This window comes from Elaeis guineensis, chromosome 10 (assembly GCF_000442705.2).
Source record: "Elaeis guineensis isolate ETL-2024a chromosome 10, EG11, whole genome shotgun sequence".
In the NCBI taxonomy this organism is placed as follows: domain Eukaryota; kingdom Viridiplantae; phylum Streptophyta; class Magnoliopsida; order Arecales; family Arecaceae; genus Elaeis; species Elaeis guineensis.
The window spans coordinates 672,729-730,063 of record NC_026002.2 but is presented as its reverse complement, the minus strand read 5'-3'; the positions used below and the strand labels follow the sequence as shown (position 1 = coordinate 730,063).

Here is a 57,335-nt window from a genome sequence, read left to right as displayed (position 1 = left end):
TAAAGAAAATTGAGGTGGAATTAAACTCTAAATCCTCCCATTGGAATCCTATTTAAAGACCTTAATCTCTTTAGTTTTTCTCATCGAAAAATCTCCAAAAGAATCATCGTTTAATCCTTCTTCTTTCTGTTCTTCCCGATGGATAATTTTCTTTTGGCCACCACAAATCAAATCAAATCCCTTCAAAAATCAGGTAAATCTCTTCTCTCTCAATCCCTTAACCTCTTATGGGTTTTAATCTTGAATTTTTGCAAAATTTTTCCATCAAAATCCCTTAATAATTTCTGTTTTCCCGAATCCCCTGTTTTGAGTTCGAAGCTTGATTTTTTGTTGTTGGTTGTCGCCGTCGGTCATCGGATCCGATCGCTCAACATCGTCGGGGACAACCCCATCAATCGGAGTGGTGCTCAATTGGGGAGGAAGACCTCCCCTATTCCTGAAGGAAGAAAGGGAAGGGAAGAGGACGCGTAGGTCCTCTTTTCCCATGAAAGAAGAAGAAAAAAAGGGAAAAAAATGAGAAAAAAATAACTAAAAAAAATATGAGAGAGAGTTTCTCTCTCCTTTCAGTCTGAACCCTTACTTTCTCTCTCTAAAATATTAAACTTTCTCTCTCTAAAATTTTTTTCTCCTGATAAATTTTTCTCTCTCAAAGTTATCTTTCTAAGATTAGCATAGTGAAAGACTTTCTTTGTTAATTTTGATCGAGCTTAGTGAAGGATCCGATCTTAAGAAGAATTTTGATTAGGATTTGCTTAGATTTAATTTTTGAATTAAAATTAATACAAGAATATAATTTTGGATAATAGGCACTGAAGAATATCTTAGAAGTTAGTCGATCTATTCGCTTAGTGGTCTGTGAAAGATAAGTAATGAATCATCTTCTCGAGATATTTCATATTTATTTCAAAAGTAAATAATTATTCTTGAAATTATGCATGATTTATAAAATTATATTTTGAACGAAAAGTGATTCTGAAATACTATGATTTATTAATTATACATATGTTTAGTAAAAATTATGATATGTTATGATATAAAAGTATTTTGATACAGATCGGATTTATGCTTTCAGCCTAACTATGTTTCAGTGGGCTCCATCAATAGAGATTATACGTTGGTATTCAGTGGACCCTGTCAGTGGGGGTTGTGCGCTAGTATTTAGTGAATCCTTCTGGTGGAGGTTGTGCGTTGATATTCTGTGGACCCTATCAGTGGGAGTTGTGCGTTGGTATTTAGTGGACCCTACCAGTGGGGGTTAAACATTGGTCATAGTCGAGGCTATTGAGTTGTGAGTATTTTGATTTGAATAAAATTTATAATTATATTGTATATAAATATTTGAGAAGATTGGATTTGCATTGAATTAGTATGAAATATATTTTCATGTTTATTCGAAGTATTATTCTTAAAAATTATATAATTATCTAAAATATCTAGTTGAGATATTTATGACTTACTGGATTGTTTAGCTCATTATTTTTTTTTTATTTTTCAGATTTAGATAATTAATTACGAGCGTGGTTAATAATGTTGGGACAGAGCTTTTAGATGCGAGATTTAGCATTATCAAGTTCATTGAACTTAGATCTATTATTTTATTTTTAGTAAAATTTTATTGGATGTAAGATATTTGATTTAATTATTTGAATTAAAGTTGAATAATAATTATTTGAATTTATTCCACTGTGATGCATTGATATTGTGATGAGATGCCTTGCATGCTTATGGAGAGAGTTCTTCATGAGTATGCAGTGCTTGTCATGACCTCCAGCTCGTGAACTCAGGTCGAAGGTGTGGCAACAAAATAAGTCCCAAATTGGAGGTTATGTCTCTGACGAGAATCCTCTGATGCTTAAATCAGAAAAGTAGAGAATAAAGGAGTAGCAACGAGTTCTTTAAGAGAAATTTGATTGGACTTACCTGGATCCTCGGGGCTTCAGTTGTTTGTATAGAAGGATGTCGAACAGCTGGGTTGTTAGATGTGAGATCACACAATCTCGAAATTGACAGGCCATTAAAATTGCCATAGCAGGCAAGATAATTCAGCCTTCGATTGCTCCCGTGAAGTGAAGAGATCGTTGCTGGTAGCATACTGAGTGAGGAATTTGAATACTCCTTTTGAATAACCTCGAAGACCATACCTGATCTTTTGGCTTTGTTGAATGAGTGGTGTCACCTCATGACAGATGAGGGTCCCACCTATTAATTGTATAGATTGTTAATCATGAAAGATTTTAGCCTTCATGTGCTCTCCACGTGGGGATATTTACTACTTTTGGCCTTAGCTCATATTAGCGTAGATGCTCAAGATACCTCGTATCAGCATAGAGGAGCTCATATCAGGGTCAGCTCAGCTCATATGAAGGTAGCTCTTCACAGCATGCCTCTTCACAGTATAGTCATAGCTTATAGAGCTGTAAATCCGAGGGATCCATGATACCACTGTAACATATCTCCCTACTTCTGAGTTTGAGAATCAGACGAAAGGAGTACTATTGACAAGATGCCTCGGACCTAGGGATGTTCATTCACGTATCCCATTAAGGCATTAATACGGATGATAGAATTAGTTGAGAAAATGATCCTGGATTTTGAGTCGACCATAGGCCATTTGGAGCCAGAGCCAATGAAGGGTGGTTGATAGTTGAGTTGAGGATCTTTTTGATTAGCCTTTGTTCGTCTAGAGGTTTGGCCCGAATGAAGGTAACAGACTGCTCGAAAGAAGAAGCTCGACGGATTTGGAGGAATATTTGATGGACGGCCTGAAGGAAGAAGCTCGACAGATCTGAATAGAGATCGATGGGCTTATGGAGGTCCCCATGGGTTGTCCTTAGAAAGAGATTGGCTCGGTGCAGACTCGATGAGCAGGCCCAGATAGAGATCGATGGGCTTCTGGAGGTCCCATGGGTTGTCCTCAGAAAGAGATCAACTCAGAGGAAACTTGATGAGTGGGCTTGGATAGAGGTCGATGGGCTTCTGGAGGTCCCATGGGTTGTCCTCAGAAAGAGATCGGCTCAGAGGAGACTCGATGAGCGGGCTCAAATAGAGATTGACGGGCTTCTGGAGGTCCCATGGGTCATCCTCTGCTTTTCGTATGAGTGTTGCTGCTGAAATCGATCGAGGTCGAAAGATGGATGTCTAGTCCTCGTGTAGCGATGCTGGCACTGGAGTGACCTGCAAAATAAGTCCCAAATCGAAGGTTATGGCTCCGGTGAGGACCCTCCAACGCTCAAGTCAGAAAAGCAGAGAACAAAGAAACAGCAACAAATTCTCTGAGAGAGATTTGATTAGACTTATCTGGATCTTCGGAGCTCTAGTTGTTTATATAGAAGGATGTCAGATAGCTGGATAGTTAGCTGTGAGATCGCACGATCTCGAAATTGATTGACCATAGAAATTGCCATAGTGGGTGAGATGATTCAGCCTTTGATTGCCCCCGTGAAGTGAGGAGATCATTGCTGGTAGCATACTGAGTGGAAGATTTGAATATCCCTTTTGAATAACCTCGAAGACCATGCCTGATCTTTTGGTCTTGTTGAATGAGTGGTGTCACCTCATGGCAGATGAGGGTCCCATCTATTAATTGCATAGGTTATCAATCAGAAGAGATTTTAGCTTTCATGTGCTCTCCACGTGGGGATATTTATTAATTTTGGCCTCACCTCATATCAGCGTAGATGCTCAAGATACCTCGTATCAGCATAGAGGAGCTCATATCAGGGTCAACTCAGCTCATATGAAGGTAGCTCTTCACAGTATGCCTTTTCACAGCATAGTCATAGCTCATAGAGTTGTAAATCCGAGACATCCATGATACCACTGTAACATACCTCTCTACTCCTGAGTCTGAGAATCAGACGAAAGGAGTACTATTTTCATGATGCCTCGGACTAGGGATGTCCATTCATGTATCCCATTAAGGCGTTAATACGGATGATAGAAGCAGTTGAAAAAATGATTCTGAATTTTGAGTCGATTATAGGTCATTTGTAACCAATGAAGGGCCATTAATAGTTGAGTTGAGGGTCTTTTTGATTAGCCTTTGTCCGTCCAGAGATTTGGCCCGAATGAAGGTGACGGACTGCTTGAAAGAAGAAGCTTGACAGATTCAGAGAAATATTTGATGGACGACCCAGAGGAAGAAGCTTGATGGATTTGAGTAGAGATTGACGGGCTTCTGGAGGTCTCCATGGGTTGTCCTCAAAAAGAGATCGGTTCGAAAGAGACTTGACGAGCAGGCCCGAATAGAGATCGATGGGCTTCTGGAGGTCCCATGGGTTGTCCTCAGAAAGAGATTAGCTTGGAGGAGACTCGACGAGTGGGCCCGGATAGAGGTCGACGGGCTTCTGGAGGTCCCATGGGTTGTCCTCAAAAAGAGATCAGCTTGGAAAATTCTCGACGAGCGGGCCCGAATAGAGATCGACGGACTTCTAGAGATCCCATGGGTCATCCTCTGCTTTGTACAACTCAGGCTCTACAGGGGTTTGGTAAGTTAGCCCTACCTCGGAGTTATCGAGATCTTCTCAAGGGTCTAGTAAGTTGCCCTTCAGAGGTTCTCTCAAGGATTTCCCTCCATTTCACATGCAACTCAGACTCTGTAGGGGTCTGGTAAGTTAGCCCCACCTCAAAGTCGTCGAGGTCTTCTTGAGGGTCTAGTAAGTTATCCCTCACGAGTGGCATTGTGTGCCTACGGTGATCCTATATCTACGGCATCTAGTACTTCTCATTTTTATGCGAGAGGCAGTGTGTGCCGGCGATGAGTTTGTACCTATGGCATCTTGCACTTCTCGACGGCGTTCTGAAGGTCTGATTAGTTAGCCCTCTGAGGATTACCTCAAGGATCTTCCTCTGCTTCTCATGTGACTCTTTACAGGGGTCTAGTAAGTTAGCCCCACCTCAAAGTCATCGAGATCTTCTCAAGGATCTAGTAAGTTAGCCCTTATGAGTGGCGTTGTGTGTCTGCGGTGATTTTGTGCCTACGGTATTAGCACTTCTTGTCTTCATGTGAGAGGCAGTGTGTGCCTACGGCATCTTGCACTCTCGATAGCATTTTGAGGATCTGATTAGTCATCCCTTCGGAGGTTCCCTCAAAGGTTTCCCTCCGCTTCTCGTGTGGACTTTGCAGGGGTCTGCTAAGTTAGCCCCGCCTCAGAGTTGCTGAGGTCTTCTCGAGGGTCTGATAAGTTAGTCCTCACGAGTGACGTTGTGTGCCTACGACATCTAGCACTTCTCGTCTCTGCGTGAGAGGCAGGTGTGCCGATAGCGAGCTTGTACCTATGGCATCTTGCACTCTTGGTGGTATTCTGAGGGTTTGATTAGTTAGCCCTTTGGAGGTTCCCTCAAGAATCTCTCTTTGCTTCTCATGCAACTCGGGCTCTGCAGGGATTTGGTAAGTTAGCCCCACCTCAGAGTTATCGAGGTCTTCTCAAAGGTCTGGTAAGTTAGCCCTCACGAGTGACGTTGTGTGTCTGTGGTGATCTTGTACCTACGGTATCTAGCACTTTTCATTTTCGTACGAGAGGCAGTGTGTGCCAGCATCGAGCTTGTGCCCATAGTCTCTTATACTCTCGACGATATTCTGAGGATCTGATTAGTTATCCCTCCAGAGATTTTCTCAAGGGTCTCTCTCCACTTCTCGTGTGACTCAGACTCTGTAGGGGTCTAGTAAGTTAGCCCCGCCTCGGAGTTACCGAGGTCATTTTGAAAATCTGATAAGTTAGCCCACACGAATGGCATTGTGTGCCTACGGTGACTTTATGCCTACGACATCTTGCACTTCTTGTCTTCGTATGAGAGGCTGTATGTGCCTGTGGCGAGTTTGTGACTATGGCATCTTACACTTTCAACGATATTCTGAAGGTTTGATTAGTCATTCGATCTAGAGGTTTCCTCAGGGGTCTCCCTCCACTTCTCGTACGACTCGAGCTCTGCAGGGGTCTGGTAAGTTAGCCTCACTTCAGAGTCATCGAGGTCTTTTCGAGAGTCGGATAAGTTAGTCCTCACGAGTGGTGTTGCGTACCTACAGCGATCTTGTACCTACGGCATCTAGCACTTCTCATCTTCGCATGAGAGGCAGTATGTACCTACAGCGAGCTTGCGTCTATGGCATCTTGCACTCTCGATGACATTCTGAGGGTCTGATTAGTTAGCCCTCTAGAGGTTCCCTCAAGGATCTCCCTCCGCTTCTCGTGTGACTCAGGCTCTACAAAGGTCCGATAAGTTAGTCTCACCATGAAGTCATCGAGATCTTCTTGAGGATCTGGTAAGTTAGCCCTCATGAGTGGCATTATGTGCCTGTGGTGATCTTGTGCCCATGGTATCTAGCACTTCTCATCTTCGTGCGAGAGGCAGTGTGTGCCAGCGGTGAGCTTGTGCCTATGGCATCTTGCACTCTCGACAGTATTCTGAGGGTCTGATTAGTTATTCCTCTAGAGATTCCCTTAAGGATCTCCCTCCGTTTCTCATGCGATTCAGGTTCTGCAGGTGTTTGGTAAGTTAGCCCCACCTCGAAGTTGTTGAGATCTTCTCGAGGGTCTGATGAGCTAGCCCTTTAGAAGTTTCCTCAAGGATCTCCCTCTGCTTCTTGCACGACTCGGGCTTTGCAGGGGTCTAGTAAGTTGGCCCCACCTCAGAGCCGTCGAGATCTTCTCGAGGGTCTAATAAGTTAGCCCTCACGTTAGTTGATCGTAGTTATGGTTTAGGATTTCAAGTAGAAGGAGGAGGCAACTCTTGGAGGACTCGAGCGCCCATCACAAATTGATGGTCCTGCAAATTTTATTTTCATGAAAAGTATTATTACATCATTGGTAATATATGCGGAGGTTCGTCAAGTTCCATGATCCGAAAAATTAGAGTCCTGTCGAGCTACTTTAGCCTATAAGTTCCTATATGCTGGTCCGTCCGAGTACATAACCTCCCAAGTAAAATCAGCTTAGAGCAACTTATCGACTTTCTCAGCTATGGCCTCTTGACGCTCCGACGCAAATCATTGCTTTTTTTGCTTTACCGACCAACAGGTTGGGTCCACGTTTAGGTGATGGGATATCACGTCAGAATCGATGTCGGATATGTCTGCAGCAGATCAGACGAAAAGATCCGTATTCTCCTGCAAAAGATTAATTAGCCAGTATTTGGTTACCTTATATAGACGTGAGCCGATTTTCACCATCCGGCTCAGTTTCTTCTTCCTTAGCAGGACATCTAAAAGGTCTTCGATTGGTTGGGGGCATCCGTCAATTAGGTCCTCCCTAGAATCCAAGCCCATAGAGAGCCCAGGCTGGATCTCTGTCGGGGCCGATTGATTCTCTGCTCTCAGCGTGGCGAGAAAGTATTCATGAGCTATGGCTTGGTTGCCTCGAATCTGCCCCACTTCATATTTGGTTGGAAACTTCAGCATCAGATGGTAGCTTGAGGTGGCTTTCAAAGTCTACAGGCTAGGACGGTCGAGGATGGCGTTGTAAGCTGAGAAACTCTCCTGACCCAGATGACCCCCCCAATAATCATGTGGATTTTTCCTCGGATGGATCGCTTGTCTTCTGCCACCTGCCCTCTGACCTGCTGTCGCTCCTGTCGTACTGGCGCTCGCTGCGGCTGAGGTAGAGGGAGAGGCTATTAAGGCAAAGGGAGTGGCTACTGAACTCTTAGAGCTCGACATTGAGGGATTGCTCTTTGGATAAAATGATTCAGCTGCTCCTGCCTGACAAGCCTCTCAATCTCGTCACGAAGTTGGTGGCAGTCTTCAATATCGTGACCATGGTCATGATCATAAAAGTAGTATTTATTCATATCTCGATGGTGTTCTGGCCTTGTTCTCATCAATTGGGGCTCAGATAACTCAAGCCCCACTTGTAACAACACCTCGCTTTGAGGGACAGTAGGGGGCGTGTAGCTATTATACTGCCCATGCAGTGATGATCGCCGAACCCTTCTCTGAGGACTTTGAGATTGATGACTTCGATCCCCATTATTCCACCTCTGGGGTGGGGATTGGGAGCGTCGGTGGTTTTCTCCTCTCGCTTTGGATGGCGCTCGTTACTAGATCCCATCGTGGCTGAACTGGCAGGAGTATCATTGACAAAGGCCTCTTCCATGCGGACATACTTCTTCGCACGGGCAAGCATATCAAGGAGATCCCAGAGATAAGTCTTAATTAATGACTTTTTCAAGTCGTTCTTCAGTGGATTGCTTATCATTATGGCCATCGCGGTTGATTGGTCCAGATTTTGGACCTCCAGGATCATCATATTGAATTTATTCATGAAAGAGTGGATCGACTCGTCCTCCTTTTGCTTGATGGTATGGAGGTAGTTGGACCACTTCTGTTGTTGTCAGCTGCTGATGATATGATCGATGAAAGATCGGCATAGATCTTCAAAGGAATGGATAGACACCGGCCTCAAACTCAAGTACCACTGCTGCATGGCTCCCTTAAGAGTTGGAGGGAATGCCCGATAGAGGATTGCATCTAATGCTCCCTAAAAGAGCATTACTGTCTTGAAGGTCTCCACATGATTGATGGGATTGGTGGTCCTATCATAGACCTCCATCTGAGGCAGCTTGAAGTGTAGGAAGAGCGATTCTTACACAATCCTCGGGATGAAGGGCGGTTGGCTGTTATACCCTTCATAGGGCAGCACCGAGGAGCCATTATTATTAAGAGATTTTTTTATTTTCTGATCCAACTACTGGTCGAGCTTTTGGAATCGTCTTTCAAAATCTACTTCACGGATGGTACCAACCTCGGAGTGCAAAGGAGATTGATGTCTGGAGGTTGAGTCATGGTTCGACTGTGAGCTTGAAGATCGCCGTCTGACCGTCTGCTGGCTCTAGGGTGACTTTGATGAGTCAACCTCCTCTCCAAACTTCTAAGAGGTGCCTGCAGCTCTGGTTGAGGTAGTGATTGCAGAGCCGCAGTCAAAGCAAGGTTCTGCGGAGGCGCCACTGTGGAAGGCATAGGTGGCACCATCGAGAAAACTGTATGACGCACTGCTATAGGGAGTGTAGAGACAGTCTGGGGAGGCTATGGCACCGTCTGAAAGGGTGCGAGAAAGGTCTGGACTGCTTGAATTATGGTCGTCAGATGTTGAACTTATTAGAAAAGCTGACTGAATTGGTCAGTTATGACTGATGCCGGTGGGGCCGATTGAATTGATGGAGAAATTTTGGTGCCACCGGTTGAACTTGATTGTTTGCCTGGTTGGCCGTCTGTCGGAAAATAACGGCATTGGAAAGTCAGAAAGATGTCTGTCTTTGAGCTATGAATGCGAATGTAGGCCCTTCCTCTATCTGTTGCTGCTTAAATCAGTCGAGGTTAGAAGATGGATGTCTGATCCTCATGCAGGGATGCTGGTGCTGGAGTGATCTGCAAAATAAATCTCAAACTGGAGGTTGTGGCTCCAATGAGGACTTTTCGATGCTCAAGTCAGAAAAGCAGAGAACAAAAGAGCAACAATGAGTTCTCTGAGAGGGATTTGATTGGACTTACTGGGTCCTTGGTGCTTTGATTGTTTATATAGAAGGATATCGGATAGTTGGGTTGTTAGATGTGAGATCGCACGATCCCGAGATTAACGGACTATTGAAATTGCCATAGCGGGCGAGATGATTCAGCCTTCGATTGCTCCCATGAAGTGAGGAGATCGTTGCTGGTAACATACTGAGTGAAAAATTTGAATACTCCTTTTGAATAATCTCGAAGATCGTGCCTAATCTTTTGGCCTTGTTGAATGAGTGGTGTCACCTCATGGCAGATGAGGGTCCCATCTATTAATTACATAGGTTGCCAATCAGGAGAGATTTTAGCCTTCATATGCTCTCCATATAGGAACATTTATTGCTTTTGGACTCAGCTCATATCAGCATAGATGCTCAAGATACCTTGTATCAGCATAGAGGAGCTCATATCAGGATCAACTCAGCTCATATGAAGGTAGCTCTTCACAGTATATCTCTTCACAATGTAGTCATAGTTCATAGAGCTATAAATCCGAGGCATCTATGATACCACTGTAAACCAAGCATCCACACAGCACGCACTTAGAAGTTTTAGTCATCCACAATCGTGCGGTTCTTCCTTCCATATGAGTCAGCCAAAATCTTTTGTTCTTAATTATCATTTGTGCATTGACAATGGCTTCTTGAATTTAGTTTCAAGAGCCATTTAGGAAAAAGAACAATCAAATAGTGAAAGAAAAAAAAAGAAAAGAAAATAAAGAAAATTATGAAATTGCTCTATATCGATCAGGGGTATGATATTTCTTGAGCACCTGTTATACTGCACTTAGAAGCTTTGCTTATCCAGAATCATCTCTACATTAGTGTGCCGCTTTAATCCCTCTAACTGATGGCTTTACCCTTTTATTCAACGATCTAACACATAGGAGAAATTATTTGTTGGGCTAGGTCCTCCAGCTCAGTGGTAGATCCGTCAAACCCTGACCCAAGACACATAAAAATGGACAAAAAGGAAATAGAAGGGAAAAAGGGATCAATATGAATATATTTGTGCATACTGGTTCATGGTCAAACTATTCCATCAGCTCATTGATGAATTTGATCCAACTAAAAATTCCATGTCATATTAGCAGGAGTCTAAATCGAGCAGAGTCTATATGGTATAGTTTTTTTCATTGTAATGGAACTCATCATTGTCATTCCACCATGGAAAAAAGAAGAAGAATTGCTTTTTCTTTCACATTCTTCCTTCCATGCATGTGGGCCAGAATGTTTTGTTCTTAAGTACCATTTGTGCATTGACGATGACTTAATTTAGTTTCAAAAGCCATTTAAGAAAGAGAACAATCAAATCGAGAAAAAAAAAAGAGGAAAAACAAAGAAAATTATGAGGCTGCTCTATGTCATTGGCTTGATATTTTCTAAAACACCCACTCTGCACTTAGAAGCTTTACTTATCCACAATCATCTCTATATTAGTCTATCATTTTAATCCCTCAACTAGAACTTTTAAAATGTTTGGGAGAATAGAAAATAGTACTTCTTAAGTAATTTATAAATAAGACCTCTTTTTATAGATTGACATGTACAGTGAATGATTGGGATTTGTATAAGTGTCATAAATCTAATGGTTAGGTATTCTTTATGCTTCCGTAAATGTCTAAAAAAATGTCTAGCTTTCTCATCTAATCTGCAAGTTCTAGATAATTTCGTAAATCTCTACCACTTTTAGGTCCTTCAGAGAAAAGAAAACGTGCGTTAAGCGTTTGATACAAATGCATGAAATGCTTGGTCTGTGATACCTATGAGGCCCTTGGACGTAGTTATATTGTTGCAATCCTCCAATTTCATATATAGTTAGTAATTGTATATGAACCTCCAGTATGCTGGGAGGAGGTTGTCATCTGTCATCTGAGTTAATAAATAAGGTATATATTTATTTAATGACATAAGTATCAAGAAGGTGACTTCGTCAGAAAATGTATTGACGTCATTTAATTTGGAAATGGAAATAACTAATGGTGTCCTATGACATGCACATCTAATCATAATCATGTGGTATTGGTTGGTATTCATTAGATGGCGTGGACTTTGTAGACTCCTCAAATCACCAAAAATAAAAGAAAAAGAAACATATACCATGAGATGGTCCTATTAAGCCAGGATTTAATTTCATGGATAATTTAGTGTGTACCAAATACTTGTTGGAGCCATCACGCACTCCAATTCATCAATTAACTAAAATATTTATTTATATTTTACCGCTGGAATGTGTCAGTTAGATAGAGCTTAGGCTCAATATATACTAAAGTTTGAAAAAAGTTATACGTCATCTTTTAGCATGAGAGAGAAGTCTGGTGTTTTAATACAAGAGAGGTAGTGGCGTGAGTAGTTGGGAGAACTCTTTTCTTGTCAGAATCAAACTTATTGTTTCAATTTTTATTTTCTTTTGAATATTTTTTTTCCACTATTGTAGTTTGATTTTATAGGTGCTTACTCTGGATCTTGGATCGATATCTTTGATCTACACCGAAAAACATGTCATTCTACAATACTCTTTTCCAGTTCACCATGTAAACAGATCCATGCCGCAATGTCAATTTGATATGTCATTCTCAATGCTTTTCCACTTGCTATTGAATTAATCTGGATGGAAGACAAGGTTGTCAATACACTTGTTAAAATTGTCAAAAATGATGGAAGGAAGAGTTCACACCGAAACTGTTAGCAACGGCAAGAAGCAAAACTACTTGCGTGTTTTGGAAGTTGAAAGGCAAAAGCTAGCGTGCCAATGCATCAATATTTAATTTTGATAAATATAACCATTCTTAGAATGCTCTTGGCTCATGTAATGAACGTGAAAGGCAGCAGGGCTTAAATCTAATTAACATACTTTTCCATGCATTTTGATACATTGAAGAATGAACAAATAGGGGTTGAGAACAAGCCTGCACAAGCCGTATCAAGCTACTCACAAACAACTGGATATATTGAGAGCTTAAGATTATCCGAGATCTTTATTTATGTATGTAGCTGGAAATAGTAACCCCAATCATATTTGATACGTCTTGGAACCAACTACAGTTGACGTGCATGGCACAACTAACCAATCAGAGCCTTTCACGAATGGACGACGAAGTTCTTACCTTAATCAACTAGTTTCTACCACATGGCCACTCTGAAAGGAGCATAGAGACGCTCGAATTTTCCATCAGTTGATTATAGCTAGCCCACAATGATGGAACAACCTCTATAGCCATGATATGTACATCTCATGATACCTTTTGAACATGTGAGCAATTATCCTCAATGATCACCCTCTCACATCTCAAGATTTCGATCAATGGTTCCAGTCACTTTTATAAACCACTTCCAGGGGTCTTCCAATTAAGTCTAAAGTCTAAGTTAAATCCTTACTAAGTGCAAAGTAGAATAAAGCTGAGACTCTAGTAGTTCTAAGCTCTCCTGGATTCTCTAAGCTCTCTCTATCTCCTTCCTAGACTCACTGACTCTCTCTCTTTGCCTTCCGCTCAAAAGCTTCTCTATTACCTTGAGATGATCTAATTTAGGCATCAGAGAGTCCTTGCCAGAAAATCTCCAACAAGTGGACTTCTCTTGTCGGTTGTGTTTCAAGGTCAATTCTAGCATTGAAGCAAAGATCCTACCACCATCAACCACTCTGAGATCTTTAGCCAACTACCTAAGTCTCTCGGCCACCTCATCTAACTCTCCAATACACCTCCTAGCTCATCAGGTTGAGTCAGACTGATTCTCAGTGGCAACATATTGATGTTAGAGGAAGACTATGGTCTCATGATTAGAGATTCCACACAATCGCGACTAACATGAGATCTAGGAAAGCACAAGTGGTGCCATCCACCACTCATTCCAATGTGCCTGTAGAGTCCCACAGCTCTACCTCCTTCGGAGGCACAAATAGCCCTAGTGATCACTACAGACCAGTTCCAGTTGCTTCTGTAGTAGGTCCAGGCACTGACGAGAGTAGTGTAGGGCCTGCAACAAGTAGCTACCTAATAGTATTAGTAGGAGACTCATGTCCGATGATCTTAGAGCCCCTACACACCAAACTTTCCACCTCCTCCACAAAGTCTAGAGTAGAGTTACCACTCCAACTCCTTAAGCTTCGGGAGAGCCCCCTATTGGCACCGATCCTCTCATTAGAGCCTAGAGTGATTTTCTCACTGTCTCTATCATTATCCAGACCCACAGCCATCACGCTGGTCCACAGAGCTTGAGATGAGGTAAGGAGTACTCACCCTCGACTTCTTTCTTTTTCTTTGTAAGACTCTACTACTGTTGGATCTTCATCCCATATACCTGAGAGGGTTTCCACAAGGAGAGATAACCTCGATCGAAGTAACAAGTGGAGGACAGATACCTCGACATGCTATAGCAGCATTAGCCAGTTCGGAGGAATGATTTGGAGTTCTGCACCAAACCTCCATTCTCGGCAAAGATCGTGGAGGAACCCATTCCTTCTTAGTTTAAGATTCTGCAATTGGACACCTGATACATCGTTGAACTATTCTGGATGACCTAAGGGACTTGATTAATTCCTTATCTTCCTCCAAGAACATCGCCAATAAGGCATCTCTACTTTTTAGCACCTTCAATAATCCCTGTTGAACCAATAGGATTCGCTCTTCACATGCCAAAGACTGAAATCATTCTTTCCATTAAACTTTTCGATCTCAAATTTTACAGCCATCATGAAAAAATCACGAAAAACAAAAAAATAGAATCAATAGATAATCAAAACCCAAAATGGATCGGATGAACAAACATGATTAAATTTGAAACCCAGGCTCTTATACCAGTTTGTTGCAAGATTACTTGTTAACTAGTATAAAATTTGAAATAACAACAAACAATCACACACAGAAAAAATAGGATACAATGATTTACGTGGTTCGACATTTGGCCTACGTCTACGAACGAAGATGGGAAGATATCAAAAAGATGAAGGTAAAAAGAGTATGTGGTAGCTCAAATAACAAAAGATGGCCCCTTCTTGTAACAAAAAGCATGATTATAATATACATATAGTCACCAAATCCTAAAACAAAGAGAAAAAATCAAAATACCCAAATAGACCTACTGAAGTCCAAAATGGGCCAGATTTGTACCGTGGGTCCTTTCAAATTCATGCCACGCTCACAAAGTTCAATGCAATGAAACTCGTGACATGTTCAGTATGACAAGTTTGATCCTACTACCATAATAAATTTAGAGCCAAGGTCGGCGTAGCCCATAAGATGCGGTCTTTGCTTCTGTTTTCATGAGTCTCTACCCCCTAAATAAGCGATTCTAATTGCATGCATTTCAGTGGCCACGTCTCTCATGTTCATTCGTTCACCTGGTGATGATGCTGAGCACAAGAGGCCGACTCTTATCACAGATATCAAGCATTGGTGAAGTCTCCTAGTGCTTGCTCTCGGATCATCATCTTGGATCAGTAGCAATGGATCAATAATTTCCTCGATCCTCTGAGGAAATGCCATCTTAACAAAACTATGAAGGGCCAATCCATTTTTAAATGCATCATCAGCTGGTTTCTTTCCTGTAAAAATCTCCAAAAGAAGGATTCCGTAGCTATACACATCACCTGATGTAGAGACCTGTCCCCCTGCCCCATACTCTGCAGTGCATACATTTCAGAGTTAGTACTGCATAAGCCTAAGAGAACTATAACCATGATGTAAAATAGATTAACCATTCTCTTCTAGAAAAAAAAAAAGGAAAACATACTATTAAAGCTTGATTTTGTTATGATCTAAAATTACCTGGAGCAACATACCCAATTGTTCCCCTTATGACCTCAGTTGAGTTTGCTGAATTTTGCAAGGACCTGCTCATAGCTTCACAAAGGATTTTTGCCAACCCAAAATCCCCCACATGAGCAACCATGTCTACATCAAGAAGAACATTACTAGGCTTCAGATCACAGTGAACAACTGGTGGTTGACAGTTGTGATGAAGATAATCCATTGCTTCAGCAACATCAATGGCTATGTTTAACCTCTGAAGTAAATTTAAACTGTTCGTCATTCCCTGCTCACTGATTCTTGGATGCAGCCATTCCTCTAAACTCCCATTAGGCAGGAATTCAAAAACCAGAGCTTTGAAATCATATCCCTTAAAATCAACACCAGAGCACAATGTGATGATCTTGACTAGATTACGATGTCGGATGATTCTAAAGCATCACATTCAGCTACGAAACTCCTGATAGCTCCTAATTGTTTCAGGTTGAAAACCTTCACAGCAACAGCTGCATTGCCACAAAGTAGAGACCCTTTATACACTGAGCCATATCTTCCTGCGCCAATAAGGTTTGTGGAGGAGAACCCATCAGTTGCCTCAGCTAATTTCCTGTACGATACTTTCGGATATTTGTCATCAAAGGAAGATGCTGGCGATCTCGTGTCCTTTCTTGGCTTTTGTTTCGAATAAAAGAAAACAAATAGAACAATCAGTGTCAAACATGAAATAGCACTAATTATGGTATCATTACTCGAACCAGATGAGAACTTCCACTCTTTTCTGATGATTTTCTGGGACATGCAGGCAAGTGAAGTTCTGTTATTCCTCCACAGAGCCCATCATTGCCAAGTAGCGAGATAGCAGTTGCATTGTTGAAGATTCCCTTTGTGGGCACTTCACCATCAAGATGGTTGAAAGACAGATTGAGATACGCCAAAAAGTGCAAGTTTTCTAGCATTTCAGGTATGGGCCCTGACAGGTTATTGTGCGAGAGATCGAGTTTTGTAAGTGCTTTTATGTCACTCAAAGATGGTGGAATGGTCCTCTGGAAAAAGTTATTGTCAAGGAGGAGTATTTCCAAGACCTCACAATTGCCAAGTGTAGCAGGTATCTCACCCGACAACTTGTTTCCAGACAGATATAATGATCTGAGATTTTGCATGCTGCCAACGTCCGATGGTAGTTTCCCAATCAAATAATTGAGAGAAAAATCCACATAATTTGATAGGAAAGTAAGGTTGAATATCTCTTTTGGGATGCTACCACTAAGAATGTTATTGGATAGGTCCAGATCTGCTAAATGTTGGAGATTTCCCAGACTTGAAGGTATTGGTCCTTCAAAGGCATTACTGGTTAACTGGAGTCTATTCAACCGGGTGAGGTTGCCAAGGGAGGATGGAAGGGTCCCTGTTAACCTGTTGCCAGCCAAGGAAAGAAGCTGCAGCATCTGAAGTTTTCCGATATTTTCTGGGATATTACCGGTGAGTAGATTCTTCTCAAACCCCAATGCATACAAATTGAATAGGTTTTCAATTCCAGAGGGAATGTTCCCTGATATGTGGTTAAATCCAATTGATAGAAACTGGAGTTCGACGGAGAGGTTGGTGATTGATTTTGGCAGTATACCACCAAGCTGGTTCTGATCTAGATCCAATAGCTGTAAAAGACTGCAGTTGGTTAAAGAGTCGAGAAATGCCCATCCGTTAGCATCACTTGCTTCAAGCTGGTTTACACCAAGTTCGAGATGGCGAAGACCTCTCAATCTTCCCAAATTTGAAGGCACCGGTCCGCTAAAACCGTTGGTAGAAATATCGATGGTTAAAATTCCGGTGGCATTGCCTAATGAAGCTGGAATGGGTCCTTCAAACCGGTTACCACCGAACAAAAGATACTTAAGTCTAGGAAGTGCATTGCCCAGGGTTGGTGGAAGGCTACCCTGCAGCTGGTTGACAGCCACGTTGAAGCCATGCAAGAATGAGAAATTGTAGAGGCGCAAGGGAATGATACCAGAGAGCATGTTTCCAGACACCTGAAAGAATCTAGGTTTGCAAGGTTGCCTAGTTCCTCTGGGATGCTTCCTTCTAAGAAGTTTGACAATAGGTCAAGCACTAAGAGCGAAGAAAGATTCCCAATCCAAGGTGGGATGACTCCTGTGATGTTGTTTGTCTCGAGCAGTAGATACTCGAGCTTTGTTAGTGACCTGAGCTCATGTGGTATTCTCCCTGCAAGAGGGTTGTTGCTCAGGTCAAGTCGTCTGAGGTCAGAACAATTGGACAGCTCAACAGGGATCCCTCTCACGAATGAATTAAAGCTCAGGTTTAGTCGCTGCAACCGGTGCAGATGACCGATATGGGAAGGGATGCTATCAAAGAAGCTATTGTTTTGGAGGTTGATTTTTCTGAGGAAAGTGAGATTTCCTATGGTGGCGTAAGAGAGCCCACCAATCCCCGGGAGCTGAGGTCCAAGGCTATGACCCTCTGCTGGTGCTTCCTGCCGCACGTGACTCCCTCCCACCCACAGAAATGGGTGGTGGCATTCCATGTGCTTAGAACTCCAGAGGGATCGCTGGTTATTCCATCTTTGAATGCAAGCAGAGCAAGCAGATCTGTCTCATCGGTGAACAGAGTCCGGGCAGTAGCAGCAAACCTGAAATGGTTGAAGGAGTTTAGAAACAAAAGGAGAGACAGCAAGAGCATCGTTACCTCCATATGGATTGCCTTCTGCTCTACTTGGAATCACCTGTGAGAGTTGGAGGAACCTAGGTGGAGAATTGAGATACATTTATAGACAAACGAGATTTCTCCGTAACCTTGCATCTTAATTTCTTGGATTAAAAGCCAACATTTGCAAAGGCGAATAAAAAAAGAAACAAAAAGAAAAAAGATAATAGGGATATGTTTGTCCGTATCAGTCCGCGGTTCGACTGTTCCACCTACTCATCAACAAATTTGTTCTAATTAAAAATTTCACATCAGATTGCTAGGAGTTAAAATCCAGTGGCGTCAACACGGCATCGCTTTTTCTTTTCAAAGTCAGTCTGCCAAGGAAAAACATTTCAAAGTCGGTCTGCCAAGGAAAAACATAAAAAAAGACTGCTTTCTCGTTCACGGGCTTTCTTCCCTACGTGCGTTGACGGTGACTTGTTGAATTTAGCTTTAGAAGCCATTTACGAAATATTATAATCAAATCCAAAAAAAAGGAAAATGCGCATGAAGCGGTTGATACAAATGCATGAAATGCTTGGTCTGTGACACCTATCAGGCCCTTGAAACTAGTATATGTTGTTGGAATCCTCGAATTTCATATATATTTTTTAATTGTACATATGAACCTCCGGTATGATGGAGGAGGTTATCTCTCATATGAGTTAATATATATGGTGTATATTTATTTAATGAGACGAGTATCAGGAAGGTGACTTCGTGAGCAAATGTATCCGCGTCATTTAATTTGCAAATGGAAATAACTAATGGTGTCCAATGACATGTACATCTAACGATATGGTATTGGTTTGTGTTCTTTAGATGGCATGGATTTTATAGACTCCTTGAATCACTAAAAATTAAAGGAAAAAGAATATATCATGAGATGGTCCCATTAAGCTTGGATTTTCATGAATAACTTAGTATGTGTACCAAATGGACACAATTTTTTTGTTATGTGATGTACCATGCGATATGATACATTATGCACCATCCACCGTACCATAGATACTCGACATGCATCACACAGCTCGTGCATCACGCAACTCGTTATGCATGATTATCGTGCTGTACATCACATCATGTGATGTACAGTAGAGAATCCTTGTATCAAATATTTGTTGGAGTCATCATATACGCCAACTCATAGATTAACTAAAATATTTTTTTTTTTACTTTTTTAGTGCTGATCTGTGTTAGTTATGTTGAGCCTTAGGCCCAATAAACTAAAATTTGTCTTTCAGCGGAAAATAGTGGTATGTCATCTTTGATTATGAGAGAGACTGCATGGCGTTTAAGTACGAGAGAGGGAGTGGCGTGACTAGTTGCGAGAATTCTTTTCTTGTAAGATGTTTTTGTGAGAAAGAATCAAACTTATTGTTTTAATTTTTATTTTTTTTGAATATTTCTTTTGATACTGTAGCTTGATTTAATAGTTGCTTACCCCGGATCTTGGGTCGGTATCTTTGGTCTGCACCGGAAAACCTGTCATTCTCCAATTCTCTCTTCCAGGATCACCATGTAAACAGATCCAGGCCGCCATCTCAATTTGATATGTCATTTTCAATGCTTTTCCACTTGCTATTGAGTTGCTCTGAATAGAGGACAAGGTTGTCAAAGATGACAGAAGGAAGGGTACACACCGAAACTAGTAGCGATGGCAAGAAGCAAAGCTGTTGTCAATATTTTAATTTTGATACATTTAATCATTCTTAGAATGCTCTTGGCTCATGTAATGCATGTGAAAGGTAGCGGGGGTCAAATCTAATTAACCTACTTCCCCATGCATTTTGATACATTGAAGTCCGAAAAAATAGGGTGATAACAAGCCTACACAAGCCATATCGTGTTGCTCCTATAGTGAGGGCTTAAGATTATCCAAGATTTTTATTTATATAGCTGGAAATAATAATCCCAAAATATATTTGATATACCTCAGAACTAACCGAACTAACCAAGTGACGTGGGCACAACTAAGCAATCAAACCTGCCACGAATGGACCACGAAGTTCTTACGTCAGCCAACTAGTTCCTACCACATGGCCATTCTGAAAGGAGCAAGAAATGCGGGAATTTTCCACCACTTGATTAACCACCTCATTTTTAAATAATGGATCTGCTATTCTTTGCAAACCAAATTAACCCTGCCTTGTAAGCTACAATTGCTTTCAGTCCTTTCTCTACCTTGGCTGTGGTAATGGACTGCACCAAAGCCGGTAAAGTGTTTAGAACAAAAGGCAAATCACATGACAGAGCCAACTGATTTCAGCATTCCTTGGCAAAGGAACAGTTCACAAATACATGCTGCAGATTTTCTACTGGCTGATAACAATAATCACAGTAGAGATTATATTGTCAGATAAAATTCCCCTATGGTTTAATTCCCATTTGCAGGGAGATTTCAACCATAAAAGTTTCCATCAGAATGATTTGACTTTTTGAGGCACACCCAGTTTCCGAAGGCACTGAAAGTGAGTCAAGTTTGATGCAGTTTCCGAAGAGTAAAAGACCTGGATGATATCTTTCGGAGAATGCCCAGCAAATCTGGATGGGTACCAACATAACTGACAGACCAATCTCCTTGCGTATGGGGAATTTAAGCACAAAAGCCATCAAATCAGTGTTAAAAAACAATCCATTAGAAGGAAAAAAAAAAAGGACCTACCATTGGAAGGGTTGCTAGGGGTGAAAGTGGTATGGATAATATCCATCCAGATCCATTTTCTTATCCAAATCAATTCGGATATGGATAGAAACTTAAGGATCTGACCAATGTCTATATCCATATCCATATCTCTCAAAGAAAAATAGATATAGATATAGATAGATAAGTATTCGATTCATATCCAAATATCCAAATCTATCTATAATCCTATATAATTTATATAGTACTTATTAATTTTTTAAAAAAATATATCACCATATAAACAAGCAATTAACTTGATTTATCATCTATCTAGTGATATCTTTAATTTTGTAGTCATAAAATTTAGTTATCTAACTTATATTCATAATTATATCTATACTTCTGATATTCAATTATATCCGTATCTATTTAAAATAAATATGGATATAAATTTTTGTATTCAAATAATATCTGTATCCATAATTGTATTCACCAAATAAAATAAATATGGATATAGATATATCGGTACCCGATCTATATCCGATCCGATTTTAGCCCTAAGAGTTGCTATGCTTGCAACTAATAGAGCCTTTCACTTCCAGTTAGCCAATCTTGCTTTAATTTTGTCTTTGATGAAAAAAAATCGGAAGCCACTAGAGACTCTCTTAAAAGAGGCACTCCAAGATATTTTCAGACTCCCCTCTTGACAATCATATAATTTAAGGATTGAATTTGAGCCTTCACACTGCCTGGGGTGGAGGGATTGAAGGGTAGATGAGACTTTGAATCATTAACAACTTGTCCAGAGTAATAGCAATAAGCATCCAACAACAGCTTTAAGAATGAATCATCTTTCCTAGTAGCTCTAGAAATAATTAAACAATCATCAGCAAATAACAAATGAGGTATAGATGGATCTCTCAGCTGAGGTTGATAGATAGAAATTTAGCCTGAATAGTTCCCTGCAACATGCTAGACAATGTTTGAGCGCAGAAAATGAACATATAACGAGATACAATATTCTTGTCTCAAGCCACAGGAAGGAAGAAACCAATAGCGGTACCATTGACCAATAAAGCAAATTGAGGCTAAAGGACACAAGCCATGACCCAAGACAAAAATTTACGATAAAAGCCCACATGAAAAAAGATCCGATGAAGATAATTCCACCAAATTTTATCATAGCCTTCCATGTCAAGGGTCACCATCATTAAACATTTAGATTTAGGAGCTTGAATTAGTGAATGCATTATCTCCTAAGCTAATGAGATATATGAACAATATTGTGGCCCTTACAATAAAAGCACCTGATGCGGGGGATGCTATAGACATCCAGCCTAGGGGCCTTATTCGGACGCGTCCCTCTAAATTTTTTTTGCACGACTCTTAAAGCAGGTGGAAAAAAAGAAAAAAAGAGAAACGGAAAGACTCCCAAAAAGAGTCCACTTCTTCTCTCTCGTTTCCATCGAAATCGGGGCCGCGGGAGTCCGATTTAGGTTAGGAGTCCCGTTTATAAATAGCCCCTTCCCTCCTTGGATCTCCACCTCAAATTGTTTGAGAAATCGCCATGGATAATTTGGGATTTCTCAAGGTTTTTTCGTAGGTTGCCGCCAGAAAAAGATCACTGGAACCTTCCTCAAACCTCGCTGGATCTAATAAGATTTGCATTTTTTTTTATTTTGTCTTTTATTTTTGTAAATATTTTTTAATCCTATTTTCTTTTTCACAATCACCGCACTTTTTTATGAGTCACTTTATGTAAATTACTAAATATACTAAATATGATTTTTTTTAACTTTATAAATTTTTATTTTTTCTAACTTTTGAGATGCAAAATTTTTAATTAAATTTTATAATAAAGTTCTTCTAATATTTTTTTTCAATTTATAATATAGTTAATCTATTTAATCTTTTTTGAGATATTATTGATCTTAAGTAAGATTTTATTAATTTTAATTTTAATTTTTTTTTTCTACCGAAGCAACACTTATTAAAATTATTAATATTATTCTAAAAGTAATATATGCATTTGAAAAAGAGTCGAGTCATTTTATATGATTGAGTATGTCTATTGGACTGTTATTTTTACTTGTATAATTTTTTTTAAATTGCTAGCTCCGAAAATAAATCTAAATCATCAATATCATAGTAGTTATTATATTTTAAGAAATATTCAAGATTAAGATAATATTCTTTCAAACTATCATTGTCTAATGACTTCGATTTTTTATCGCTAAATACAAAACTAAATATATTTTCAATATATCTGAAACTATTCTAATTTTCTTTGAAGTGAAAAAATTACTTGATTTACTATATATAAGAAATAATTAATTCTAAATATTTCTTCAATAGATTTTATTATTTCATTGTAAATATTCTCATCAAATTATTTCTTTCTATAAATGATACATTTATCATAAAATTTAGGCTCTATTTTTATTTCAAATATAATTTTTTTTAAAAAATCATAGTAGATGCAAATCTATATCTCTATATTTTTCAAAAATAGAAAGAAGACCTTTTAGTTGTTCTATAGCAACATCAATATGCATATTTTTTGATTATAAATTTTTACTAACTAAGTTAACAGCAAATAATATATTATACCAAATAGTCATATCCAACAAAAACTCAAAATTTTCAAACTCATATGTTGCTAAGCAATTAGCTTCACTTTTAGTTTTAGAATTTTCACTAATTTTTTTAATTTTAATAAAACATCTCTTATTTGTGGAGCTTGAAATCTTATTGCTTTAACACTTTCAATACGATTTTTTCATATGTTTATGACAATGATTTAAGAGTTAGATCAGATATATTATTGTGTAAATTTTTTATCATTTAGTAGAAGAAGAAAATAATGAATATATATATTGTACCACTCTAAAAAATGATATAACTTTAGTACAAGAATTAGCCTTCATATATTTCTGTTTGCCCTTCATATTATATCCAATATGAAGCCTTTGTTGTACACGGCTATAGGAGTTTATTTAGAAATATATACTATGTACAAAACATCTGAACATAGCCCCAATACAAACATTTGCATTAGTAAACAGAGAGGACTAAGTTCAAAAAGTAAAAAGAAAACAAAAGAAACAATAACTATGAATAATACAGTAGATCCAAAAGGTATAAAAATCGTTAGAAAAAGAACATTAATCTGAGTAACCCAGCCAAACTTTGAACCTGAACAAAAGGTGTGTAGTATGCTGAACAGGGATAAGTGGCCTCTATCTATAATAGTAAAGATTTAGCATGATTATTACAAAAGGTGCTGTTAAAATGAAGAAAATTCATAGCACGATTCAAGTTGAACCTTCTTTTTATAAAAAAAAAATAACAATGCAGCATTATTTCTTTGACCACGCTATTACCAGTCTCAGTTGCCACATGTGTCGCAACTCAGGAAAGGAAAAAAATAAAAGAAACAAATCGATGCATGGAGACTCTGACCTTCCGCCTTCCTTGCCGTCGCTCAGATGTCGAAGCCCAAAAATCTCCCGTCGTGGTGCCGTCGGAAGCCTAAACTCTGCCCTGCTGGAGATATCCCTCAAGAGTGGAATGTCCGCCGTCGGAGATCAAGAGACGCCCCTCAAGTCAGATCGTTACCGTCGGATGGTGGGATGGGTTCGCATCCTCTCTATCGATGGTGGTACCACCGGTATCTTTGATGGCCTTCTCATTGGTGTCGCCCTCACTTGCTTCAAGGCTCCCTCTGCAAGCTCTCCAACGACCCCACTATCCGAATTGCCAACTTCTTCGCCCACGGCCCCGACGGACAACCGCTCTTCTCCGCCTCAAGGCCTCCTCACCCACTCCTGTCTCGTCGCTCTCACTCGTCGTCTCCTGTCTCGCCATCTCCATCTTTGTCTCCAGTGCCATTCATCTTCTCGTGCCCGTAGATGGATGGCTGGATGTGGTGCAAATGGATGGCAGAGGGAGGGGGCCTGGGGGCTAAAACAAATTGGGGCCTAAAGCCCTTGCTTTGGTGGCCTTACCCTTAAGCCGGCACTGGTTGGGAGCCGCCATGGCTGGCCGGCTGCATCTTCTGCTGTCGTACATGGGAGAGGGAGAAACGGGAAGCAAACCCCCCATTTTGAAGAGAAAAGAGAAGAAGAGAGGGTTCTTCTCTCTCTTCCCTCCTCTTTCTCTCTTCTTTAGCAATTTATTTATTTTTTCTCCCTTAAATGGATTAGAAAAATTTTAAGGATTTGTTTATTTTTCTCTTCGATGAATTGGAGAATCTATGAGGAAAAGGATCCAGGGGACTTATTGTTATACCCTAATGAACCCGATAGAGGATTCTAGATTGAAATCATAACAATCTTCCCCTGCATTGATCTCTTTCTCGATTTTTGTAGATTTGAATTTATTGAATTTTGTTTATGAACTGATCAATTCATCGAGATTTGATCTGCTCGAGCTATCAAACATCATTTTCTGGACAGTCATGTTCATTCTCTCTCCTAATCTTTCTATCATGATCTAGTCACTTTATAATATTTGATTTCGATTATGTATGGAAATGACCAACTGGACAAGGAGACAGTGAGCAGGAGGATTAATGCTCTAATCTCTAAATTAAGATAAATTTCTAATTATTTATTTATTAATTAATCATGTCTTAGATAACATCAAGAAATTCGGAATTAAGAGTAAATCAAAAATTAGAGCTTTGTTATTAGAAATCTAATTATAATTTTTTTTTATGCTGATGATTGATCGAAGATGAGTTTGAATTATATGGATTGATTAGACATGCTAGGCTTGGATTGATAGACATCATACATTTGGATCTGACTGGCGATAGAGACAAGAATCTTTGTACATGATCATCATTATATACGTTAGATTTGTATCGTTGATTTTATATCATTAAATTCATATTGATAAATTTGTCATATGTGAGATATTATTATTTCTTGCATGATTTTTTAATATGAGTACATTATGTTTTGACTATATATATGTATTAGTCATTGATGATACGATTATATGGATATGACATACTTATTTTTGATCATACTATAAATTAGAATTGATTTGATAAATCAATATATAATAATTACATAAAAAATATATGGTTTGGACTAATTCTGTCATATGGATAGTCCGTCAGAAGCTTATGCCTAGGACAACCTACTAAGAGTTTATGCCTGAGACAACCTCTAGGAGCTTATTTATATTTAAAATAGCTAGCAAAGAGTTTATATCTGGGACAACCTCTATGGGCTTATGCATGGGATAGACTCTAGAAGCTGATGCCTAGAATAGTCGATCAGGAGTTTATGCCTAGGACGGTCTCTGTGGACTAACGCATGGGACAGCTGGTCAGGAGTTTATGTCCAAGATAGTCTCCACGGGCTTACGCATAGGACAGTTGGTCAGGAGCTTATGTCTAGGATAGCCACCATGGGCTTATGCATAGAAATTTGATCGGTTATAGAATTGAGGCATGATTTTGTTTAGTCCAAAGTTAGAAAAAAAGATTAAAAAATTTAAAATTATAATGTGAAAAATGAATGACAAGTTATGAAATTAATACTAAATAAAAGATTTCACTTGTTGGTATATGCTGATACACTTCTTTTAGCAAAATAGATAATTGATACATGTTTATATAGATGCTTGATTTATTCTAGATATCTTATATAAGATTCATGCTTCATACCTGTTATTATTTTTAAATTATATTATTATACTAGTATAAATGTGCAAAGATTCTTACTGGATTGTAAAGCTCAATACCCCTCTATTTTTTTTTTTCAGAGTTACAGGATACTTGTACTTGCTAAGGTTGGGATCTTGATTTGAAAGGAATGATTAGATAGAGTATCATTCATAATAGTTGGATGATCGAGTTGTATAAATTATATAATGTTTGATATTTGTTAATATGGAATAATTATTATGAATTGAGATCAATAATGTTCATAAGATTTTGAGGCTGTAATGAATTATAAGGCTTTGCATATGCTTTAGGATCTTACCCTAAGAAGTGTGTAGCTATCACATATCCGATCCGGATCTTTTTTAATAATGGTTCAACAAACTAAAAGAAAAAAAGCCTAAAAATCATCTGATAGGGGCCTTATTCGAATTAAGACTTTTAATTAAGGGCTTTTTCAATCTTTTTTTCTATCACAGTTGCTACAATATAATCATTTTGATCGGCTGTGATGATAGACTCAATATCCCATAGCCAAACATCATTACTCTGAGTTGAATTCTCCCATCTAGTGCTAAAATTGTTTAATATATATGAGATTTAATGCCCTCTTCAGCCTCTATTCTATTAACTTCCTTATCAAATAAGGTTGTTATCTTATTCTTCCTCTTATGAAGGATAGTAGACTTATGAAAAAATTTGGGTTTTGCATCTCCCACTTCAACCACAAAATCTTGGGCTTCTGCATCCAAAATAATTCTTGACAATGCAAATTTCTATTATAGGCTCTTGAAAGAGACAAAAGTTTCATACGAAGATGTAAAGGAAGACCCCCCTGTTGTGCTTCCAATGATTGTAAATTCAGAATTTCCTCATAGTGCTTGTCCTTTATTAAATGATGTACTGAAGTGGGGCTATGCCAAATTTTATCTAATCACAGGAAAATGGTACGAGTCAATCTATATGTTTAGTTTCCAAAGGCATACCTATCATATCTTTTATATTTATATTTTGATAAATTAAAAAAAATACACATTCACACGGATCTTCACATATTCTTCTCATCCAAAAAAATTATCCGAAAAATATTATTATTTGAATTTCTTGATCCTGCATAAATATGTAAGATCTTTCTAAATAATAACTGATATGGGACTAAATACACGTCCACACGGAATCTCACACATGCATATCTCAAAAAATTCATAGCATCTTATATCTTTTGAATTTTATGCATTTTGAACATTATCTTTGGTTGATAAGATCTGCAGTTATCCAGATTGTTGCAAAGGAGAAGCCATGGAGACATCTTTTTCTTAACAAGTTCATTTTAAAGATATTGTTTCTTCTAAGATATATTTATCTTAAGCATAGGACAAGGTTGTAGAATTCTTTGAATGTCGACTTACATGAATTAACAAAAATATAAAACACAAAATATCTGATCTTCGTTTTATTTGGTGAAGAAAACTTTTGACCTTACCAGATATTTAGATTAATTTTGGTGACCCTTCCCCTTGGAAGGGATTCTGCAGCCATAAAATCAGAGCATCCCTTCTTTCTGCTCCACTATACTCCTTTCCTCCCTTTCAAGGAGTTCTCTTTTTCACGCGTTGGAGAAAAATATGTTCGCCATCAAGGGATAGGAGCAACAGAGATTTAATTCCAAACAATCTGTTCCCTCTCCTACGGACTACTCTTGAGGACTGTTCCCATCTTTATACGCTAAATAAGACAATTATTTTTATTAATTAATTTATTTTTATCATAAGGGATCAAATGAACAAGATGAAAAGACACTACAAAATAATACAAGATAATACGGAACACTAAAATTTTCACAAGAAACTAAGATAAAATAATCAAATAATTACCTATAACTAATGATATAAATATTGCGGACTTGTTGTTACAAGAAGTCAGATATATAAAGCCGCTGGTCATTTTTTTGCGTGCTATGCCAGCCTGATGTGGCATGGGCACTATATTTTTTTGAGAAGATCAGAGGGAGTATGAGCCCTCCCCTTTGGGAATAATATATAATATAAATAGAGTAAGATATGTCCAATGACTGAGTGTCTTGGTTTCGGTTTGTGAAAGGTGTTCGGAGATTTCTATGGTGCAAGAGCATTTAACAACTATATTTTATTATGCATAAGTTGATGTTCGAGATAGGTGGCATCTTCGCTCCTGTAAATTGGCATCATCGATGCAAAGGAGGATCGTCCAATGCGCAGAATCACAAGAACAGACACCAATATACCAGAATTGTGCATGATAGAAATAACATTGAAAACTTAAAAAATTATATTCAAAAATAAAAATATTATAAAAGATATGGTAGAAGAACCAGGTTCCATATCCCGTGATGCAAGTGAAAACCATCTAGTTCACCAATTATTTCAGCAGTACCTGATTTTGAAATAAATATCTATCTTTTATTCTCAGATTTAATAATGATGAGAAACAAATGTAAAGCTCAGATAATTTTCTAATTAATTAAGCAAATCTATCCCTGGAACTAGCCTGTCTTCAAGTTTCCAATCATAACAAAATTCGAAATAAAAATTAAGAAAAGAAATATCTAGATTAATTTCTTTTAGTCAAAGATTAATCTAACCAATAACTGAGTCTTTAAAATAGTCCATATACTCGTCTCTAATCATGTGACAGGTATTGAGTGAAACTAGTCATCATATGATGATCTCACTGGGTTATATTGGATAACTAATTTAATATTAATTACTTGATAAGATATCCTAATAAATTTGGTGCCATCCTTATAAAGATTGATTTTAAACAGTGATTCAGGGGCTCTGATAACAACCATTATATATAAACTTTGATTCAGTAAAATCAGGTTGCAAAAGAGTGTACATACTAATCACCCATGTACAAATTGTACTAGGTGTATTAGATTAACCCAAGCTGGTATTATATTCCTTCTTTTCCTGATCTAAATCCATCATGCTGGGTACCAAGATCAGAAGTTGGTAACATCAGAAAAAAATTTCAGATCTTGGAAGGGAACATTCAACAAAAAGTTGTTGCCCAAATGGTGCTCCATCGAGCAGAAAATTATAGATGCACATGCCATAATGTTGGCTAATTAGGACCAACCGAGTTGGACAGTTGCCACCACCATATTTATCTTAGGTTAGGAGTCCAGAAAGGTCCAACTAGGTAGGACAATGAGCGAATGTGCCTGATCTCAAAAAGTATTAAGCTTGCTGGAATCAGAGTCCAATTAGGATTCTTATCAGACATGCCAATTTTTGCTTACACACCAAATTCAATATTTCAATGTGGACTAATCTCTTCAAATTAGGTGTGCCTTAAGGTGTTGTACAAGTGGTTGAAGCACAATAAAATTAAGACCGCAATTTGATTAGGATTGGAAATGGACATCATCGAATAGGAAAGCTATATTTGACTACGTAGAGTCAGAGGTACCTGAATAGGATCCAATCCTATTAAAATAACAACTTTACCAAAAAAAAAAAAAAATTCTATTAAAATAACAATCTTGGATGAGGTGTCCTTCTATGAATAAGGAACCAAACTTTATTCGAATAAGAGAGCAAGTTTGAGATTTTAGGGAACAGAATCAAATTTAGACTAGCTAGGACTTTCCATATAGATAAATTATTAGGGTTAAGGGTGAAAGTGAATTGGGTGATATATGCCAAATCCATTTTTGTATCCGAATTTGTCCAGATATGGATAGAAATTTGAGCATCCGATCCATATCCGTATCTATATCCATCAAAGAAAAATAGATATAGATACACAATTATTTGATCTATATATGAATTATCCAAATATTTGATTCTATTTGTCATCTTATTTAATTTTATATTGTATTCATGAACTTTTAATTAGAAAGATACATAACCACACTAATATGCTATTAATTTGATTTATCATCTACTTAGTAATATCTTTAATTCCATAGTATAAAATTTAGTTATACGATTTACATCTGTATTTATATCCATCTTCTAGTATCTAACTTGTATTCACATCCATTTCAAATAAATATGGATACGAATTTTTACATCCAACTAATATTCATATCCGTATTTATATTTGTTTAAGAAACAAAAATAGATATGGATACACTGGTGCCCTATTTGTATCCAATCTGATTTCAGCCTTAATTAGGATTGATCACTGGTGGCTCTGATTGAGGACACTCCGACTTGGTTGTAGGCAAAAGATCAAGGTTCTGCTCACCAATTGGAAGGAAACCATCTCCAAACAAAATGAGAAATGTCAGAAATCAGATATCTTATCAAATAATATAAGGTCTCAAAGATCCAATAGGAAATCCTAGAACCAAACTACAATTAGGATCTAGATCTGATAAAACTCATCATATGAGTTTAGATATGACTCCTAGCCATATTGTGGCACTGACCTTGGGGTGGCCATGTAACTTTTAATTGCACACCATCTAGTGGTGCTACAAATGACAGGGGCGGCCTACCTTCCTACTTTGGCCACTCCTCACTTGAATCATATCCAAGTGAGCCAATGGCTAGCCTAGAGATGCAAATGAGTCAAGCTATTTGCAAGCTATTCAAGTTCAACTTAGATCTAAACTCGACTTGACTTGGCTATGATCAAACTCGAATCGAGCTCAAGTGCTAGCAGCTCAAATAATTTTTCGAGTCAAGCTTGAGTAACTAGATACTATGGTCTATTCAAGTTTATGTATATTTGTAATAATATTATTTTTATTTATATAATATATATATATATATATATTATATTATATGAGTAGGCCAAGGATTGAATTTGAGCTCAAACTCATATCCAAGTATGGCTTGATTGATATTCGAGTCAAGTCGAGTCAAGCTCGAGTATTATTTTTTTTTTTTATTGATTCAAGCTCGAGCTTGGAATATTAAGGCTCAATCAATCTCCAATAGAGTTTTGAGCTTAAGTATTTTGAATTGAGTCGAGCTCAAGCCTCTAGCTAGTTTATTCGGCTAGGCTTGATTGCACCCCTAGGCTAGCCCAAGTTTCATCTTGCTTGACCTAATCTAATCCAATCTTTGTCTTCAGACTATTTCTCAGGCCTAATCTCTTCCCCATTTAAATTTGCATCTTTTGATCCAATCATTGAGGGAACAATCAAATGGAAACTTATTCCAATTGATGGTGGTAGATACACATGCTCGATGTTATTAGGATATGTAAACTCGGATTCTTGCTCTCCAAAGGCCTACCTCTTATGTCCTCCTTGTTTGAGCCTCCTATTTCTACACAAGCTGCATCCTATAATCTAATCCGCCTCATCATTCTATTGTTCCAATGCGTATACCATTGAATATTGTAGTATTGAACCCTTAGCAATCCGGTTTCATGATACGATAGAACCCTAGACCATGTGAGACTTCATTTTATGAAAACTATTCACATGAACTATAGTAATTCTGGAAAGCAATTATTTTCAAAACCTTTCGAGTTAATTGCAATCATGTCTCATATGTCCAATTATGTCTTTATCTAATATGGACACTATGCTATTATGATGGTTTCTATGTTGAACTATTTGGCCCTCACTCATATCTAATTCTAGTAAACCATTGTGAACTCTATCAATGATATTGTCTAAAGTATCATTGTCAATACATGGGTTTGGCCAAAAATTTACTAACATCCAGAGTACAACAAGGCATGCCTATTACATCAAGTGACGACTTGCAAGCTCATGTATCAATTGCCCAAATCTAAAGCTAATAGTGCATAGTAAGGTGGATTGCCAATGCTAGCCATGTAGAGTAAATGGCATGCATGGGTATTAGTGTAAGGTTTCATCTTGGTGAAGAAGAAACTACATGAAATTACTATTCATATCAATAGTCTATAGGTACGTGCTCAACATTACCCATAGCTATGAATATATTTTGAGTACTTCAGGATATCCAATTCTACCTGTTAAAATCACTCTGTTCACTTAAATAAACCCTCTGTGTGCTTATGGACTTGCTTTTGGCTCGATAGCGATGTATGGCACAAACCCCACCATATGTGATTTTGTGTGGATAGGAGATAAATATGATTTCTCAACTATCTTATGTTAATATACAAGTAGCTTTTAGTTATACCATACTGTTGGGTGGATGTCTGGCCAGGACACCACCTCTCAAGATCCTTTCAGTACCACGCGATGCAGCAAGAAGAAAGAAGAAACAAAACAAAAAGAAAACAATCAAAATACGTGGATCAGCCACAAAAGGGCTCGCCTCCACGGGGCATGCAAACTTCACTATGAAAAAGAAATTTTACAAGAGGAGACCTCACCCTCAACCCTTGTACACCCAATTCTTTCTCTCTAGAAGTTCCCCTCACAAAAGCTCTCTCTCTCTTGGAGACCCCCCTGAACCCCTGAAGTGCCTGGCGATCGCTGTCCAGGAGCCCTGCTCCTTCTCTCACAGCAACGCTTCCGCCTCTCTTTCTTCTCGGGTTCGTACGGCGTTGTATGGCGAGAAATCCGAACCCCTCACATCCTCTGTTCGTCACAGTACCCTTTTTAAAGGGTTAAACAGGGTTTAAACCTATTAGATTAGGTTTAAAAGTCCTAAACAAGCCAAATCAACCTTCTCAACCGTTGGATCGTCACCGAAAATCACCTGGGCCCTCCGATCACGCTCCGGTCCACGGAATAGTGCCGTGGACCACGAGAAACGCGTGGAAAATGCCCACGCGGTCCACAGGCCCCGTCGTGGACTGCCCGGTCTACGGTGGACCGGGGCAAAGGGGCCAGCAGGCCGCCTGGGCCTGGGCCGGCCCGCGCGCGTGGGCCTGGGCCGCGCCTGTGTGCGGGCCTGCGCGCGCTTGGGCCGCGCGCCCACCTGGCCCGCCCGCCCCGCTGGGCCGTGCGCCCGCCTGGGCCGCGGGCCTGGGTCGCGCATCCCGTGCGGGCCTGGGTCGTGCATCCCGCACGCCGCCGCTTGTGACCGCGCTGCCGCCGCCGGTCGCCGGCGGTCCTCCATCACCTCGATTCTCGTGCCGACTTCAAAAACTCGTATCTCCACCATCCGAGCTCCGTTTCAGGTGATCTTGATCTCGTTGGACTCCATTTTTCGCTGCGAACCTCGCTGTGGACTCAATGTGGGCTGAATCTCAAGACATCAAATCCTAACAATCTCCACCTCGACTCGATATTCGACCTCCTCCAAACTCCGAGAGCTTCTGGATCTCCTCGCCCCCATGCCCCGGGGCAATCGCCTGCTGATCATGGATGGGCAAACATGGGAGTCGAGCCAGGCTGCTTGATCCCATCTCCGTCGTATGCTGTGCTCCTTCTGACCTGAGACCTGCTTGGGGCATCATCCTGCGGTAATAGGAATCTCACCTTGCGACGTCGCCTCTCATCCTCCCGAGTTTCCTGTCTCGTGCTCGATCCGCCTCCTGGAGCTCCACCTCGCACTGGACTCCCTGCTAGGTAATAATATCCTCTGCTCCCCTTCTTCCCCTCCGGCACAATCCTATTGCCGCATAGCACCCTCAAGATTCCTCCACCAGCTACCGTCCTGTAGCCTCTCGAATCCAGTCTGCTAAGTGAGATAAGATTCCATCTGAAATCGGGTATGTATCGGACCTCCCCCAATCTCCTCACTGCACCGTCATGTGTCCTCCAGCTGACCGTCCCAATGCCTCTGATCGCACAGCTCGATCCATCCGGCAGATATACAGTGCTCTCACTGTTCTCCAGGGAGTCAAACTGCTCCTCTCTGCAACACACATGATAGGGGCATGCAGAATCTAATATCCACTGCTGGGAAGAAGTAGATACCTCATCAGATATCTCTAGGACATCTCCATCTGAATCACTGTCGGCCGTCGCTACAGCAGTCACCGTCCGATTTTTCAGTTGAGGGCAATTTCTGGCTAGATGCCCCAACTCCTCACATCGGTAACACCTGGTTTTGCTCAAGTCCCTTCTGGACTTAGATCGCCCTCGTTGCGATCTCCTGTCACTCCGTCTACTACCTCCTGCACCTCCAGAAGCCACCAAAGCTGAGCTACCGCCACTTGAGCTCGAGGCTGGGTTCTCCCTCCTGAGAACCTCGTTCTGGAGTATCGCCGCGGTGACCTCGTCCATCTTGATAGTGCTCTTCCCCACTAGAAGAGCAGTCACCAAGGACTCGTATGAAGGTGGAAGCGACGCCAGCAAAACCAGTGCCCTGGTCTTCTCCTCAACGTTCTCGCCAACGCTGAGGAGGTCGGTGAGAATCTTCTGGAAGTGGCTTAGATGCTCCTGCACGCTCTGTCTCTCAGTCATCCGCAGTTGGTAAAACTGCCTCCAGAGGAAAAGAGTGTTGGTGAGAGACTTCGCCATGTACAACTCCTCGAGCTTTGACCATAGCACCATCGGGAAAGTCTCGCTCAGCACATGGATCACCACCTCATCCGTCAGGTACATGCGGATGGTACTCACTGCCTGCATCTGTAGCCGTTTTCAATCTCGCACCTCCATGGTGGTCGGCTTCTCATCGTACAAGAGAGCATCGATCAACCCCTGTTGGATGAGCACGTCCTTCACCCTTACCTGCCACAAGGAGAAATTGCTCTTACCATCGAACTTGTTGATCTCCATCTTGATTGTTCCTGTTTTCTCCATCTTCAGTCTTGCTCACCACCACTGCAATCAGCGTCCTTGTACAACCTGGCTCTGATACTACTTGTTGGGTGGATGTCTGGCCAGGACACCACCTCCCAAGATCCTTTCAGTACCACGCGATGCAGCAGGAAGAAAGAAGAAACAAAACAAAAAGAAAACAATCAAAATACGTGGATCAGCCACAAAAGGGCTCGCCTCCACGGGGCATGCAAACTTCACTATGAAAAAAAATTTTACAAGAGGAGACCTCACCCTCAACCCTTGTACACCCAATTCTTTCTCTCTAGAAGTTTTCCTCACAAAAGCTCTCTCTCTCTTGGAGACCTCCCCTAAAACCCCTGAAGTGCCTGGCGACCGCTGTCCAGGAGCCCTGCTCCTTCTCTCACAGCAACGCTTCCGCCTCTCTCTCTCTTCTCGGGTTCGTACGGCATTGTACGGCGAGAAATCCGAACCCCTCACATCCTCTGTTCGTCACAGTACCCTTTTTAAAGGGTTAAACAGGGTTTAAACCTAATTAGATTAGGTTTAAGAGTCCTAAACAAGCCAAATCAATCTCCTCAACCGTCGGATCGTCATCGAAAATAACCTGGGCCCTCCGATCGCACTCCGGTCTACGGAATAGTGTCGTGGACTGCGAGAAATGCATGGAAAACATCCACGTGGTCCACAGGCCCCGCCGTGGACCGCCCGATCCACGGTGGACCGGGACAAAGGCGCCAGCAGGCCGCCTGGGCCTGGGCCGGCCCGCACGCGCGGGCCTGGGCTGCACCTGTGCGCGGGCCTACGCGCGCCTGGGCCGCGGGCCTGGGTCGCGCATCCCGCGCGCCGCCGCCTGCGGCCGTGCTGCTGCCGCCCGCCGCCGGTCGCCGGCGGTCCTCCACCGCCTCGATTCTCGTACCGACTTCAAAAGCTCGTATCTCCTCCATCCGAGCTCCGTTTCAGGTGATCTTGGTCTCGTTGGACTCCATTTTTCGTCGCGAACCTCGCTGTGGGCTCAATGTGGGCTGAATCTTGAGACGTCAAATCCTAACACATACTCTTAGCACGAAACATCTATGATATTTATGAAGTAGGCAAACAGTGGAAAAAAAAAAAAACCCCAAACATATATAGAAAATTGGTGCTGTTCAGTTTAAGTAGGCAAATAATAGAAAAAAGAGGGACATCTTGATTGTGGTGAATTTAGCTATACAATTGGGAGTTCATAAGTTTGCATAAGGGATAACAAATTATTGGAAACTCTCAAACCACACTGAACCACAAACTTGAACATACCACTAACATAAGATTTCCAATCTAAGAAGTGTTTCAACGAATTTCTCTCAAAGCAACAGTCCACTTGGATGCGCATTGAACTACTTGGCTCTAATACCTTGTAGATTATCCAGTCTCACTAAGATACGATGCCGAATTGGGAAGGTGCAACAATGTCATTCTGCAGAGCTACATAGGAGCTAAACTGTGACTGGATGAAGTGCAACCTCCACGCATTGGAGTCACATGCATCCTGCTGCATCTGAGATCATGTTTAGACCTTGAAACCATCATGGTTACTCCACGTTTGATATTGAATGAAATTAGTAGGGGCCAACTTCACTTTACACTCTTATCAATCTAGTTGCCGGTGCTTGTTTGTGAAGATAATTTTATTGATCTGTTACATGGTAAAATCATATTTTTAAGTCATTATCTACTTCATCTGTCGCAAGTAAGCCAATAATTTCTGATAGTTGTCAGCTGTAAGAAGTTCGCCGTTCCATACCTTACTGCAATTTTGTTCGATATGTTTCTAGCATTTGGTAAAGGAATGAGCCATTATAACCTGAAGTAGCCATTACCAAATCCTAATAGGGGTTTTGCTTGATAAATGATGCAAGGTACTTGCTTACAATTCATTTACCTGGCTAAGATGGCCATTGCCACATGATCAGTCGTGTTGCAGGGTGGGTTTAGAATGTGTCAGCCTTCTATCAGTTAAAAAATTTGAACAGTTCCTGACCTAACCTGCTATTATAGAGGAAATGTCTAACTTGCCAACTACAAACATTCCACGAAAATGGAAAATGATTTAATCATCTCAAATCCCCTAATGAAGAATGGTCGAAAAGAATGAAACAAAAAAGAAAGTGTTTTTGTCTGAGATCAATAAAAGTTATCTTTCCTTTCCAACAACTTAATAAAAATTCTTATGCATCATGACATTTAATACAATTAAACTTGTGATATCCAATGAAACTTGTGACATGTCGTGACTAGTTTGATCCTATTACCATTATAAATATTGAGCCAAAGGTTGGTGTGGTCTTTGCCTTCTCTTTTCATGATTCGCTACGCCCAAAATAGGCGTTTCTAATTGCATGCATTTCAGTGGCCACGTCTCTCATGTTCATTCGTTCACCTGGAGATAATGTTGAGCACAATAGGCCGACTCTTATCACAGCTACTAAGCATTGGTGAAGGCTCCTAGTAGTGCTTCCTCTCGGGTCATCATCATCTTGGATCAGCAACAATGGATCAATAATTTCCTCAATCCTATCAGGAAATGCCATCTTAACAAAACTATCAAGGGTCAATCCATTTCTAAATGCATCATCAACAGGTCTCTTTCCTGTAAAAATCTCCAAAAGAAGGAATCCGTAGCTATACACATCACCTGATGTAGATATCTGTCCCCCTGCCCCATACTCTACGGTGCATACATTTCAGAGTTAGCACTGCATAAGCCTAGGAAAACTAAAACCATGATATAAAACAAATTAACCATTCTCTTCTAGAAAAAGAAAAAAAAGGAAAAAAATACTATTAAAGCTTTGTTTTGTTATGATCTAGAATTACCTGGAGCAACATACCCAATTGTTCCCCTTATGACGTCAGTTGAGTTTGCTGAATTTTGCAAAGACATGCTCATAGCTTCACAAAGGATTTTTGCCAACCCAAAATCCCCTACACGAGCAACCATGTCAGCATCAAGAAGAACGTTACCAGGCTTCAAATCACAGTGAACAACTGGTGGTTGACAATTGTGATGAAGATAATCCAGTGCTTCGGCAACATCAATGGCTATGTTTAACCTCTGAAGTAAATTTAAACTGTTCATCATTCGCTGCTCATTGATTCCTGGATGCAGCCAATCTTCTAAACTCCCATTAGGCATGAATTCAAAAACCAGAGCTTTGAAATCATCGCCTCTAAAATCAACACTGGAGCACAATGTTATGATCTTGACCAGATTACGATGTCGGATGATTCTTAAAGCATCACATTCAGCTATGAAACTCTTGATAGCTCCTAATTGTTGCAGGTTAAAAACCTTCACAGCAACAGCTGCATCGTCGTGAAGTAAAGACCCTTTATAGACCAAGCCATATCTTCCTGTGCCAATAAGATTGGTGGAGGAGAATCCATCAGTTGCCTCAGCCAATTCCCTGTAAGATATTTTTGGATATTTGTCATCCAAGGAAGATGCAGATGATCTCGTGTCCTTTCTTGGCTTTTGTTTCCAATATAAGAAAACGAGGAGAAAGATCAGTGTCAAACACAAAATAGCACTAATCATTGGTATCAGTACTCGAACCAAATGAGACCTTCCACTCTTTTCTGATGATTTTTTGGGACATGCAGGGAAGTGAAGTTCTGGTATACCTCCACAGAGCCCATAATTGCCAATTAGCGAGATAGCAGGCGCATTGTTGAAGATTCCCTTTGTCGGCACTGCACCATCCAGATGGTTGAAAGACAGATTGAGATATTCCAATAAGTGTAAGTTTTCTAGCAATTCAGGTATGGGACCTGACAGGTTATTGTGCGAGAGATCGAGATATTCAAGTGCTTTAATGTCACCCAAAGATGGAGGAATGGTCCCCTGGAGGAAGTTATTGTCAACGAAGAGGTATTCCAAGACCTCGCAATTGCCAAATGTGCCAGGTATCTCACCTGACAACTTGTTTCCAGAAAAAACTAATGCTCTGACATTTACCATGCTGCCAACATCCAATGGTAGTTCCCCAGTCAAATAGTTGTCCGAAAAATCCATATAATTTGATAGGAAAGAAAGGTTGAATATCTCGTTTGGGATGCTACCACTAAGATTGTTTTGGGATAGGTGTAGATCTGCTAAATGTTGGAGATTTCCCAGACTTGAAGGTATGGGTCCTTCAAAGGCATTACTGTCTAAGTAGAGTCTATTCAACTGGGTGAGGTTGCCGAGGGAGGATGGAAGGGTCCCTGTTAACCTGTTTCTACCCAAGGAAAGAACCTGCAGCATATGAAGTTTTCCGATATCTTCTGGGATGTTACCAGTGAGTAGATTATTCTCAAACCCCAATGCATACAAATTGAATAGGTTTTCAATCCCAGAAGGAATGTTCCCCGATATATGGTTAGATTCCACTGTCAGAAGCTGGAGTTCTATGGAGAGATTCGTGATTGATTTTGGCAATATACCACCAAGCAGGTTGATGTTTAGGCCCAATATCTGTAAAAAACTGCAGTTGGTTAAAGAGTCGATGAATGCCCATCCATTAGCATGACTTGCTTCGAGCTGGTTGCTACCGAGATTGATGTGGTAAAGACCTTGCAATCTTCCCAAATTTGAAGGCACCTGTCCACTAAAATTGTTTTCATAGACATCAAGGTCTACAATTCTGGTGGCATTGCCTAATGAAGCTGGAATGGGTCCTTCAAACCGGTTACCACCTAAACAAAGATAGTTAAGTCTAGGAAGTGTATTGCCCAGGGTTGGTGGAAGGCTACCCTGCAGCTGGTTGCCAGCCACGTTGAAAAGATACAAGTATGAGAAATTGTAGAGGCGCAAGGGAATGATACCGGAGAGCAAGTTTGCAGACACTTGAAAGAATCTTAGGTTTGCAAGGTTGCCTAGTTCCTCTGGGATGCTTCCTTCCAAGGAGTTTGAATACAGTGTAAGCGCATAGAGCGAAGAAAGATTCCCAATCCAAGGTGGGATGACTCCTGTGATGTTGTTTGTCTCGAGCAGTAGATACTCGAGCTTTGTTAGTGACCTGAGCTCATGTGGTATTCTCCCTGCAAGAGGGTTGTTGCTCAGGTCAAGTCGTCTGAGGTCAGAACAATTGGACAGCTCAACAGGGATCCCTCTCACGAATGAATTAAAGCTCAGGTTTAGTCGCTGCAACCGGTGCAGATGACCGATATGGGAAGGGATGCTATCAAAGAAGCTATTGTTTTGGAGGTTGATTTTTCTGAGGAAAGTGAGATTTCCTATGGCTGGCGTAAGAGAGCCCACCAATCCCCGGGAGCTGAGGTCCAAGGCTATGACCCTCTGCTGGTGCTTCCTGCCGCACGTGACTCCCTCCCACCCACAGAAATGGGTGGTGGCATTCCATGTGCTTAGAACTCCAGAGGGATCGCTGGTTATTCCATCTTTGAATGCAAGCAGAGCAAGCAGATCTGTCTCATCGGTGAACAGAGTCCGGGCAGTAGCAGCAAACCTGAAATGGTTGAAGGAGTTTAGAAACAAAAGGAGAGACAGCAAGAGCATCGTTACCTCCATATGGATTGCCTTCTGCTTAAGCTCTACTTGGAATCACCTGTGAGAGTTGGAGGAACCTAGGTGGAGAATTGAGATACATTTATAGACTAAACGAGATTTCTCCGTAACCTTGCATCTTAATTTCTTGGATTAAAAGCCAACATTAATTTGCAAAGGCGAATAAAAAAAGAAACAAAAAGAAAAAAGATAATAGGGATATGTTTGTCCGTATCAGTCCGCGGTTCGACTGTTCCACCTACTCATCAACAAATTTGTTCTAATTAAAAATTTCACATCAGATTGCTAGGAGTTAAAATCCAGTGGCGTCAACACGGCATCGCTTTTTCTTTTCAAAGTCAGTCTGCCAAGGAAAAACATTTCAAAGTCGGTCTGCCAAGGAAAAACATAAAAAAAGACTGCTTTCTCGTTCACGGGCTTTCTTCCCTACGTGCGTTGACGGTGACTTGTTGAATTTATCTTTAGAAGCCATTTACGAAATATTATAATCAAATCCAAAAAAGTTTTACGTATCCATATTGGTCATTTTTTTTTTTTTTTTGGTAGAATATCCATATTGGTCTTTATACCGTTCTGCCGCTGCTTTGTTCCCTCAAACTAATAGCTTTATCTTTCATATTAAAATTTTTATCAGATGGAAAAAAATATTTGTTGGACTAGGTCCACCAGCTCAGTGGTAGATCAGTCCAAACATGAACCAATATATAAAAATGGATAAAAAAAAAGAAGGGTAAAAAGGATCAATATAGATATATTTGTGTATATTGATTTATGGTTGGATTGATCCATCAGCTCACCAGCTAACTTGATCCAACTAAAAATTTTATGTCAGATTGGTAGAAGCTTGAATCGACTAGAGTCTACATCGTATGGTTTTTCTCATGATAATGGAACCCTTTGTCATTGACTTTTCAATATCATTCCACAAGGAAAAAAGAAAAAAAAGGATTCCTCTCTCTTTCAAATTCTTCCTTCCATATGTGTAAGCCAAAATCTTTTGTTCTTCGCTGTAATTTATGCATGGGTGATGACTTATTGAATTTAGTTTCAGAAGCCATTTAGGAAAGAGAATAATCAAATCAAGAAACAAAAGAAAAAGAAAGAAAATTATGAGGCTACTGTTGAGATTCATTGCCAAATTCTAGTCCAATTAGAATTTTTTTTTTAGTTGATCATTAGTTTTAATAACTTCAAGATTCTAATTCTAGTATTACTCTATTTAATAATTTTTTTCTAAAATTTGTAGACTTTATATTTCAATGAATTTTTATTTTTGAGTTCATGTAGGAGTTAAATATTCCACTCATGTGATGCTCTATTTAAAGGGACATTTGGTGTCTCTTTTGTTGTATGGAAAAGTATAAAAGATGTGAAAAAAAGAGAAGAAAAAAATTATTTTTGTACGTGAAACTTTTTTTGTGAGGGAAGCAAATTTATTATTTTGATCTTATTTTTCTTTTGAATGAATTTGTTTTTCTCTCCCAATTTTTTTTTCTAAATTAATTATTTTTTTCTCTTATGTTCCTATATATATATATATTGTCACGCCCCAAATCCGGAACATAACACGGCCATGCTATCGAGGGATGGAACCCACGATAATACGAAGCCAATCCATCATAATCATCTAAAATCCATCAAATCAAAAGTTTCAATTATATTATTCATCAAATAATCGAACCAATATGGATTCAGAGCATCTAAATCCAAAAGCAAGTACTAACCCGAATCTCAACATTCATAAATAATTACAAATCCATGATTATAAAATAAATTAAACTTATGCTGTCAAATTTTTAAGCTTGCTATGCCGATCTTCAAGTTTGGATTCCTTTTTCCGATCCCAACCTTATTTCTCTGTTCAAATAAAAAGAAAACAAAAAGAATATGAGCTACACTAGCCCAGTAAGTAGAACTTGCACTTTCTTATCGGATCAACCATAAGTTTTTTTCATGATAATGCAATATTTAGAAAATAGCAGGTAATATAAAATAAAGCATTTCATAGAGTATATAACAAAACAGGTTATAAATTCATCATGCATGTATAAATCATGTATATTTCACAATCATGAATCGTAAATCATTTTCATCATGTATTCATGTCATGTTTCAAAACATTTCTCACAGATATTCGTGCTTAGGTCACTATTATACCCGTGACAGGGCCATGTTTCTTAATCGACAGAGTTCTTAATTCATGTGCCAACTTTATACCCGCTGGCAGGGCCATGTTTCGTGTGGATGCTAGCTCCGGATGTCGACCTTCCCGAAGAGATTCATTCATAGCTATCTGAGAGCCTTTGAAATCATTATTTCTTTTTCTTAAAGCATACATATACGTAGATGGAAAAACAATGAAATTCATGCTTCATAATCATGCTATTTTCATAAGACATATTCATGAAATCAATGCTCATAATAAAACATTCTTTTTTATATCGCATATGCCGATCCTTATTTTATGAAAAATTATGATTTTATCAATAGCAATTCTTTACATAAAAGCATGATCATTTCAAAATAAATAAGGAGCTTAAAATCCACTTACCTCGTTCATCTAAGATCTTCAGATTTTGTTAGAAGAATCAGCTAATCCTATTTAAAATATCAAATCATTATCAATTTCTATTTCATAAATATAATAAGATTAAATCATAAGGAAAGAGGACTGTTCACCGGATGTGTCGGACCATCCAGATACCAGAGCAATTCAGGATCTCTGATCTGAGGGTCAGATTTAAGTGATTTGATCAAGAAATCATGTAGCACAGATCGAATTAAAGTCAAGATCAATCAATAGGGTTCTTTAATAATAAACTTGAAAGATCTTTGATATGATCAGATGAGGTTGACATACAGCACGAATATCAAAGCAACTTCAGATCATCTTGTTAGAGTCAATATGAGCTTCTATAAGATGAAGGCATGACTCGATACAGGATTCATAGACCCTTTTTTTTTCTTTTTTCTTTTTTTTTTTTCTTTTTTTTTTTTTTCTTTTTTTTTTTTCGTGGCCTTCTTTGGCCGGAACAGGGGACCTAGAGGTTCCCGTTCCTTAAACCGGCCGTTCACGGCCACGCCTTGCCCGACGGTGGCCGGCGGCAAGGGCGGTCTTCCCCCGAGTTTGGAGGGGCCTGTACCGGCGGTCGGTGGTGACCGTCGGTGCCGAAAAATTGGAGAAAGAAGAGGCCGGACAGTGTTTTCTTTTCCAACAAGATCCGACGACATCCGTCGCCGGCAATCATGCCCACAGGCACCGGAAGAAGGGGAAGAAGAGGGAAAGAGGAAGGAGGTCTTACCACAACCTCTGATGACCCCCACCGACGTGAAATCGCGGCGAGCACAGGTCGAAACGCCACGGCTTCAATCGAAAAAATCAGAGAAAAACTCCGACGATCGTCGGTGGCTGATGGATCTACACTTAGAGGAGAAGAGGGAGATTCTTATAGAGCTCGTCCTAGGATCTTTTAATGGCCTTAGGACTCCAATTTTTGATCGGAAACAGGGAAGTGGAAGACTCCGATCGGGAGTCTTCCTGCTCTGTTTTTTTTTTTTTTCTGGTGGGCTTTGTGGGCTGGTTTTGGGCCCAATTGGGCCGGATTATCACACACACACACACACACACACACACACACACATATATATATATATATATATATGTGTGTGTGTGTGTGTGCGCGCGCGTGCGCGCGCGTGTGTGTGTATTGTATTTGGTATTTGTTCTGAATTTTGGGCCGGCATGAATGATCTCTTCAGATAGCATGCCATTCTACAGCTATTCTACATCATGGGCTTAATATTTTCTCAAACACCCATACTGCTCTTAGAAGCTTTCCACAATCGTCTCTAAAGCTTTCCACAATCATCTCTATATCAATCTGTTGTTTTAATCCCTCAAGCTAGAACTTTTAAAAAGTTTGAGAGAATAGAAAACAATATTTCATTAGAGAACTCTTACAACTTCTTACTTAATTTGTAAATAAGACCTCTTTTTATAGATTTTGTCATGTGCAGTGAATGTATATGAATGATTGGGACATGTACTAGTGTCATAAATCTAATGGTTAGGTATTCCTTTTGCTTCCATAGAAGTCTGAAAAAATGTCTTTCTTTTTCACCTAATCTGCAAGTTCCAGAGAATTTGGTAACTCTCTAGCTCTTTTGGGTCCTTCCAAGAAAAGAAAATGCGCATGAAGCGGTTGATACAAATGCATGAAATGCTTGGTCTGTGACACCTATCAGGCCCTTGAAACTAGTATATGTTGTTGGAATCCTCGAATTTCATATATATTTTTTAATTGTACATATGAACCTCCGGTATGATGGAGGAGGTTATCTCTCATATGAGTTAATATATATGGTGTATATTTATTTAATGAGACGAGTATCAGGAAGGTGACTTCGTGAGCAAATGTATCCGCGTCATTTAATTTGCAAATGGAAATAACTAATGGTGTCCAATGACATGTACATCTAACGATATGGTATTGGTTTGTGTTCTTTAGATGGCATGGATTTTATAGACTCCTTGAATCACTAAAAATTAAAGGAAAAAGAATATATCATGAGATGGTCCCATTAAGCTTGGATTTTCATGAATAACTTAGTATGTGTACCAAATGGACACAATTTTTTTGTTATGTGATGTACCATGCGATATGATACATTATGCACCATCCACCGTACCATAGATACTCGACATGCATCACACAGCTCGTGCATCACGCAACTCGTTATGCATGATTATCGTGCTGTACATCACATCATGTGATGTACAGTAGAGAATCCTTGTATCAAATATTTGTTGGAGTCATCATATACGCCAACTCATAGATTAACTAAAATATTTTTTTTTTTACTTTTTTAGTGCTGATCTGTGTTAGTTATGTTGAGCCTTAGGCCCAATAAACTAAAATTTGTCTTTCAGCGGAAAATAGTGGTATGTCATCTTTGATTATGAGAGAGAATGTATGGCGTTTAAGTACGAGAGAGGGAGTGGCGTGACTAGTTGCGAGAATTCTTTTCTTGTAAGATGTTTTTGTGAGAAAGAATCAAACTTATTGTTTTAATTTTTATTTTTTTTGAATATTTCTTTTGATACTGTAGCTTGATTTAATAGTTGCTTACCCTGGATCTTGGGTCGGTATCTTTGGCCTGCACCGGAAAACCTGTCATTCTCCAATTCTCTCTTCCAGGTTCACCATGTAAACAGATCCAGGCCGCCATCTCAATTTGATATGTCATTTTCAATGCTTTTCCACTTGCTATTGAGTTGCTCTGAATAGAGGACAAGGTTGTCAAAGATGACAGAAGGAAGGGTCCACACCGAAACTAGTAGCGATGGCAAGAAGCAAAGCTGTTGTCAATATTTTAATTTTGATACATTTAATCATTCTTAGAATGCTCTTGGCTCATGTAATGCATGTGAAAGGTAGCGGGGGTCAAATCTAATTAACCTACTTCCCCATGCATTTTGATACATTGAAGTCCGAAAAAATAGGGTCGAGAACAAGCCTACACAAGCCATATCGTGTTGCTCCTATAGTGAGGGCTTAAGATTATCCAAGATTTTTATTTATATAGCTGGAAATAATAATCCCAAAATATATTTGATATACCTCAGAACTAACCGAACTAACGTGCGTGGCACAACTAAGCAATCAAACCTGCCACGAATGGACCACCAAGTTCTTACGTCAGCCAACTAGTTCCTACCACATGGCCATTCTGAAAGGAGCAAGAAATGCGTGAATTTTCCATCACTTGATTAACCACCTCATTTTTAAATAATGGATCTGCTATTCTTTGCAAACCAAATTAACCCTGCCTTGTAAGCTACAATAGCTTTCAGTCCTTTCTCTACCTTGGCTGTGGTAATGGCTGCACCAAAGCCGGTAAAGTGTTTAGAACAAAAGGCAAATCACATGACGGAGCCAACTGATTTCAGCATTGCTTGGCAAAGGAACAGTTCACAAATACATGCTGCGATTTTCTACTGGCTGATAACAATAATCACAGTAGAGATTATATTGTCAGATAAAATTCCCCTATGGTTCAATTCCCATTTGCAGGGAGATTTCAACCATAAAAGTTTCCATCAGAATGATTTGACTTTTTGAGGCATACCCAGTTTCCAAAGGCACTGAAAGTGAGTCAAGTTTGATGCAGTTTCCGAAGAGTAAATGTTAGGATTTGACACCTCGAGATTCAGCCCATATTGAGCCCATAACGAGGTTCGCGGTGAAAAATGGAGTCCAACAAGACTAAGATCATCCCAAACGGAGCTCGGATGGAGGAGATACGAGCTTTTGAAGTCGGTACGAGATCCGAAGTGGTGGAGAACCGCCGGCGGCCGGCGGAGCGGCGGCGGTGCGTGGCCCAGGCGGGCGGGCGGTCCAGTCGGACACGCGGCTCAGGCCCCCGCGCGCGGGCCGGCCCAGGCCCAAGCGCCTTGCCTGGGCCCTGCACCCCGGTCCACCGTGGACCGGACGGTCTACGGCTGGGCCTGTGGACCGCGTGGGTATTTTTCACGTATTTTTTATGGTTTACGATACTATTCTGTGGACCGAAGTGCGATCGGACGGCATGGGTGGCTTCCGATCTTGATCCGACAGTCCAAGGGATTATTTGGCTTTGTTTAGGGCTCCTAATCCCTCTCTAATTGGGTTTAAGCCCTATAAAAGGCTGAAAACAGTAAACAGAGGGGTGTGGTTTTGGCTTTCTCCAGTGGATGCGCCGTACGTAACCCGAAGAAGAGAGAGAGGGTTGTGACGCTGAGAAGAGAAGCAAGAGCAGGGCTCTGGAGAGGCTTTTGGACAGCGGACATCAGGCACTTCAAAGGTTCAGGGGGTCTCCCAAGAGAGAGAGCTTTTGTGAGAGAAACTTCTAGTGAGAGAGAAATTGGATGTACGAGGATTGAGGGTGAGATCTCCTCTTGTAAAATTTTTTTTTCATAGTGAAGTTTGCATGTCCCGTGGAGGCGAGCTCTTTTGTGGCTGATTCACGTATTTTGATTATTTTTATTTTGTTTCTTCTTGCTTTCTGCTGCATCGCGTGGTACTGAAAAGGTCTTGAGAGGTGGTGTCCTGACCAGACATCCATCCAACAAGTGGTATCAGAGCAAAGCGGTACAAGGCTGCAGATTGCAGCGGTGGTGAGCAAGACTGAAGATGGAGAAGACAGGAACAATCAAGATGGAAATCAACAAGTTCGATGGTAAGAGCAATTTCTCTTTGTGGCAGACAAGGGTGAAGGACGTGCTCATCCAACAGGGATTGATCGATGCTCTCTTATGCGATGAGAAGCCGGCCATCATGGTGTACGGGATTGAAAATGACTACAGATGCAGACGGTGAGCACCATCCGCATGTACCTGATGGATGAGGTGGTGATCCATGTATTGAGCGAAACTTTTCAGATGGTGCTGTGGTCGAAGCTCGAGGAGTTATACTTGCAAGCTCACGCATCAATTTCTCAAATTTAAAGCTAATAGTGCATAGTAAGGTGGATTGCCCATGCTAGCCATGTAGAGTAAATGGCACGCATGGGTATTAGTGTAAGGTTTCATCTTGGTGAAGAAGAAACCACATGAAATTACTATCCATATCAATAGTCTATAGGTACGTGCTCAACATTACCCATAGCTATGAATATATTTTGAGTACTTCAGGATATCCAATTCTACCTGTTAAAATCACTCTGTTCACTTAAATAAACCCTCTGTGTGCTTGTGGACTTGCTTTTGGCTCGATAGCGATGTATGGCACAAACCCCACCATATGTGATTTTGTGTGGATAGGAGATAAATTAATATGATTTCTCAACTATCTTATGTTAATATACAAGTAGCTTTTAGTTATACCATACTCTTAGCACGAAACATCTATGATATTTAGGAAGTAGGCAAACAGTGGGAAAAAAAAAAAAACAAACATATATAGAAAATTGGTGCCGTTCAGTTTAAGTAGGCAAATAATAGAAAAAAAAAGGGACATCTTGATAGTGGTGAATTTAGCTATACAATTGGGAGTTCATAAGTTTGCATGAGGGCATAACAAATTATTGGAAACTCTCAAACCACACTGAACCACAAACTTGAACATACCACTAACATAAGATTTCCAATCTAAGAAGTGTTTCAACGAATTTCTCTCAAAGCAACAAACCACTTGGATGCACATTGAACTACTTGGCTCTAATACCTTGTAGATTATCTAGACTCACTAAGATACGATGCAGAATTGGGAAGGTGCAACAATGTCATTCTGCGGAGCTACATAGGAGCTAAACTGTGATAACCCGGCCCGTTGGGCCTAAAGCCCACTAAGCCCATCGAGAAAAAAAAAAAAAAAGAGAAGAAGACTCCCGATCGGAGTCTTCTCCTTCTCCGATTCTGATTGAAATCGAAGTCCTAGGGCCATTAAAGGATCCTAAAATGAGCCCTATAAGAATCCCCTCCTCTCCTCTAAGAGAGGACATAGCAATCACCGATGATCGCCGGTATTCCTCTCCGATTTTTTGATTGAAGCTGCGGCCCCTCGACTCGTGCTCGCCGCAATTTCTCGCCGGTGGGGGTCATCGGAGGCTGAGGTAAGTCTTTCTTCCTCTTCTTCTCTTCTCTCCTTTCTTTTTTGTGCCTGTAGGCATGACTGCCGGCGATAGGAGTCATCGAATTTCATCAGAGAAGGAAGCTATGTTCGGCCTCTCCCTTTCTCTTGATTTTTATAGCACCGACGGTCACCGCCGACCGCTGGCTTTGGCCTCTCCGAGCTCGGGAGGGTCGCCCCTTGCCGCCGGCCACTGTCGGGCGAGGTACGGCCATGATCGATCGATCAAAGGCAAGGGGACCTCTAGGTCTCCTGTTTCGGCCAAAGAAGGCCACGAAAAAAAAAAAAGAAAAGAAAAAGAAAAGAAAAGAAAAAAGAAAAGAAAAAAAAATAAAAAAAATAAAAAAATACTTATGAGAGAAAGTGTCTCTCATCTCTCTCTCTTAAGTCTAAACCATTTTTTTCTCTCTCTAGAATTGAACTTTCTCTCTCTACTTTCTCTCTCTAAAAATTTTCTCTCTCTAAGAAGCCCTATGGATCTCCTATTATGCCATCTTCTTCACTCCTAGGGACCTATAATCTTAAATCAATTTAGAGCCGAAAGGGGGGGATTTATTAGACTGATCATCAAGTCGGTCATCTTCTTATATTATATAATTTTATATATGAAATAAAATTTAATAATAATTTAATATTTTAAATAAAACTGTCTGATTCATTTAAGGAAGATTAAAAGGTCTAGGATGATCGAGGTATGTAGATCTTATGCTCCTTATTTATTTTTAAATCTCTATGATTTTCATGCATAAGATCTCTTATTAATGAAGTCATATTTTTCATAAAATAAAGATCAGTATATGTGATATGAAAAAGCATGTTTTATTATGAGCATTGATTGCATGAATATATTTTATAAAAAGTTGCATGATTATGAAGCATGAGATTTTATTGTTTTCCATCTATGTATATATATGTTTTAAGAAAAAGATACAAAGATTTCAAAAGCTCTCAGATAGCAATGAATGAATCCTTTCAAGAAGGTCGATATTCGGAGCTAGCATCCACATGAAACATGACCCTGCCAGCGGATATAAAGTTGGCACATGAATTAAGAACTCTGTCGATTAAGAAACATGGTCCTGTCACGGATATAATAGTGACTTTAGCACGAACATCTGTGAGTAATTTTTTTGAAACATGACGTGAATACATGATAAAAATGATTTATGATTCATGATTATGAAATATACATGATTTATGCATGTATGATGAGCTTATAACTTATTTTATTTCATGCTCTATGAAATATTTATTTTCACAATAATTATTATTTACGAAATGATGTATTATCATAAAAAAATTTATGCTTGATCCGGTAAGGAAGCGAAAGTCTACTTACTGAGCTAGTGAAGCTTATATTCTTTTTATTTTCTTTTTCATGTACAGAGAAATAAAGCTAGGACTGGTAAAAAGGGAATCCAGGCTTGGGGATCGACAAAGCAAGCTTAGATATTTTGTACTAAAAATTCAGTTTATGTTAATATTGTAACTATTATGAATTTTAGGGCTTGGATTATTTTATTTTTGGATTTAGATGCTCTGAACCAGTTTTGATTTAATTAAATATTTGAATTAAACTTTATTATTACTTTTATTTATGATGCACCTATTATTATATTTAAGAAGATGAATTTTGGCTTCGTATTATCACGGGCCCATCCTTCGGTAGCATGGCCGTGTTATGTCCCGGATTTGGGACGTGATATTTTATGATATCAGAGCGATAGATTTAATCATGGATAGAACTTAAAACCTAACAGTGGGTAGTTAGGTTACGTATTGTTAGACTCTGATTTAAATTATTAACTATACTACAGCTCTGTTATAAAAATGTAATAATGTTAGTATTTGACTAGGAAGCGATGAGCGACAGGGAGGGCGAGACCTTGGCAAATATGGCTGCTAGGACAAGAGGAGCAAGGTTGACGTCGCGGGGAGCTACCAATCAACCAGTTAAGTGGGCTCCTGACGCACCGGCCATACAGACGGACATTGCTGGTGTATGTCAAGTGATGGCTCAGCTTATCCAGCAGCAGGCACAAACTGTTCCTCGACCTACATTATCTATGGAGTCATACTACGAGAGATTCAGAAGGCTCAACCCATCTCTATTTGAGGGTGGATCTGATCCTATGGCTGCAGAGATATGGATTCGAGAGATGGAGAAGATGTTTGATGCCCTACAATACCCTGAGAATGTGAAGGTCAGATTAACCATTCCTATATTAAAAGAGAATGCTGAGTTTTAGTGGACTGCAATAAAAGCTGTCTATGGGAATAATGATGATCAGCTCACTTGGAAAGAGTTCAAAAAGATATTTTATGATCAGTATTTTTTTGGGACAATGAGATTAGTAAAAGAAAATGAGTTTCTAGCCTTAAAGCAAAAAGATGATATGACAGTATTAGAATATGCTAACAAATTTAATGAGCAAGGCCACTTCTGTCCCCAGCTTATGGAGTTCGAAAGGAGTAAAGCTAACAGATTCGAACAAGGTCTAAGATATGAAATTCGGTCTCGTCTATCTTCACATATTTTAAATAACTACAAGGATGTACTGGAGCGAGCTTTGAAAGTGGAGTCTGAATTAAAAAGAGCAGATCTAGAAAGAGGAGATAGGAAGAGATCTAGATCAGTAGAAAATCTAAAGGATCAGTAAAAAAATTTTAAAAATAATAACTCTGATAAGAAGAAAGAATCTATATCCTGCTCCTATTGTGGAAAAAATCATAATGGATCTTGTCTCAAGAGGATAGGAGCATGCTTCTTATGTGGGGAGAAAGGACATATGGGTCGTGATTGCCCAAATAAGAAAAAAGATGACTCTAGATCTAACAAACCAGTTGATCAAAAATGGAAAAGGAATATACGAGTGTTTGCTTTAAATCAACAGGAGGCCAACGCAAGTGATCAAGTGGTGACAGGTACTATCCCAGTCAATTCTATTCATGCTCATATGCTATTCGATTCTGGCTCTTCTCACTCTTTTATATCTCTCAAGTTTGCTACTTCTTTGAATTGTGTGCCTGGAAAACTAAACGAACCATTATATGTTAGCACACCTTTTAAAAATATTATTGTTGCTAACATTATTTTTAAGTATTGCATAATCCAAATAGAAGAAAAAGAATTAGCAGTAGATTTGATTCAGTTAAATATGCATGATTTTGATATTATTCTTGGGATGAACTGGTTATCTTTGTACCAAAAATACTCATATTGATTGTTTTAGAAAAAGAATGATATTTCAAATTTCAGGTGAACCGTAATTCTTCTTTCAAGGCGAAGTTCATAATACGGAACCTAAACAATCTTTGAGTATTATCTCAATCATGAACGTAAGAAAAGCTTTGAGGAAAGGATGCAAAGTATTTTTGGCCCATGGAGTGGACGCCGAGAAGGAAAAGATAAAGTTGGATGATATCCCAATTGTCAAAGAATTTTCTGATATTTTCTCAGATGAACTATCCGAACTGCCTCCAGATCGTGAGGTTGAATTTAAAATTGATATCACACCAGGGATCGGACCTATATCAAAACCTTCTTATCGGATGGCTCCCGTAAAATTATGAGAATTAAAGGATCAACTGCAAGAATTTTTGAATAAAAAGTTTGTCCGATCAAGTACATCACTCTGGAGAGCTCCTGTGTTATTTGTAAAAAAGAAAGATGGGAGCATGCATTTATGCATTGACTATCGGGAGTTGAACAAGGTAACCATAAAGAATAAATATCCTCTTTCTCGAATAGATGACTTATTTGATCAACTTCAGGGTGCACAAGTTTTCTCCAAAATTGACTTACGATCAGGCTATTATCAACTAAGAATTAGAGATGAAGATGTACCTAAGACTGCATTTAGAATCAGGTATGGCCATTATGAATTTTTAGTAATGTCTTTTGGACTAACCAATGCACCGACTGCTTTTATGGATATGATGAACAGGATTTTCAAGCCGTATCTGGATCAATTCGTTGTTGTTTTTATTGATGATATCCTAGTTTATTCTAAAAATATAGAGGAACATGAGAGACATTTAAGGATTGTGTTTCAGACCTTGAGAGAAAAGAAGCTCTTCGCCAAGCTTAGCAAGTGTGAGTTCTGATTGGATAGTGTTGTTTTCTTCAGCCGTGTAATATCTAAGGAAGGAATCTCAGTCGATCCAAAGAAGATAGAAGCCGTGGTGAATTGGCCTCATCCAACTAATGTGACGAAAGTTAGAAGCTTTTTAGGCTTGACTGGTTATTATAGAAGATTCATCAAGGAATTTTTCAAATTGCAATTTCTCTAATCCGCTTAACTCAGAAACGAATAAAATTTGAATGGAGTAGTGAATGTGAGCAGAGTTTTCAAGATCTGAAGCAACGATTGATAACTGTCCCAGTTCTTACTTTACCATCTAGTAATGGAGGATTTGTCATTTATAGTGATGCTTCCAAGAAAGGATTAGATTGTGTATTGATGCAGAACGATAAAGTCATAGCTTATGCTTCTCGACAACTAAAAATCTATGAGCAGAATTATCCGACACATGATTTGGAGTTAGCAGCTATTATTTTTACTTTAAAATTTGACGACATTATTTATATGGAGAATCTTGTGAAATCTTTACTGATCATAAAAGCTTAAAATACTTATTTACTCAAAAAAAGCTGAATATGAGGCAAAGAAGGTGGCTTGAACTATTAAAAGATTATGATCTAAATATTAAATATCATCCTGGAAAAGCCAATGTGGTGGCAGATGCACTTAGTAGGAAGTCTTCAGCAAATGTGATGACTCTGTTATCCTTTCAGTAACAAATTCTGAGGGATTTTGAAGATTTGCAAATTGAAGTGTCTTATACCGATGTTAAGAATATGTTAGCTAATTTAATGGTACAACCAGCATTGATCAAACAGATAAAAGCGGCCCAACAGAATAATGTTTGTTTGTGTCAGTTTAAGAAGGACATGGAGAAAGGGTTACGAACTGAGCTTAGGCTACATACAGATGGAACTCTTTATTTTGGAAACAGATTATGTATACCAGAAGATCTTGAACTAAAGAAGAAAATTTTAAAAGAAGCCCATAAATCTCATTTCTCCTTCCATCCCAATAGTACAAAGATGTATAGAGATTTAAAACAACATTTCTGGTGGAATGGAATGAAGCAGGAGATAGCTTGATTTATATCTCAATGGTTAGTATGCCAGCAAGTGAAAGCCGAACATCAAAGACCTGCTGGTTTGCTAAAACCATTGGAGATACCAGAATGAAAATGGGAACATATCACGATGGATTTCGTTACAGGACTTCCAAGGACAGTAAGAAAAAATGATGCAGTGTGGGTGATTATTGATCAGCTTACTAAATCAGCTCACTTTCTATCTTTTCGAGTTGGTACTCCACTTGATAAGTTAGTCCCGATGTATATTGATGAAATTATACGTCTGCATGGTGTTTCAATAAGTATTGTATATGATCAGGATCCACGATTCGTATCTAGATTTTGAAAAAGTTTTCAAGATGCTTTGAGGACAGAATTGAGGCTTAGTACTGCTTTCCATATCCAGACCGATGGCCAATCTAAAGGATAATTCAAACTCTTGAGGATATATTAAGAGCTTGTGCTTTCGATTTCGGAGGATATTGGGATAATCATGTGACACTGATTGAATTTGCATATAATAACAGTTTTCATTCTAGTATCCGGATGGCACCCTATGAAGTCCTATATAGAAGAAAGTGTAGATCTCCTTTATATTAGGATGAAGTGGGTGAAAAAAAATTAATAGGTCCCGAGTTAGTTCAAAATGCTAGAGATAAAATTTATCTGATCAAGAGAAGACTCAAGGCAGCACAGGATAGATAGAAGAGTTGGACAGATAGAAAAAGAAGAGAATTAGAATTTCAGTTGGTGAGCATATTTTTCTAAAATATTACCTACTAAGGGTGTCATGAGGTTTGGAAGACATGGCAAGCTGAGTTCGTGATATATTAGACCTTTTAAATTTTAAATCAAGGAGGAGATATTGCTTACGAACTAGCTTTACCATCAGATTTATCCAAAGTGCACAATATCTTTCATGTTTCATACTGAGAAAGATTGTACCTGATCAAAATAATATGATAAAGTATGAGCCATTGCAAGTTCATGAAGATTTAACTTATGAAGAATTTTTCTCTAATTATTGATCGAAAAGAGTAAGTTCTAAGACGGGCATCATTCCATATGTGAAGATTCATTGGAGTAATCATGAAGAAAGAGAGGCTACTTGGGAGCTTAAGATGATAAGAAGATGAGATATCCACACTTGTTTGAAAATGAAGGTATGTTAAATTTTGAGGACGAAATTTTTTTTAAGGGAGGTAGAATGTGATAATCCGGTCCGTTGGGCCTAAATCCCACTAAGCCCATCCAGAAAAAAAAAAGGGGAAGAAGACTCTCGATCGGAGTCTTCTCCTTCTCGATTTCGATTGGAATCGAAGTCCTAGGGCCATTGAAGGACCCTAAGATGAGCCCTATAAGAACCCCCTCCTCTCCTCTAAGAGAGGACATAGCAATCACCGACGATCGTCGGTGTTCCTCTCCGATTTTCTCGATTGAAGCCGCAGCCCGTCGACTCGTGCTCATCGCGATCTTTCGTCGGTGGGGGTCATCGGAGGCTGAGATAAGTCCTTCTTCCTCTTCTCTCTTCTCTCCTTTCTTTCCCGTGCCTGTAGGCATGACTGCCGGCGACAGGAGTCATCAGATTTCGTCGAAGAAGAAAGCTCTGTTCGACCTCTCCCTTTCTCCTGATTTTATGGCACCGACGGTCACCGCCGATCGCCGGCTTTAGCCTCTCCGAGCTCGAGAGGGTCGCCCCTTGCTGCCGGCCACCGTCGGGTGAGGTACGACTACGATCGGCCGATCAAAGGCAAGGGACCTCTAGGTCCCCTATTTCAGCCAAAGAAGGCCACGGGAAAAAGAAAAAAAAAAGAAAAGAAAAGAAAAAAGAAAAGAAAAAAAATAAAAAATACTTATGAGAGAAAGTTTTCTCATCTCTCTCTCTCTTAAGTCTAAACCATTTTTCTCTCTCTAGAATTGGATTTTCTCTCTCTACTTTCTCTCTCTAAAAATTTTTTTCTCTAAGAAGCCTTATGGATCTCCTATTAGGCCATCTTCTCTACTCCTAGGGACCTATAATCTTAAATCGATTTAGAACCGAAGGGGGGATTTATTAGACTGATCATCAAGTCAGTCATCTTCGTATATTATGTAATTTTATATATGAAATAAAATTTAATGATGATTTAATATTTAAATAGGACTATCTAATTTATTTAAGGAAGATTAAAAGGTCTAAGATGATCGAGGTATGTAGATCTTACGCTTCTTATTTATTTTTAAATCTCCATGATTTGCATGCATAAGATCTCTTATTGATGAAGTCATATTTTCGTAAAATAAGGATCAGCATATGTGATATGAAAAAGTATATTTTATTATGAGCATTGATTGCATGAATGTATTTTATAAAAAGTTGCATGATTATGAAGTATGAGATTTTATTATTTTCTATCTATGTATATATATGTTTTAAAAAAAGATACAAAGATTTCAAAGACTCTCAGATAGCTATGAATGAATCCCTTTGGGAAGGTCGACATCCGGAGCTAGCATCCACACGAAACATAGCCCTGCCAGCAGGTATAAAGTGGTACATGATTAAGAACTCTATCGATTAAGAAACATAGTCCTGTCATGGATATAATAGTGACCTTAGTACGAACATCTGTGAGCAATTTTTTTTGAAACATGACACGAATACATGATAAAAATGATTTATAATTCATGATTGTAAAATATATATATTTATGCATACATGATGAGCTTATAATTTATTTTATTTCATGCTCTATGAAATATTATTTTCATAATAATTGTTATTTCGAAATGATGCATTATCATAAGAAATTTTATGCTTGATCCGATAAGAAAGCGGAAGTCTACTTACTGAGCTAGTGAAGCTCTCTTTTTTTTATTTTTCTTTTTCATATACAAGAAATAAGGTTAGGACTGATAAAAAAGAATTCAGGCTTGGAGATCGGCAAAGCAAGCTTGAAAATTTTATACTAGGAATTCAGTTTATATTTATATTGTAACTATTATGAATTTTGGGACTTGGATTATTTTATTTTTGGATTTAGATGCTCTGAACCAGTTTTGATTTAATTAAATATTTGAATTGAACTTTATTATTATATTTATTTATGATGCACCTATTATTATATTTAAGAAGATGAATTTTGGCTTCGTGTTATCGCGGGCCCATCCCTCAGTAGCATGGCCATGTTATGT

At 39.4% G+C, this 57,335-nt stretch overlaps 2 protein-coding genes across 3 annotated transcripts; both read right to left on the bottom strand.

Moving 5' to 3' along the window:
* Positions 1–14,281: 14,281 nt before the first annotated feature.
* On the bottom strand, positions 14,282–17,983 carry LOC105053381 (uncharacterized). The gene is given in 6 exon segments (XM_029267070.2): positions 14,282–15,112; positions 15,258–15,674; positions 15,677–16,019; positions 16,022–17,194; positions 17,197–17,660; positions 17,663–17,983. Coding segments are annotated over 6 exon segments (3,030 nt in total). The 5' UTR covers positions 17,934–17,983; the 3' UTR covers positions 14,282–14,750.
* Positions 17,984–37,025: 19,042 nt separating this feature from the next.
* On the bottom strand, positions 37,026–40,459 carry LOC105036476 (uncharacterized). Of its 2 annotated transcripts, none has more exons than XM_073245098.1 (2): positions 37,713–40,456; positions 37,026–37,563 (listed from the first exon to the last, which is right to left on the bottom strand). In XM_073245098.1, the coding sequence occupies exons 1-2, from the start codon at positions 40,402–40,404 to the stop codon at positions 37,196–37,198; spliced, it is 3,060 nt and encodes a 1,019-aa protein (XP_073101199.1). In that variant the 5' UTR covers positions 40,405–40,456; the 3' UTR covers positions 37,026–37,195. The 2 variants fall into 2 exon arrangements, with proteins under 2 accessions (XP_073101199.1, XP_073101200.1); XM_073245099.1 differs by having other exon boundaries at positions 37,422–37,610; positions 37,713–40,459.
* Between the last annotated feature and the right edge of the window lie 16,876 nt (positions 40,460–57,335).

Bases quoted from the DNA above. Each gene is read 5' to 3' on its own strand.
- LOC105036476 (XM_073245098.1), bottom strand. From the start codon at position 40,404: ATGGAGGTAACGATGCTCTTGCTGTCTCTCCTTTTGTTTCTAAACTCC. The intron at 37,564-37,712 runs GTAATTCTAGAT...TATGCACCGTAG, and splicing joins AATTGGGTATGTTGCTCCAG to AGTATGGGGCAGGGGGACAG.